The sequence below is a fragment of the Puma concolor genome, chromosome E2, assembly GCF_028749965.1.
Source record: "Puma concolor isolate L17-30 chromosome E2, mPumCon1.1.hap2, whole genome shotgun sequence".
NCBI lineage: Eukaryota > Metazoa > Chordata > Mammalia > Carnivora > Felidae > Puma > Puma concolor.
Window position 1 is genome coordinate 30379533 of NC_141681.1, and position 71782 is coordinate 30451314.

Consider the following 71782-nt stretch of genomic DNA (forward strand, 5'->3'; position numbering starts at 1 on the left):
TAGCAACCCCTCTCTCTCCCCAGTATGACAATGACAAATGCCTCTAGACCCTGCCAATAAATATCCCCTGGGAAGCAAAATCACCCTTCGTTGAGAATGACCCGACTAGCTGAAGGACGAAAGGCTTGAGGTTAAGGAGGCTTTTCCTTCGGCATTGCTTTCTTCATCACATGGCTTTTGGAGTTATTTTGGTCCTAGGAAGCAGTTGTTTTATCTGGCAACACCCTAGCAGGCAAGACTGTTGGCCATCTTGAGATGCTTTCGGTCTGAAGGCAAATTTTCCCGGACAGAAAGAAATGTTTTTGTCTTAGTGGCTAGCAGGAGTGTTTTCTTTGGGGCAGTTAAGGCAGCCATTTTCAAAATGGTCTCCCCGACTTTCAATGGGGCCAGTGCCCTCTGCTGGAAAGTTTGTCAGCGTTGCCTCAGAGTAGGTTGGGACGAATGGTTTCCAAATTCAGAAAACAGCAGAAGCACAAAAGAAAGGCCGATGCAACAATCCAATTGGTAGGCAACGTTTGCGGTGGCTTCCGTTAGAATTGTCTCCACGAGCTTTCTGATTTCTCAGCAGAGTTGTTTGTTTGTTTGTTTTGATGGATTAACCAAAACGTTCTGTCCCATCCTTCCATCTATACACTCTCGGCCACCGTTATAATAACCACGTCAACGAAACGTTACCTAATGTTTATTGAACGCCTACCACGTGTTGGGTCGCCGTGCCCCACACACCCCACCTACTTTTGCCTTCTCAATCGCTCTGGGACTCAGGAGCCACTATTACTGCTGAGAGACAACCAAGCCTTGAGGAGGCCCAGTGAGCAGACCGAGATCACCCAGCTCAAAGTGGTGGAGAGAGGCCTCCAATCGACAGAGCCTGGTTTTCACCCTATGCTATAGTGCTGATGCTCATTTATTCATCTTCTTTTTTTCACTCGATCCCAAAGTTCCCTTTCTAAATGTGACTCATTATTGATCCAATAAAGCGGTGTATGGATGTCTGGTGTCATTTTGAATTTGCTCCCATTTCGTTAAAGCATATTTTTTTCACCTAATTATCCCTTTTAGCTTCTGAAACCCCAGGAAGATAAGTTGTTTCTCTCCAAATGGGGACCCTAGACGCAGAATTCTAATAGAGAACTAGACTCTTATGCATTCAAGGGCTCATAGATCTCTCTAAAAATATTATATACGAATAGCATTCATGTGCACCAGAATATATCAGAATATACCCCAGACATTGTAATTTATGGCCTTGCTTATTACTTTAAAAGCCTGGGATTCTTGTAGAATATGGTTTAGTGGGTCAAACATTCCCTTTCCTCTCATTTATCAGGCTTTTGATCTCACGTCAGTTCGGCACATTGGCATGGCTGGCCCGGAGCCGTGGGCTAGGGGATCACACACATAACAGACCCCCTTGCATTCTGAAAACTTTTGGGGGGGCGGGAATGCCGGTGCCGCAGCGGTGCCTGGGTAAGCAGAGGAGGGATAGAGTCCTCCCTCTCCCCCACCCCCATCCTCACTGCCCCTTTGTCCATTATTATTTTATAGTTTTGTTCTGCATTCTTTCCATTCAACCTCCAGTCCATAGAAGCCTGTTTCTTCATTAGTTACATATGTCTGCACCCTTTTACCCCAGCAGGGAAAGACAAAATATTCGGGAGGGCCGGGAGGCCTGGGATGGATCCTCACCTTGAACTAATCGACGGGCTGATGTGCTATTGTACGGGGCCCTGTTCTGTGCAGCTGAGCGGCGGGGTTTCAATTTGTAGGAGCATAAACAGATACTAAAGTTGGAAGAACGGCTCGGTCATTTGTTAGCGGAGTTCAGATCAAATTATCACAGCGGTCCCCTGCTGACAGCCTGAACAATTACCTCCTTTTTTTTTCTTTCTTGATCTTTAAATGTTTTCTGTTTCACTCAAGCCTCAGTAAATAGTTGACTTCTCGTGGGCTTCATTTATTGACACAGAGAGGCTTGATTTATTTAATTTTGTTTCTCTGCTGCCTTCCCAGAAAGCAGGGGTAATGTTTTGTTGAAATCTCACCCCCCCTCCCCGCTCCCCCCACCCCACCCCCCCCCCCCCCGGCCTCCACCCCGAATGATAAGTTTATCGCGGTGGCTAAGGAAGCGGTTTAATGATGTGACTATAAATTATCTGGCTCTTTAATGAGAAGGGTAGGAGCCCGAATTCGACAGCCGAGTTTTAAAAGCCTGAAACCAGAAGCCGGCAGGTTGGAATGCAACGGTCAGAACCCGGTATAAGGGAAGCCGGCCGAGGCTCTGGGATCGGAATCCATAATTGGATTATTCAAAACCCAGGAATCTGATTATTCTTTGAAAGAAAACGGAGGACATTGTGTCCGTTGTGTTGGTCTCCTCTCTCGGCGCACATTCATTGATGTTCTGCGCGAGCCCCCCGGAATTAGTTCCAACATTTGTTTTCACTCTTCCCCCCCTTCCCCCCGTTTCAACCCTTGACTTTCGCTCTCCCATAGTTACATTTGTCTGCTTCTTACAGTCCTACTGGGACGGATTTATCATCATTTGCTAACATATCTGTCTCAAAATCTCAGCTTTGATCAGCTTGTATTTTATAACTTACATCTGTTCTACATTTAACCTTTTGTAATGCTGTTTTTCAAAAATATTACCTGATCTAACAAAAGAATTGTACCAGAGCAGGAGCTCCAGAGTGTCGATTTAAACACACACACACCAAACATACCTGCCTACATGACCATACTTTTATTACTCTTCTACAGTTTCCTTCCCATTAAATATGTAAGTCCATCATTTCCCTTCGACTCACGAGGGGACCTCTGTGGATCCAGGGGCTTCCTGCTCCCCATCTTGACCCTGCCTGTGCCTGGAATTCATGCCAGGGCACGTGGCCACGAGCAGCGTGCTTTTGTACCTCGAGGTGAGCCGGCCCTCCTGACCCATTGGTGTCCCAGGGGTCCCACGGGTCCCAGGTGACCACTGCAGCTCCAGCGGGTTCCTCTCCAGAAGGTTCTGCCTTCCAAGAGGCTGACTTTCATTTCATTTGCTTGTTTCATTTCAACACGTTTCTTTTTACCAATGAATTATGAAATATTGAAGACTCCCCCCAAAATATTTTGAAAAGTCACATGACAGACGCTCATATACCCGCACCCAGCTTAAGAAATGGATTTTTACAATACAGTAGGTAGACCTCCTCCATGTCTCTCTCTTGCATTATATCCATCCATCCCTTCCTCAGAGAGAAGGCCTGCTCTGAGTTGACGTCACTTGTTTCCAAGTCGAGGTGACTGATGGGAACGTAAAGGCAACACACAACGGTTTTAAGTTGCAGCGGCGTGCTAACTAACGAAGTTGGGATGAAATCGTACAGCTTCCTTTGGAAGAGTGTGCAACTCTTGATCCGGGTCGTGAGTTCGAGCGCCGCGTCGGGTGTAGAGACCGTAAATAAATAAACTTGAAAAAAAGCAATATTGCTTATCACCGTGCGTAGCACCTATTAACTCTTCTGTTAAGGGTTAGGTATTAGTATGATGATTAATCTTGTGATGATCCCCATTTTATAGATGAGGGATCAGGATCCGGAAACATACTAGCTCTGACAAGATAGGTCCAGAGAAACGTAAGCAGTGGAGGTGACCGTCGTGGGCAATAGCCTGTGACTATTGTCAGGGGGCCTGACTTGTTGGAATCACCACCACCTGGAAAGACTATGGCAGCTAGGTTGGAGCTCCCATCTTGAACAACGCTTGCTTTTCCTCATTGCTTTTGCACCTGCTCTGGGTCTAGACTCCCCACAGGAATGTGAAGGTCATCGACTGGGCTCTCTTTTTCGGTTCATGGATTGGGGAGAGGACCGCTGGCCATCGGTTCATCCCTGTGACGGAGGAAGTCCCACCCAGGCGGCAGGGGTCTCCACTGAACCAACTAGGGGCAGACCTTACAAAGCACCCCCTCCCACCATCAAGCTAGAAGAAGGTACATTTTGGTAGACCCATATAAGTCATCCTGATGATTGATGATGAAGAGGAGGAGGAGGAGGAGGAGGAGGAGGAGGAGGAGAAAGGCAAAAGAAGCCACATTTTCTGTTTGTTTTTGCTACTTGCGTTTTACTCCTACATGCTAAGCACCATGTGGACATCTTACATAGACTCTGCATCTTTAGAGCTCATGCTAACAGTATGATCTCCATTATATAGTCCCAGTAAGACTCAGGGACAGCCTGGTCTAGAGGGAAGAGAGTCAAGATAATCCGTTTTTACCTAAACCCTCTGCTTTTTTTCCAACTACTAGATGAGTTTTCTTCTAAAGAGTTAGCCCTGCACTCTGTAAACTAATCCCGTTTGGTTTCAAAGCCCCCAGGGCCCCCAGGACAAAAACAAGTTCACCATAAACTTGAAGCTTCATTTCTGGGTTCCCTGTCTTCTTCAAAGGCCTGTCTCCGGGGGTGGGGGGAGTCAGGTGCAGGCGTCAGCTCCCTATCTTAGCGCTTTGGGTTGAAGAAAGGAAACCGCGACCACGCTGAGGCTGAGATAGGACCATCCGTCTTTTTCCCTTTTGATTTCCAGAAGGCATGGGAATGGCGAAGGTCACCAAACATACCTCTCTTGACGGGGAAGAAATATCTTTTTTTCTCGGTGGGGTTGGAGGGGGGGGGGGCGGGCGGGGAGGCTGGGTTTGTTGTGCCAAACTCTACCCTTTGAAAAACGCAGAAGCCCATTAAAGATTAAGACTACAAACAAGCTTGAAACCCAGTTTAACAGCATTCAGAAAGGTCCCAGGTGTAGGCGGGTCAACGTGATATCTTGTTCTCCTAAATATTTCAACAGATAGGCCAACTTTTGATTGCGCTATCCGCTCAAAAATGACTTTGAACTTTCCGCCAGCGCCACCCACTTGGGCTTTCTCGAACCCACAGAGGGCCAGCCAGCGGCAGATAAGGGGCCTGAGTGGTCCTGGACGGCCGGGGCCTTTCATCTCGCCCGGGCTGTGTACACGAGCCGTTTGCTTAGCTTGGCTCTGCTATCCTGAGGACCTTTTCAAAATCCTCCCATTTATTAGGCTCTAACACCCGGTCTGTAAACAAGCCAGGAGAAAATGGAGATTTCGACGGCAGTGGGAGTGCGGGTTACTCTCAGGCAGGCTGGTCTCTCCCTCAAAACCCAAAGAGATGGGCCGTATTTTTGACGGAGGCTTCTTAAGTTCGGGCAGCAAGACATGGTAAAGCGTGGTGAGAACCTGGGCTCAAAACCAAATTGCCTGGGCTTGACTTCTGGTGGGGGGCGGGTCCCAGCTGTGTGACCTCAGGCCGTTCACATAACCTCTCTGTGCCTCAGTTTGCTCGTCAGTAACGTGGGGGCCGTAACGGCACCACCCCGTGGAGCTGACGTGGCCATTAAATGAGTTTGAATGGCACATGGCCTGTGGCACCCGTAAAGCCTTGGCCGGGACTATGATTATTATTATCGTTATCATTATTATTGACGTGCAGGGAGTTTTGAGGTTGTTTTCAGAGAGCTAGCAGTGCCTCTGAACGTGGTTCTCCACCCTGTGGTCTTGGACAAATACCCCGGTGACAGGTACGCGGGTCCCTTCACGGGCAGGATTTCCCACAGGTCGTGCCCGCGCCCTCGTCCCCTCAAGGATGGATGGAGGGAAAATTCAGTGCGTGCTATTGCTCTGCACTCCCAAAGGCCGGCTGTGCTGCCTCACCAAGCGTCTCCTGGACCAGAGGGGCAGGGCCGGCGGGAAATAGAGCCTGGAGGTCCTCCTCCCTCTTTTTTGTACACCCTGGGCCTCCAGATTCTCCACCAGCCCCAGGGCAGTTTGGATGGAGGCTGAGGGACTCTGCCTCCCATATCTCATCTATGGTGCTATTAGAGGAAAGTTCTGTGCGTACTTCTCAGACATCCGGTGCCCGGAGGGGTAGCTGGCCCCAGATGCCACGGCACCCAATGGAGAGCGTCTTCTCAGGACTCTTTGGAGCTCGTTCTGCTAGGGCAGGAGCAGCCCTGGAGAACAGACTGAGTCTGAAAAAAGCAGCGCGCATCCATCACTCCTCGCCTACAAGCAGAAACTGTGAATATCGTTTTTTTCCCCTACATGCTCAAGCCTAGCTGGCTTTTTGAAAGGACCTATAGTGAAATGAGACGCGTTTGGAATGTAATTCACAGCTCAGGTGATCAGAATCATAAGGATTTCTTTCTTTTTTTCTTTTTCTTTTTTTAGTGTTTATTTTTGAAAGAGAGAGACAGACAGAGTGTGAGCAGGGAGGGGCAGAGCGAGGGGGAGACCCAGAATCCCAAGCAGGCACCAGGCTCCGAGCTGTCAGCGCAGAGCCAGTAGCGGGGCCCGAACCCACGAACCCTGAGACCATGACCTGAGCTGAAGTTGCACGCTCATCCGACTGAGCCACCCAGGCGTCCCAGCATCATAAGGATTTCTTAAATGAGAGCTGCATCGCTGCACGACACTCACCTGCAGTCTCCAAATGGGCTTCATGAACCCCAGGCGAACGTGGGACCAGAAGGGTGGCAGAGGGCATCTGTCACTGAGGAAAGAGCATCGTTGTCCCTGCAGACTCCCTGGCTCTGGCTAAGGTTTGCGGCGAGATCTGCACCCTGTCCACACGAAGTCCATGCTCTCCCTTGATCCCTCGGCCCAACTAGACTGTATTACCCAGACTCCCTTGCAGTGGACTGTTGGCTACCCGCTTCCTTTTTGCCAATCAAACATCAGCCAAGCGATGTGTGCCACTTTCGAGTTCCGGGCTTTAACACATCAGGCGTGCCACTTTGGGCTGGCTGGAACCTGGTCTAGGTGGAGACTCAGCAGGCAAAGGCAATGCCCTGGGGCTGGGTCGGCAAACTCCACCCCAAATCCAGCCCCCGGAGGACCTGGCCACGCCCACCATTTGATTACTGCTCTTGCTTGGGAGTTGCGGAGTTGTAACAGAGCCCAGGTAAGTGGCAGAACCAAAGACACTTACTGTCTGCCTTTTACAAAATAAGTTTGCTGACCTCTTCCCTATGGGGTTGACAAGGCAACTGGAGAGGCAGCCGAGCTCCGATCCAGCACATGGAGCGGAGCTGGGGGCCACTCCTCAGGACTCTTGTCAGATGTTTGTATCTGTATGTGCTCTGTGCGCTGGGCGTCTGCATTGGCGAGTCTCCGTGACAGCAGCGGAGCCCCAGTGCCAGCTGCTATGAATTGCCTCGGAGGGGACCCTAAGGCCTGGCTCCTGTCCGCTCTTCCCCGAGGCCCCACAGTCCATTGGTCACTATGGCTGGAAACCATACTGGGACTTCGTAAGGAGAAGCCTGGCACAGAGCAGGCACTCTGTAAATATTGGGTGAGTGAGTGAGTGGATGAGCAGGACCGTAAAAGACAGAAGTCGAGAGAGTGGAGAAAGACAACCCACCAGGGTGTTCTCCCCAAAGTAAAATGGCGGAGGTAGCATGAATTGTGAATGCGGCCGAACCTAGTTCTGGCGCACGCTAGCCGTGTGGCCTTTGGCGAGTTACTTCACCTCTCGGAACCTCAGTTTCTTCATCGGTAAGCAGGGGATGGAAACATTTAACCATGCGGTGTTGCTATCGCGATGTGAAAGACATGGCCGTGATTGTCGGCCATGGTGGTTGGTTGTCACCAATGTGGTGGTTTTTCCGCCATCAGTCGTGAAGGAAGCCAAAGAAGCGGGTATCGCTGAGACCTTTGGCACCCAAGGCTCACTAGGTGAATACCACGTATGGGAAATTATCTTCCTCTGAGTCACCATACTGCCCTCTAAGTTAACCTGCGCCCCCAGGCCTCAGATGGTAAGCAAGACAATGCAACCGAGAGCGAGAGCACGGCCATGTTGACTGGGGGAGGGGAGGGGGCGTGGTGACCCTTATGGTTCCTACATAAGAATAGGCTTGCTCTGAGCAACTGCTGAATCTGAAATCCCATGATTCTGACAACTTGGTGGGTTCCTGCTTTGCCTCTCAAATGGAAGGAAATCACTAGTATCGGGATAGCAAGTTCCAAGTGAGGAGGTAACAAAAAGTCCGTGTGAGTGCTAAGGGGAGGGAGTATCCGTAGCGGGGTATCTGGAGACCGTGTTGAAATGGAGGCAGGGTGAGTGGTTGGCTCAGGGTGATGAGCCAATGAACAGCTGCCCTGAGTTGGACGCTGACGTGTGCCAGCGCTGGGCTGGGCACTGCGTTTTTCACCAGCTTATAAGGTAGGTACTGATTGTGGCCCGCTTTTGACCGATGAGGAAATTGAGGTAGTAACAGCGAAGCTGTTCGATTTGCAGCTCACCGCTGCTGAGGGTAGGGCCAGGATTCAAACCCCGGCCCCGCAGGACCCAAAGCCTCGTCTGAAACACGGTGTCTGCTGAGGCCGTCACTTTACTGTAGACCAAAGCCACAAATGGTAGGCGATGGTGGATGCCCTCACGTATTTTTTTTGTCTTCATTTCATGAGTTGCCTATATTCAAAAACTAGAAGACGTTATGTTAAATTCTAGACTTGAAGCTTATCGTGGCCGGTCAGAAGACCCGTCAACGTAGTGTATGAACAGTCCCTCGACAATGATTCCTTAGAGGCAAGTAAAGGCTATTTGCTTCGGGAAAGACAGACCAGCTCCAACTGGCCACAGTCCCCACCATTCCCTACTGTTCAGCCTCTGCCAGCTTCGCCTACGTCCTTTCCATCCCAGGGTCCGCAGACGTTTGAATTCAAGATCCCCGCCCTGGCCTCTTAGAGACCCTCACCTTCAGGAGTACCTGGAGGAGGCAGTAAAAATACGACCTGGCCCTTTGGATCACGGTGAGACCAGGATTAGTGCCGGTGGTGAGTGGGGGAAGCAGCGGACTGTGGGGTAAACTGCTTACGTTGTTCCAAGAGGCAGATGTCTTCCTTCGAGCGACTGCCATCTTCCCCATCCCCCCCAGAGCTCAAGAACCTCTGAAAGCAGGTTGCTATCCTCTTTGGTCTGCCTGCTCCAGGCCCTCAGCGCTTTCTACTGGACCCATTTTATTTGTTCTCCTCGATCTCCAAAGAGTCTGGCCTCATTATAGACGGTGGTAAAGGCTTCCCTCCCCACAGCTCTATGGGGAGGGAGATCAGCTGACTTGATCAATAGACCCAAACTTTAATTTTTCTTACCTAGCCGGGGCTAGACGGTGAGGGCGGAGGGGAAAAAGAAGGCGGCGGTGGGCGGGGTGGGGGGGGTGGTGCGTCTTAAAACAGTATAGTTTTGATTCCCCTTTGCCTTGAGGAGTAAACGGCGTTGCCTCAATTTTGGCTTGAGTTAAACTTGATGCAGACATCGCTGGAAATGGGTCAGGCAGTCAAGAAAGCCAACAGCTGGCCACGTTTGTGCTAACTCCACAGTCTTTTTGTTTTTGCCAGAGGAGAAAAAAAATTCTAATTTCTATCAGTCTAAATTGAGTTGGGGAGCATTATCAGCTGGAAGGACCCTTCTGATTTGACAGGCCCCACTGTATGATGATTAATTACTTCTCAGCTTCATTGGACTTTTCTAATTTCCTTTTGCCACTGGCTGGAGGCACCGCGCGATAAGTACTGCTTTTATTATTTTGTGCAAAGGAAAATGTCTATTACGCTCTGTCGTACAAGCGAGCAGAATAAAAAGACAGCTGATCAGGAAACTTGCAAGTGCCTCTATCTTTATTTGGTCTCCCCTGGCCTCCCTTCCTCGCTTGTTCTAAGACAGAGGTGGCCACACGCGGTTTCCTGTCAAAATAAGAAGATAAAATCATAATCTCCATCAGAGCACTTGACATTTTGAAATTTGTATAATGATTTCATGGGATTTAATCCTTCAGCTCGCCACAAATCCTCCTCCAAATGCAAATACAACTAAAATATTATACCGAACAAGGCAAGGCTGTTCTCCTTTGTCGGCTGTTTTATTTGGTCATAAATTCAACCTGGGGGATTGCCTTATGATATATAATACCGAAGTGAGAACAATAAAAATAATTATCGTTATAATAATGATCATTATCAAAGAGCCGTAATTGAATGCGGAAAGGGAACATTTTGTCGAAGCGGACCCCACACCTAACTTACCACGTATGGGGAGGTTTCCAGGAGCATCTTGCATTATTAGCACACGACAGCCTCCGTGGCTGATGGGCTGGCTGCCTTCTTAGGATGATCACAGACCCGGCCGGAGAGGACAATTGAGACTCAGCAGAGGCTGTTTGTTTTCCTGGAGAGGAGAGATATGAAAACGTATAAAGGATCCCACTTCTGCGGCCCCTTCTGCCTGCTAATCCCCGGGCCCAGGCTGATATTGAGTTCAGGTGCTCTCGGGGACGTGTTTACCGAGGCTCACGTGGGAAAGGCCCCGATGAGCAAAGTCACGGCTGTGTTGGTGTCTCGGGCTGCTGAAGAGGCTGCTGATTTTGCAAGGAGTCTTACTTCAAAGCAGGGGCGGAGGAGGAGGGCTGTGCCGGAGGCCCGAAGCCGTGGGTTCCTGTCCCAGCACCGCGCTGGCTTCGGAGTTTGGTGCATCTGGGGTTGCTGCCTGGGTTATCCTTGGGGAGTTGAGCAAGGCTTGGGATTGCTGAAGGGGGAATAGCATTTAGCTTCTCTTTTTAATGGTGAGGGATACTTGCATAACTGAGAAAGACAGAACTTCCGGAAACTAAGGCTGGGAAAGTATCAAAGGCCAGGCCATGAGACAATCTAAGGAGTTTGATGCTAGTGAAATCTCTGACGGGGGCCCTGGGTGGCTCATTCGGTGAAGTGTCCGACTTCCACTCAGGTCATGATCTCATGGTTCATGAGTTCAAGCCCCGCGTCGGGCTCTGTGCTGATAGCTCAGAGCCTGGAGCCTGCTTTGGATTTTGTGTCACCCTCTCTCTCTGCCCCTCCCCAGCTCTCTCTCTCTCTCTCTCTCTCAAAAATAAATAAACATTTAAACATTTTTTTAAGTGAATAAATCTCTGAAATGGACTATTTGTGACCTCAGGCAAGGCCTTTCCCATCTCTGAACCTCAGTTTCCCTATCAGTGCAATGGAGTCCTTCAGACCAGAGACTGAAAACCAGTGCCCCATGGGCTAGATCTGGCCACAAATGCATTTCCTTTGGTCTACATGTTCCTTTCATTAACTGAGGGCCACCCTCCAAGAGTTCGTATCAAAATCCAGACTTGTAGCTTCTTTTGAAAATGAAGCCATGAGGGGCGCCTGGGTGGCGCAGTCAGTTAAGCGTCCGACTTCAGCCAGGTCACGATCTCGCGGTCCGCGAGTTCGAGCCCCGCGTCAGGCTCTGGGCTGATGGCTCGGAGCCTGGAGCCTGTTTCCGATTCTGTGTCTCCCTCTCTCTCTGCCCCTCCCCCATTCATGCTCTGTCTCTCTCTGTCCCAAAAATAAATAAACGTTGAAAAAAAATAAAAATTAAAAAAAAAAAAGAAAATGAAGCCATGAGAGATGGCTCCCCCAGCCCCCCCCCAGCCCCCAGCCAGAGGTGGCTCCCACGAAGCAGATGAATCGTCCACACGAACCGAGTGCTTGTCCACGTGTCACAGTCTCCGCCACCCTCTATCGGTGCCCAACACCAACACCGACTAATAACGGCCATTTGTCCTCGTGTCTGTATTTCTTCTTTCCTAGGGTGGAGGAAATACACCACGACAACCACGATACTAACGAAAGTGGAAAGCAACATTCAGACCCCAGAGGGACCACGTTTTAAGGAAAATAGTACAGGGCGTATTTCCACGTTGACTTAAAAGACTATTTCTCTGTATTTTACGTATGAACAAAAGTGTGCCTGCGCTCAGGGAATTCGGTTTCATTTATTCAGTGTTTCTGATGCCGTCTGAGTTTGTACCCTAGGCTTCGTGTGTCTGTAGAGCTTCACTCGGGCTCCTGAGCGGGCCTGTTGAAGGCCAGCCTCCAGGCACTGGCTGATCTTTCCGGAAGGGGGAGTGCATCATTCAGTGGTACGAGGCAACCCGCCCCACGGCAGCCCAGGGAGAAAGTCGGGGCTCGGGCCTCGGTGTGGCACGGATGAGACATCCCGTGCAGCCGACGGTCGGATGAAAGGACTTCTGGTCAATTGGCAGCCTCGGTTTGGCAATCAGGCCACGCCTCCTCCGCGAGCCTTCGGCCTCCCTGGATCTATGCCCTTCGTTCCGTTATTTCCGTGGGAGCCCCTTGACCCTGAGCTTGGTTGTGTGGCTTGCTTTGGTCGAGAAGGTGTCCGCAAACACAAAGCGAGCAGGGGCGTGAGACGTGCTTGTGCGTTTCCTCATCCTCTGCCTTCTCCACGCCAACCCCCCCAGGCCCGCGTGTTGGAAGCTATGGCTCGCCGAGCGGAGCCACATTGCCCGGTTGTGCAAGCCAAGGCCATCCTGGAGCTATGGCAGCCAGCGAGCCCTGAAACGAGGGAGAGAGCCGGCCAATGTTGGCAGAGTCCCCTACCCAGCCCACGGCTGCCCGCATCCTCGTGAGTTAGTCCAGGGGAGACCAGAAGAGTCCCGCAGTCAACCTGCAGACTCGAGAGCCGATTGCTTAGGCCACGCCGAGTCTGGGAGTGGTTTGGGACACGGGTGAACCGTGATCCCCAGCCTCGCAATGATGTCTCTTCTGCCGCGGCAACAATCCCCTGGCCTGCTGCCCCGTCTCCTGTCCCCAGGCTTCCTCCTAGGAGATGAAGTTCAGAGCCAGAGCCCCAAGTGTCGCGTGGCCTTCAGACACGGGTCTGGGACTCCACTCTGCCAATTCCCAGCTCCCTCGCCTTTCAAGAGCACTTCATTTTGGGAACCCTCAGTTGCCTCATCTGTTATTAGGGGGAGAATAATTACCCAAGTGGTGCCCACTTCACAGGGCTCCTGTAGTGGCTAAATGCGAAGTCACTTGATGGCAGAATCTGTAACCCGGCGCCTGCCACGCGGGAAGTGTGCGATAAACAACTAGTGTCACTCGCACCCCTTCCCTTTCTCTCTCCCGATTACTTTCTCGAACCCTTGGTGGAGCTTCCCCACAGAAGCGGGCACCCGGACAACCCTTGCCACCTGCGTGAGGCTTGATGATGCGGAAGCACACTCTTGGCAGAACTTCCCCTCTGGCCAGAACTGGCTGCAAACAAAGCTCAGGGTCGCCCACTGCCTGCCTCGTTTTCGGTAGGTCCCTGGAAATGGCCATGAGCAAACTCAGACATCACTTTGCACTCAGGAAGCACAGTCAGTGAGGCATCCGGAAGACAAGTTTCGTCCCCCAGAGAGGCAGGTGGTGCCGGAAAGGAGATTTTGTGCGCGTGCTGTGCAAAAACCAGCGTTTCCCAAAATGTGTACTTAAAGACTGTTTCTACGTGGTACCCCTAAATAAATAAATAATTGATTGATTGATTGATTGATATAGATAAACGGATAGATAGATAAATAGAACGGACAGTCGAAGGAGAAATAAATTTGATAATTTCTGAGCCAAACAGGCTTCTTCGTTTGCAGGACTTCTCAGAGACTTTCTAGGATTGCAACGTATTTTTTTCTTTCCAGCTAGGAGGTAGAGAATGGTGTGGGTTTTTGGAAACTGACTCGACCACAGAGCCCTCATTTTTGGAGCGATGCTTTTTGGGACTGATAGGCCCAGGAGTACCCTTTCCGGAACTGTTGGTCGGGATGCTAAGTTAGGAGTATGGCAGACATTACACATGACATATTCACACAGGCGGGAACTTGTCTCCCTGGCAGAGGGAGGCCTGGAGTGACATCACTGTTGTCTTTCTCATAGTTCTTGGTTCTTTTGTTTGGGTCTGTCCTTACTCCCCTGTTTGTCTTGCCACCAACGAGAGCCAAAAGTTTGACTTGCCTTAGTTATGGCTTTTTTTTTTTTTCTATTCTATTTTCTATGGCTTTTTTTTTTTTTTTTTTTTTTTTGAATTGTGCAATCAGATGCGGGCATTTCGCTATTCCTGCCTTATAGTGTGAACGCACAAGGAGACAGAAATACCTTCTTTGTGCCGGAATAAAGCAAGGATGCTAGAAGGATTATTACTTCTTCATCATCTCCCCAATCAGCTGAGGTTTAAATGGAATTCTGTCGGGGTCACCGACATGATTTTTTTTTTTTTTAAACAGGCACACAAGATACCATTACATTTCATCTCGGGACGATTGTTCTCTGAGCAAAGTGTGTTATTTTCCTGGAGGTAATCCCTTACCAGATTGTGGATTCTCCATGTTCAACATCAGCCACTACAACCAAAAAGCAACGAACTGTGTTATTGACAATGTTTTAATTACAAGACGTAAAAGATACAAGACAGCAAAAACAAGAAAATTATCTGCCTAGGAGTGGCATTGGTGTATTTAAGAAAACTCACAGGGGCGGCGGCTCCAGTAGGAAACATACTACGTTTTTTTCCCCCCCTTAATGCTAAAAATTCTAATAGCAAACGTGAGATTGCTTTGAAAGAAATAAGAGCATTAACAGAAACGATTGTCCCTGGCAGCGCAATAAATGAAATTAGAAGCTCTTAACACTCTGCACTTGCAACAATGTTAGTGTGAAATATAATCATTGAATTGCTTTGTTCCTTTTTCCAATAAAAGGTGGAAACCATTGAGTGTTGTTATTAGGCTGGCTAAGCTGGGCTTCTGTACAGCATAGTTTTGTGTGTCTGAACCAGAAGCTTTTGAAGTCCCACGATTCCTTCTGCTTGCTAATTCTTCCATTTGTTTGATTTTTGGTACAAAGAAAATGAAAGAATATGATGAGATTATGGCATTTTAAGTCAATATTTATTAAAAAATCAATCTAGATGAAAATCTGCCCATCCCTCTAATTAGATGAGGCAACTTGAGGTTGATTTTTAATTGCAAAAGTAATTACACGGAGCAGATAGCCAGTGACATTTGATTATCTAGGTGATTGATTAAAAAGCCGGGCTCACCGAGCAGATTGCCAGCCAGGGAATCCAGACAAAAGAGCAAATTAAAAAAGTTGTCCTGTTAGTAATCACAAAATTCAAGGATGAAATTACAGAGCCAAACACCTCCACTGGCCCTTATCTTCATCACTCAGTCTACTGCATCCACTCCACCGTCTGATAAAGAAATGGATTAGTGTGAAATTAATTGAAGAGGAGGGAAAAAAAAAAGTGGGAACCGAATTCGTGGCTGAGAATAGGGCTTTTAACCAAGTTGAAACAAATTTCTTTAGGTTTATAATAAACTTTTTTTTTTTTTTTGGCAAGAGACTTGTTTTCATAAAGGATCTTTTCGGCATGTTTGATGATATTAATTTATCTATTAAGAGAGAAGGAGGGGTGGGGCGGGGGGGGGGAATCTCACTTTCTCACTGAATAGGATATTAAGATGTCTTGCTTCTTCATTTCATTATAACATGAAAGCCTGGGGAGCAGGCTGTACATTTGGCAAGAGACTCCTTGGATCTGTAAACAGCCCTGGCTGACATATTGAGCGGAATAATGAAGGGGCTTCTCGGTCATTCAGGGGGACCCTGATGGGGTCCACTTGATATTGTGGATGAAGGTGGAATGGGTGTGTACCAGAGCAGTCCCCAAGAGGACATTGGGGTCTGGCTCACGACCATCATTCTAGGTCCTCGGGAGTCCCGGCAAAGCAAAAGGGAAACCGAGGCAGGGCCACCCAGTGCAGAGGAGATAAAGCCCACGTCACTGGTAACACCTATCCTTCTGCTTTGTCAGCAGACGCCGTCCAGGCGGAGAGTTGGAAGAGTGCGATGGGCTCCTTACAACCCTCCGGAGCATCTGATTCCAGCCATTTCCAGGGTCCTGAGCCCGCACGTGCCACAGGGAGATGCAGACTTCAGCAGACAGATGCTTGGATTCTAGTTAAGGCGATCCCTTCCTTGGATTCGTTATGTCGTTTTTTTCCCCAAAACCATTGATTCCTTCAACGCATGCGTTTGGTAAGGCAGCTTGACACCATGGTTAGGAGTTCCAGCTCTTAGAAAACAATTCAGTGTCGTGCAAGACAACTAGAGTTACCCCTGCCCTCTGACCTAGCAACTCTTCCACGAGGCACGTGTCCTAGAAAAACGTGCCGTGTGCCCGAGGAGACGCGAGCAAGAACGTCTGTAGCTCCGTGGTGCTTACAGTGGCCTCGAACTGGGGACACACCAAATTCCCATCACCTGAGAAACGGGGACAGAAATTAAGGTGTATCGTTCAATACCAGACGATGCAGGCAACAATGCTTTACCGTCACAGGTTAAGCCCAAGCAGCAAGACACAAGAGAATAGTTACTGAACAATGCCATTTAGGCAAAGCTCAAAAAGCAGGAAAAACTAAATTATACTAAGAATCTACAGGTGGTGCAAGGGAAGGATTTCAATCAGGAAGGAAGTGCAGTGAGCCTCTGAGGCACTCGCGGTACTGATTTTTGTCGTTAGTGGTGGTTATCCATTCCTGGTCCACCTGCACATGCCTGCTTTATGGGTTCTTTTCCGAATGTCAGTTACAGTTCACGCACATGCAGTTGGTAAATAGAGGTATGTGGATTTAAAAACAATGTTTTTTTAATGTTTAGTTATTTATTTTTTTGGAGCGAGAGCGAGCTCGTGAGTGGGGGAGGGTCAGAGAGAGAGAGAGAGAGAGAGAGAGAGAGAGAGAGAGAATCCCAAGAAGGCTCTGTGCTGTCAGTGCAGAGCCCGACAGGGAACTCGAACTCACAGACCGTGAGATCACGACCCGAGCCGACACCGCGAGTCAGGCACTTCACTGACTGAACCATCCAGGCGGCCCGAGATGTATCTGAATTTAAAAAGAAATCCTTAAGACGCTCAACAGATTCGTGCCAGTGGAGAAGGAAGGAACGTAGGTGGCAGGTGTGGTGGCTCAACTTCACCTGTAATATCCTCTCTCTTTAATAAAAGAAAAAAAAAATAATACCTCCATTTTATTTGCTTTGTTGGAGTTCTTTTATTTAAGAAGATATAGTGACTATGGCAGAATGTTAACAAACATAAATTCTAGTTCATGGGAACATGAATACTTCAAAACCTTTACTTATGTAATTTTGGGTTTTTTTGATTCTGGAAAAGAAAGGAAGGAAGGAAGGAAGGAAGGAAGGAAGGAAGGAAGGAAGGAAGGAAGGAAGGAGAAAGAAAGAAAGAAAGAAAGAAAGAAAGAAATAAAGAAAAAGAAAAGAAAGAAAGAAAGAAAGAAAGAAAGAAAGAAAGAAAGAAAAGGAAGGAAGGAAGGAAGGAAGGAAGGAAGGAAGGAAGGAAGAAGGAAGAAGGAAGGAAGGAAGGAAGGAAGGACGGAAGGAAGGAAGGAAGGAAGGAAGGAAGGAAGGAAGGAAGAAAGAAGAAAGAAAGAAAGAAAATACTGCCTATGCAAAACACTCTAATGAGGACACATGCTACCCTGCCCGTGAGAGTCTGATCAGCCCGAGGTGAGCGTGGAAAGTTCCCAAAGGAGGCAGCATTCGAGAACCTTGGCAAGTAGGTAGGAGCTCGCCAGGTGGACAAAGAGGATGAGGCACGCAGGTGGAAAAGCATGTCGCGTTTCAAGCACACCGCAGACCCTTGGTGTCACTGGGAGCCCTCTCGGGGGCTCAGTGTCCCCGTCTGTAAAATGAGCCATTTTTCCGTCTCTCACGTAGCAGCCTCCAGAAAATGGGGAGACTCTACAGCAAAAGCAGTTAAAATCTGGCCTTTGGACACAGCCTGCCCGAGTTCAAGGGCAGCTCTATCACTTATTAGCTGTGAGAGTTTGGGCGCGACAATCAATCTCCCCTGTACTCCCTCTTGCCTTGTCTGTAAGACGAGTGATAAAAGCATTTCAGTATTTACCTCCTAGGACTTCTGTGAGAGCGCAGTGAGTTCACACACTTTAAAAAACGTAGGTCGGTGCTTGGCAGACATCAAGAGCTCAGATTATTATTATTATTATGGAAGGATTGATTTCCATTTGTTGCTCTTTCAAAGGTTCTGGCTGGTTCGTCTCCTCCATCCACGATGTCACAGGATTAAGGATTCTGCCAGGTTTGCTGGGGGAACGCTCCCCGCCCCCCCCCCAGGCGCTCGGTTCCTCCAGGTCACCTGATGGATGTGTTTCCAGATTTGCCAAGTACGCCCCCTCCGCAGGCACCCCTCCTTTAATAGCTATTTTTTTTTTTTTGCTGGGATTTCATTAATTCTTGCTTGTCTGAGTTTCCCCTTCTTATCGTTCCTGTCAGCCAAATTCTCCAAAGGCCACAAACAAAGCTCCCCCAAATCCATACTCATTAAATTGCCCTCCCAAGGGGAAGGGGACTAGTCCGGGAGATAACAAGAAAGATACCATTGTTGCTTTTTCCTTTACGCGGGGCTTTTGAGCAGAGATTCTCCCTGTTAGGCACTTGTAGGTAAACATTCCCTGGCAGGTGCACTCTGTCTGTAAAGCAGGAGGCAGTTATTGGTGGGGCTGAAGTCCCCCAAGAGGGGTGCCCCTGGGGCAGGTGAAGGAACATCTTCTCCGCACTCCCACTTTGGAGCTGGGCAGGCAGAGAGGTGGGCAGGATCCCAGTTTGGGATTGGAGGCTCGGCTGTCAGACCTGGGTCGGCGGGCGGGGGCATCCTTGCAAGACCCGATCCACAGTTGAGGAAACTGAGGCCCAGAGAAGGCGGAGCTGGAAGGATAGTCAAGCCCCCCGGTTTCCAACCCATCACTCTGCCACGTTGATTATAGGCTCAGCTACCCACCGCTGTCCCTAGGTGCAGGAAGGTGATGGCAAAAATACCCCCATTTTTCACACCTCCCCGGAAACACGTTGCTTGCGACGTTACCGTAATTTCTCACCTCCAGAGGTAGAAGATTCTACCAGAATCTGTGCTAGTCTGTTCAGGCTGCCATAGCAGAGGACCACAGCCCGCGTGGCTTCAACCACAGAAATTTACGGTCTCACGGTTCTGGAGGCCAGAAGTCCAAGATCAAGGTCTCAGCAGGGTTGGCTTCCTCTGAAGCTTCTCTTCTTGGCTCGCAGATGGTTTTCTTTTCCGTGTTGGACATGTCTGTGTCCTAATCTCCTATTCTTCTTCTTTTTTTCGTTTGTTTGTTTTAAGTTTATTTATTTGAAGAGAGAGAGAGCAAGTGGGGTAGGGGCAGAGAGAGAGAGAGAGGGAGAGAGAGGATCCCAAGCAGGCTCCGAGCTGTTAGCACAGAGCCTGACTCGGGGCTTGATCCCACGCACCGTGAGATCGTGACCTGAGCTGAACTCAAGGATCAGACGCTTAACCACATAAGCCACCCAGGTGCTCCCACTCCTGGATCTCTTCTTCTTATGAGGACATAAGCCACATGACCTCATGTTACCTAAATCACCTGCTTAATAAAGACACTTTCTCCAAATATGGTCCCATTCTGAGTACGAGGAGTTAGGATCTCAGCGTGTGGAATCTGGGCTCAAGCTGTGACACATTTTGGCCCAGAGAACGTGGCAGAAGTGGCCAGCTCCAAGGCTAGGCCTCCCAAGACTGCTCCAGAACCCCGCCGGTGCCATAGCGGCAGGAAACAAGCCTGGGCTAGCCTATTGGCTACATGGAGCGGAGGGGAAGCCATCCTAGATTGACCCAGAGCCCGCCAACTCCCAAAATGGGAGCCAAGAGCTGCAAAATCAGCCTGCAGGTGACTCGTCACCTGAGCAAGACGCCTGAGGGAGCCCAGCCCAGCGGAACCACCCATCCGACCACCAGGTCCATGAGCGAACTAAAAGCTTTCCGTATTTGAGTCGCCGGGTTCTGTGTTTGTTACGTGGCATATTAGGGGCGGTAACTGATACACCCGCCCCCATCAACGTGCAGCTGCTCAGAGTCTCTTCCCCTTCCTACTATTAATGACCTCCTTCATTCATGGAGCCGTTTCTCCCGACCAGAGGCGATTCCAAGCACTTTGCTCGCGCTAGCTCATTTAACTACTTTATTCCCATTTCTCAGATCTAGAACTGGAGGCCGAGAGAGTGGGACTTGCCCACGGTTGCAGCGTCTGGTTGCTACAGGAGTTAAGATCTGGACTGAGGCAGTCTGACTCTGGAGCCCGTGTCCTTTGATCGTCACCCTTTGGTGCTTATGGAGAATTTCACCTCCTCTACTCAAGCTAGATCTGTAGGAGAACTATGCCCAGGAAGACATCCCAGATCCCAAAGTGACCTCTTCCCAGGGAAGCTTGGAAAGGGTTGGGCTGAAGGAGAGGCATCTTTCCAACTGCTCCTCGTGTGTGACGTGAGGTCACCAAATTAGATCCCCCCCGCCCCCGCCCTGCCTCTAAAATATCAGTGATGCTCAGAGGCTGTTGTCGTAAGCCCAACGGTGGTGAGAGAGGAAAAAGTGACCCCCAGCGGTCATCTCCAGACCAGGCTGCTCTTGCCGTGAGACATGTCCCCAGACCTGGCCCTCCCTCCTCCTCCCATCAATCTTGCAACCTCTGTCCCCTTCCGTTAAACCATCCGTGTTTCACTTTGTACTCTTCCAATTTTGTACTCTCTCCCATCGTGTCTGGTTTCTCCTGGTATAAAGACATTCCTAGCTGTATGACAAATCGGTCAGCTTCTGGAAGCCTCGCTTTGCCTCCCGTTTCGGTCGATGGGGTGTTATAATTCCTTCCTAGGAATAGCAGCTGTCCTTTATAAGTAAGTTCCAAGTGTTCTTCTGTTAACTCAGATAGCCCTTTACCGAGGATTCCATGCGGCAGATACTGTGACGACCCTCCAGCCTGGTCATTCGCTCTGTCTGCTTGGAAGATTCGATCTCCCACCCCACACTTCTCCCCCTGTTCTGTTGTGTCTCGCAGGGCACCGACCTCTATAAACTGCTTCCCAGGCTTCCTTGCCTTGTCCAAGGTTGTGGCTTCTACACGACGTCCCTGAGCCCTGGAGGCAGCAAGTTCTTATTGCTGAGCTGTGTGTGTTCTCACTGACCCTGCCTGGGGTCTTAGCTCTTGCGTGGGTGGTTACATACATTAACTATATGTAAATATATGGAGTGTGTGTGTCTTTTTCCTTCTTCCCTTCTTTCCTCCTTTCTTTCTTTCTTTCTTTCTTTCTTTCTTTCTTTCTTTCTTCATTACTTTTCTTCTTTCTTTCCTTCCTTTCTCTTTCTTTCTGTCTTTCTTTTTCTTTCTTCCTTTTTTTTTCTTTCTTTCTTTCCTTTCTCTTTCTTTCATTACTTTTCTTTTTTCCTGTATCTCTCTCTTTTTTCTTTTTGTCTCTTTCTTTCTTCCTCCCTCTCTCCTTCCCCCCGCCATCCTTCTCTTTCTTTCTTTCTTTCTTTCTTTCTTTCTTTCTTTCTTTCTTTCTTTCTTTCTTCTTTCTTTCTTTCTTTCAATAAGGATTTAACGTGCCCCTTAGTAAGGCCAGGAATTAGGAGGGGGAAGCTCCGTCCCTGGGTGCGGTAGCTTGGCATAGGACTATGGCTGGGACCAAGCATAGGTTCTAACGTCACCATCCACCCATGAGCCAGGTGAGGCTCGGTCTTTACAACATCATAGCTTATTATCTCAATCATTGTCTATTTCCTGTGTCACTTCATTGGCTCCACTCTACCTGGTACCTAAAAGGATTTAAGCTAGCTTAAAATGATTTGAAAAATAATGATTTTCCATTTACCTGTGATGTGTATAACACCTCCCCCCCACCCCACCTTAAAACACCAATGGCCATTCCATTATCGCTTCCAAAGATTAATGGGACTCAGCCAAGTGGTCCCCACTCAGGCTATTCATATGGTTGCAGAAGGACAGCTGAGACTGGAGTCATCTGAAGGCTAGCTCAACCCATAGCGGGTGCCGAGCTAAAGAGACAGAACACATGGGAGCTAGAACGGGTAGGACACCTCAAGCATCTCTCCCTATCCCCTGGGGTGGCTTCATGGGGGCTCATGACTTCAGAGATGGCCAGGCGGAAGCTGGCTTTTATTTCCCTTGCCTTCGGAGACACGCCAAGCATGAATCTGCTGCCGCTGAGGCCAAAGAGGTCGTTGCCTGTTTTCTCCTCTAGGGTTTTGAGGGCTTCCCGTCTTACCTTTAGGTCATTCATCCATTGGGAGTTTCTCTTTGTGTCTGGGGTAAGACAGTGGTCCAGGTTCATTCTTCTGCATGTCGCTGTCCAGTTTTCCCAGCACCATTTGCTAAAGAGACCGTCTTTTTTCCATTGGATGCTCTTTCCTGCCTTGTCAAAGATTAGTTGGCCATACACCTGTGGGTCCAATTCTGGGTTCTGTCCAATTCTGGGTTCTCTATTCTATTCACCAGTCTGTTTTTGTGCCAGTACCATACTGCCATGATGATTACAGCTTTGCAGTAGAGGCGAAAGTCCGAGATCGTGATGCCTCCTGCTTTGGTTTTCTTTTTCAACGTCGCTTTGGCTATCTGGGCCAAACTGTCTTAATTACAGTAACTTTACAGCAAGATTTCCAATCAAATAATTCGATTCCTTAGACAGTATTCTTTTATTTCCACATTGTTTTTTTTTTTGTTTTTTTATTTCCACATTGTTTTAGCGATTCTAGCTCCTCGGCTTTGCATGCAAATTTTAAAATCAGCTTGTCTATATCAACAATGATGAAAATCCTGTCATGACTTCTAAAGAGCAATTTAGAGAAAAGTTGCATCCTTACTCTGTTAAGTCTTCCAGTCCCTGACTATCACATGTCTATTTATTGAGGTCCTTTTACATTTCCTTCAGCAGCATTGTACTTTTTGGCACATAGAACCTGTGTATGATGTGTTGGGTTGATACTTAGATACTTCATTTGGGGTGGAGGGAGGCACGTATTGTAAGTTTGTTTATTTCAGTTTCCAGTCGTCCACTGCTAGTCTACCAGAATAGAATTGATTTTTGGGTTCAGCTGGTATCCTATGACTTTGCTAAGCAGACTTATTAGTTCTAGAAGAATCTAGAAGAATTCTAGAAGAATTAGTTCTAGAAGATTAGTTCTAGAAGAATCTAGAAGTTCCTTGGGGCTTCCTATATAGAAAATAATGTAGTCTGAGAACAGGGACAGTTTTGTTTTTTTCTTCCCAATACAGATGCCTTCTAGTTCTTTTTCCTCCTTTTTTGTATCAGCTAGGACTTCCAGTGTGATGTTGAATGGGAATGGTTAGATCGGGCGTCCTACTTTGTTCCTAATGTTGGAGGGGAAAATATCAGCTCTTCACCATTAAATGTTATCTAAGATGCAGATTTTCTGTAGGTTCCTGTAGTTTCATTGAGAAAATGTCTATTTCTAGTTTGTTGCAAGTTTTTATGTTGAATGTACTCTGAATTTTGTCAACGTATTTGTCTGCACCGATTTATATAAACATGTGATTTTTTTTCTGTAGACTCTATTTATGATGAAACCCACCGACTCATTTTTGAATATCAAATCAGCCTTGCATTCTCCAAATAAACCTCACGTGCTTATGACATACTGTTCTTTTGATATATTCTTGGATTCAATTTGCTGATATTTATTTGAGGACTTTTGTGTCTCATCATGAGGAATATTGGTCTGAATTTCTTTTCTTATACTTTTTGTTTAGTTTTAGAAACAAGGTAATGCTGGTCTCAGCATTAAGTTAGGAATTATTGTCTCCTCTATTATTTGGAACAGGTTGTAGATAATAGTGCTACGTCGTCTTTAAGTGTTTCATAAAATTTGCCAGTGACACTCTATGGGACTGGGAATTTCTTCTCTGGTAGGTTTTAAACTATGAATTTAATTTATTTGCCAGTTTAAGACTGATTAAGTTATAGGACTATTGTGCGTGAGTTTTGGTAGTTTATGGTTTATGAGGAATGAGTCCATTTTTACTTAAGTAATTTCATTTAAGTGCTTAGATTTTTTTCACAGTATTCCCTTATTATCAATTTAATGTCTATGATTTTTCACCTCTAATATTTTTTTTTTGCCGACCTTGATATAGTTTTAACAGTTTATCTTTTCAAAGAAACAGCTTCTGGTTTTATTGATTTTCTCTATCATTTTCTGTTTTCTATTTCACTGAGCTCTGCTTTTACCATTCTTATCTCCTTTTAATACTTGCTTTGGTTTTATTTTGCTCTTTTTCTAGTTTCTTAAGATAGAAGCGTAGGCTTTGATTTGAGACCTTTCTCCTTTTCTTAATGTAAGCATTTTAATGCTATGAATTTTCCTCTAGGCACTGCTTTATCTGCATCCCACATATTTTGTTATACGGTGTTTTCTATTCAGTTCGACATATTTTCTAATTTTCTTTGACACTCCTTCTTTGAACTATGGATTCTCGAGGACTGTGTTGTCTCATTTCCAAGGGTTTAGAGATTTTTCTGTTGTTTTTGCTATTCATTTTTTAGTTGAATACTATTGTGACCTGAAAACATATTTTGTATGATTTTAATTCTTTTTTATCTGTTAAAATTTGCTTGATGACCCACTATATGGTTTATTTGGGTGGATGTTCCATGTGCCCTTGAGAAGAACATACTATTGGTGAAAGAGTAAACTGTGTCATTTAGATCCAGTTGGTTGAATTTTTTTAGGTGTTTATACCTTTGCAGGTTTTGTGTCTACTATGTATTAGTGAGGGAGGAGTGTTAAAGTTTCCAACTATAGTTGTGCATTTTTCTTTTTCTCCTTTCAGTGCTAAAACAGGCATTCCAGAGATATCATGATAAAGTAAATATTACAATAGAGCAAGCCAAATGAATTCTTTGTTTCCCCAGAGCTTATAAAAGTTATGTTTACGCTGTACTGTAGTCTATTAAACATACAATAGCATTATGTCTAAAAAAACAATGTTTGTACCTTTATTAAAAAATACTGCATTGTGGAGCACCTGGGGTGGCTCAGATGGTTAGGTGTTCGACTTTGGCTCAGGTCATGATCTTGTGGTTCATGAGTTCGAGCCCCACGTCAGGCTCTGTGATGACAGCTCAGAGCCTGGAACCTGCTTCGGATTCTGTGTCTCCCTCTCTCTCTGCCCCTCCCTACTTGTGCTCTGTCTCTCTCTGTCTCTCAAGAATACATAATTGTTAAAAATTTTTTAATAAAAAAAATACCGTATTGCTAAAAAATACTAACCATCATCTGAGCTTTTGGCAAGTCGTGATCACAGATCACTATACCAGATATAAGAACAATGAGAAAGTTTGGAATATCCTGAGAATTACTAAAATCTGACACACAGACACAAAGTGAGCAAACGCTGTTGGAAAAGTGGTGCCAACAAGCTTGCTTGATGCAAGGTTGCCACACACGTTCAACTTGTAAAAACCAAACGCATTTTCCAGATGCATTTTCCATCTGAAAAGTGCAATCAAGCAAAGCACAATAAAAGGAGATATGCCTGCAATTTATTCTTCATGTCTTTTTGAAGCTGCGTTGTTTGGTGCAAACTCACTTAGGATCATATCTCTACTTGGTGAATTGACCCTTCTACCGTTAATTAACATCCATCTTTATCTCTAGTCAATTTTTTTTGTCTGAAATATACTTTGCTGATATTAATATAGCTGTTTTTTTAATTTGTGTTTGCATGACATCCTCCCCTATCTTTATACTTTTAACCTTCCTGTTTGATTATCTTTGAATTTTTTTTAAATGTTTTTTCATTTTTTGAGAGCGAGAGGGAGACAGAGCGCAAGATGGGGAGGGGCAGAGAGAGAGGGAGACAGAGAGTCCGAAGCAGGCTCCAGGCTCTGAGCTGTCAGCACAGAGCCCAACGCAGGGCTTGAACCCATGAACTGTGAGATCATGACCTGAGCCAAAGTAGGACGCTTAACTGAGCCACCCAGGTGTTCTTCCCTTTTTGTCAATTAAGACAAAATTTATAATTATATTTGAAATAAATTTCTTGTAGACTGCATATAGGTAGGCCAAGTCTTTTTTATCCGTTCTGACATCCTCTGTCTTTTAGCTGATGATGTTAGACCATTTGCATAATGTAATTATTGATGTTTGAATTTAAGTCTATCATTTATTCTTTGTTGTTAACTCTGTTTTTGTTCTTTTGTTTCCATTTTCTTGCCCTCTTTTGGGCTGTTTGGACATTTTCAGTCTGTGATGTTAATTCTTCTATTGTGTTTTTTTTAACCATAGTTCTTTGCTTAGGCTTTTATTTGTTGCTGTAGAGATTACAATATGCATACTTAACTTTTCTAGTCTACTTAGAATCAATAGCTCAGCACTTCAAGTGGAAAGGAGAAACCTTACCACCATATAGGTCCTTTTACTCACCTTCCTTTATGATATAATTGTTGTATATGTTATATCTATATGCACTAAAAACCCCATCGGACAATGTTACCATTTTTGCTCTGAAGCATCAAACACATGTTAGGGAGTTTAAGAGGATAAGAGTAGTATACATTTCTCCAGGATTTCCTTCCTCTGAAAATCTGTTTATTTCCGTTGCATTTCCGAGGGATATTTTTGCTGGTTATGGCATTCCGGGTTGGTATTTTTCTTTTAGCACTTTAAAAATGCCCATCCTACGGGCGCTTGGGTGGCTGAGTCAGTTAAGCCTCCAGCTCTTGGTTTCAGCTCAGGTCATGATCTCACAGTTCATGGGATCGAGCCCCATGTCTGGCCCTGCACTGATCAAGCTCAGAGCCTGCTTGGGATTCTCTCTCTCTCTCTCTCTCTCTCTCTCTCTCTTCTCTTTCTGCCCCTCCACATGTTGGATGGCTCTCTCTCTCTCTCAAAATAAATAAATAAACATTTTTTAAAAATTAAAAAAATAAAAATGCTATTCCGCTTCTTTTTGGCCTCCTTGGTTTCTGCTGGAACATTCACAATTATTGTAATCGTTGTCCTCTGCAGGTGACAGGGGACACCTGAATCTGAATCTGAATCTGATTCATTTGAAGATTTTTTTTCTTCGATCTAGTGTTTCACCTTTCGCTTATGATTCCTTTAGGTTTACCTGTTTGAGGATCACTGAGCGTCTTGGACCTGTAGGTTTTTGTCTCATCCTTGCTTATTTCTCTGTCGTCTATCATCTCTCTCTGCCATGGAGCCCATCTGAGTGTCCACCAGTTACTATATTCTTCAATTCTAAAATCTTCATTTTACTCTGTGTACCTTTTTGCGGGGTGGGACGGGGCTGAGCTTTTTATTATTTCATTTACCTCAAGCGTGTGTTCACGATGGCTTATTGGAGTTTTTGTATAATGGCTTCTCTGTCAGGTAATTCCAACAGCTTTGTTATCTCAGTGTTGGCGTCTGTTGATTGTCTTTTCCTCATAAAAGTTGAGACTTTTCTAGTTCTTAACATTGCATGTGACTGTGGACACTCTCATGGACATTTTGACTGTTCTATTATGAAACTCTAGGGTTTACATAAACCCTATGGAGAAGGCTGCCATTTTGTTTTAGCACACAACTGACATGTCTAGTTAGGGCCGCAAGTGCCAACCTGTCTTCCCGGGGGGTGGGGGGTAGGTTTTTAAAGTTCAGTTTTGAAAGTCTTCGTAGCACTCTTCGACTCTGGCTCTGCGTGCACACCACCCAGGGGCCAGTCTGGCACTTGGGCCGCGGTCCATGTGTCACTTCCGTTTCAAAGTCTTTGATATGCTAATTGGGCTCAGCTCCACCTGTGCATAGCCCAGAAGGAAACCCAGGAACTCATAAATCACTTTATGGAGTTGCTTTCCTAAACTCTACTCTCTTTCCTATCTCCCTGGTCCTTTTTTTTAAAAAAAAAATTTTTTTTTAATGTTTATGTATTTTTGAGAGAGAGACAGAGTACAAGCAAAGAGGGAGACAGAGAATCCAAAGCAGGCTCCAGGCTCTGAGCTGTCAGCACAGAACCCGATGCAGGGCTCAAATCCATGTACCTCAAGTTCACGGCTTGAGCCAAAGTCGGATGCTTAACTGGCTGAGCCCCCAGGCGCCCCTCCCTGGTACTTTTTAATACACTGAGGAATCTCTTTTCTGTTCTCTATCCTAGCATCTGGGGCTTTCGTTATCCCAATCTGCTATATATTTCCATGACTGCACCTATATCCAGAGCCAAGTGGGAAAGAAAAATGATAACGCTCACTCCCAGTTCAGGGATACTTCAAATCCTGGTCTTCATGAATTTGCCTGCTAGTCTTACCCTCTAGAGCCCTCACATATCTGCTCCAAGTGCGTCTGCATTTTGTGGTGGCATTCATTGACAGAGACAAGGGAAGGTGTGCTTACCCCATCTTGGCTAGAAACAACACCAACCCATTTCATCTTGTATGATTTCGCCTTGCAAGTCATGTGACGTCGCTTCCGCCCCCCCACCCCGGTCAGTCGAGGCACCTACAAAAAGCCCATCCTGGTTCAAGGGGAGGGTGTGGCCAAGCTCTGAAGGCACATGTGAGACCAGAAATATGGCGGTCTTCAATCTGGGAAAATACAATCGGCCACAAAAGGTAATAACAAAGAAAGAAATTAGAATCTGTATCCTGGTGTGACAGGTTGGTTTGCTAAGTTTCCCCGTGTCCATAAAGGAAAAGCAATCGAATCTCTCCAGAGATGATTCGCTTTTCCCTGGTCTTGAAACCCAAGCAAAGCTTCTTCCGTGGACCCTCTTAAAAGGCCACCGTGACCAGATAGATGGTCCATGATGTGAAAAACAAAACAGAATCCCTGCAGGGCGGCTGCATGTCAGGGCCTCTCACGGAGCGGAGGGTCAGTGCGGCCCAGAGAAGACAGGCTGAGTCTGAGTACCAGCTCAGTGCACCCGGAGTTCTGTGACTTGAGCAAATTACTCAGTTTTCTCAACGTCGGTTTTCAGTCCTAGAGACAACGATAGCGTCTACCTCACACGGTCGCTCTGAGGCTTGAATAAGTGAGGACAAGCCTGGAAAACACAGTTTCTGGGACTCAGCAAACCCCCACCCCCAACCCCGGAGTGCCAGTTATTACTAACGTCACACAGGCCAGCCTGTGGCCAGAATGCAACCTGGGGCCAGCTTCTCCCTGAGAGGTTCCTTAACCTGTCCGTGCCTCAGTTTTCCCATCTCTACAGTGGAAATCAAAAGGAGATCTATCGCTTAAGGTCACTTAAAGAATTCAGCGAGGTGAGGGGGAAGCGGGGAGATGTCAGTCAAAGGATACAAATTTTGTTTATAAGACAAGTGAGTTCTGGGGATCTGATGCGCAGCATGTCGACTATAGCTGACGATACTATGTCATGTTCTTGAAACTTGTTAATAGAGTAGATCTTAGGTGTTCTCACCGCACTCACACACGCAAATGTGAGCCATGTGAGGTGATGCATGTGTTACTTAACTCGATTGTGAGGATCATTTCACAATATATATGTGCATTCAAGCATCACGTCGTAAACCTTTAAAAACTTCCCAGCATATGGGGGCACTTGGATGGCTCAGTCGGTTGAGCACCCAACTCTTGATTTTGGCTCAGGTCACGATCCCAGGGCGGTGGGATCGAGCCCTGCCTCAGGCTCCGCGACGAGCACAGAGCCCGCTTGGGATTCTCTCTCCCTCTGCCCGCTCTCCCCCACTCATTCTCTCTCTCTCTCTCTCAACAACGAAAAAAAAAAAAATCACACCATACGACCTAAATATATACAATTATTACCTATCCATCATAACTCATAAAGCTAGGAAAATTTTTTTAAAAATTTAAAATAGCTTAGGAAAAGGATTAAATGGGCTGATCAGGTCAGGTGCTTAAAGCAGGACTTTGACCAAGTGAGTCTGCAGTGAGCCTGAGCAAATGCGGTTGCACGCTGTGAACTCTGGGGCCGGGGTATGTGTATTTCAAGGTGTATTTCATCGTGCAAAAGGATACAAGAGGTCACAGGTTAAGCGTGGTTTATTTTCCTGGAGTGCCAGTTGGATGATTTAAGAAGAAAAACCTAATGAATACCAGAGGCCTGCGCTATTTTCTTTTTAAGTTTATTTATTTATTTTGAGAGCGAGAGGGAAAGGGGGAGAGAGAGAGAAACCAAGAGGGGAAGGGGAAGAGAAAGAGGAAGAGAGAATCGCAAGCAGGCTCCAGTTGTCCCCAACTGTGAGGTCATGACCTGAGCGGAAATCAAGAGTCAGACGCTTAAGGGACTGAGCCCCCCGGGCCCCCCCCCCCCGCCCCCCCCCGCCCGGGACCTGCACTATTTTCTAATGGTCCGGGGTTGATACTTAAGGATCTCGGGGACTCCATCCCGTCTCCCAAAAGTGATGCCCGGATTCCTGGGAGGAGGCAGCGGGCGCGCCCGCCTGACACGGAGGCGCCTGGCCACCAAGAGAGTGTGCGGGCCCTGTTGTCACAGCCCTGCCTGGCATCTTCCTCCATCCCGGCTGCTTCAAGCACGGCCGTTTTCCACATTCCCCTTCATTAAACAAGAAACTCAGATGTTGGTAATTAGACTGCCGTCCCCAGCTGCCAAGTCACATTCGGTTCCAGAAAGCCCTGTATACTGCTACTTGTGTGTTTGTTAACAATGTCCCCACAACAGGTCTGCAATTAGAGCCCATCTGTTGGGTTTCTCAGAGAGCGTTGCCAATCAGGCTGGTGAACTTGGAGTCCTCATTGTTGTGAATTCCTGACCAGAAACCTTGCGGCAGAAGGCCACGCATCCCCGAGTAAGAGGGACTGGGGGGCCCCAGACACAAGTCATGACGGGAGCCTGTAATAGATGTGAACGAAGGTGGTGGCAAGGGGTGTTTATATGTGCATCGTGGTGTGGGGGGGCCCGTCCTGGTCTCCTCAAAAGCAAACCACCTCCTTCCTCCAGCTGTCCCATCCACCAGTCTGGCCACACCACCACTGGTCCCCAGGGGTCATTTCTCTGCAGGGACTGTCTGGCTGAAATCAGGCATCATTGCTTTCCTTTGGGGGGCGTCCCCAGTTCCACCCCAGTAGGTGAGGCCCTGTAGGCAATATCAGCTCCCTCCCTCCACAAGCCCAGTCTTGCAGAAGGGTCAGTGATAAATAGTCCTTCCCTCTGGGAGCTGACTGACAGATATGGAAAGGGGGGGGGGGCATAAAGTACATTAAAATTAAAAACTGTATTTTCCAAGAAGGAAGCTGTGCATACATGCATCCAAAAAGACGTACTAACCAGTGACTCAGTGTGGGGGTCCCTGCCAGGCGCTACGGACGGCTCAGAGCCTGGAGCCTGCTTCGGATTCTGTGTCTCCCTCTCTCTCTGCCCCTCCCCTGCTCATGCTCTGTCTCTCTCTGTCTCTCAAAAATAAATAAGCATTGAAAAAAAAATTAAAAAAAAAAAAAAGGAAAGAAATCTAACCAAGCAGGTGGACAGATGACTTGTATGCTGAAAGCTACACAAAAATTAAAAAGTCAAAAGAATTTAATGATGATCTAAATAAATAGAAAGATATCCCTTGTCCATGGATAGGAAGATGTAACGTTTGTTACGATATCAGTACTTCCCAGAATGATCTACAGATTCCGCAGAGTCCGATCAAAATTCCAACAGCCTTTTTTTTTTTTTTTTTTTTTTTTTGTATAGATGGAAAAGCTCGTCTTCAAATACATGCAGGATTGCAAGGGGCCCCGGATGGTCCAGACCATCTTGAAAAAGAAGAATAAAGTTGGAGGCCTCACACTGCCCGACTTTGAAACTTGCTACAAAGCTCTAATATCAGGACAGGCATGCAGACCAATGGAATATAATAGAAATAAACACTCACGTTTATGGTGCTATGGACTGAAAGTTTGGTCAGTCCCCAGTGTGATGGTACCTGGGTGGTGATCAGTTCATGAAGGTGGGGTCCACATGGTGTCATTACTTTTATAAGAAGGGACATGAGAGAGACAATGTCTTTCTTTGCCATGTGAGGACATAGCAAGAAAGTATCCTTCTGCCCACCAGGGAGAGAGCCCTCATCCAGAACTCAACCACCCTGGCACCTTGATCTTGGACTTCCAACCTCCTGAACTGTGAAAAATATTCGTTTGTGGTCAAGCCACCCAATCTATGGCATTTGGGTACAGCAACCCAAACGAAGACATATGGTCAGTTGATTTTTGACGAGGGGGCCAAGACCATTCAATGAGGAAAGGGCAGTCTTTCCAACAAACGGTGCTGGGAAAACTGGATATTCACCTGCGAAACAATCAGGTTGGACCCTTCCCCTGAACCATATACAAAAATAAACTCAAAATAAAAGAAAGATTTAAGTTGGATTGCTGAAACTATGAAACTCGGAGGAGGAGAACATCAGGGAAAATCACCATGACATTGGGTTTGGCAATGATTTCATGGATACCACACCAAAAGCACAAACCACAAAATACAAAATAGGTAAGTTGGACCCAAATTAAGAACTTTTGTGCACCAAATGAGACTGTCCAGAAAGGAAAAAAGATAACTGCATGGGAAAATTGGTAAGTCACGTACCCAATAAGGGATGAATATCCAGAATATGTGAAGAACTCCTACAACTCAACAGCAGCAAGATCGCAAGCCACTCAGTCAAAAAACAGGCAAAGGACTTGAATAGACACTTCTCTGCGGAAGACACCATGATCGCACGGTTCGTGAGTTCAAGCCCCGCGTCGGGCTCTGTGCTGATGGCTCAGAGCTTGGACCCTGCTTCGCCTTCTGTGTCTCCCTCTCTCTCTGCCCCTCCCCTGCTCATGCTCTGTGTCCCTCTGTCTCTCAAAAATAAATAAATGTTTTAAAAAAATTAAAAAAAAAAAAAGAGCACCATCTCTCTTCAAGTGCCAAGTTCACCTACGCGGATTGTCTCCGTTTTCCTGCTCTTGAATTTCTTCAACGGCTTGACCAATGTCACAAAGCCAGAAGTGACAGGGGCCAGAATTTGCGCACAGGACTCTATGACCCCAGAGCTGACCCCTCAATGACTGAACCATAGGGGAGGACACCAGCGTGTTGGAGGCTTGGATGGGGAGATCGGAAGATGTGGCCTTAAGGGGACAGCACTGGAGGATTGTAGGGGCTGTTCTGCAGGGAGTGAGAGGTAGGCAGGGCAAAACTTCCAGCCCCAAAGAAAAGCGTGGCCAAGGCGGGGAAGGAGGAACCGTATGGACCTACTTAAAGAAGTGGCCCCCAGGGGAAGCTGGATTTGAACGAGAGCAGAGTGAACACTGAGGTACCACAGGGACTCCAGGGGCGTGAAATGCCAGACAGAAAGGCACAGCTTTCACTAGTGGGTCATTGCAGAGCCACCAGAGGGGTCTGAGCAAAGGGGACACACACACAACTGTCTTGGGGAGAACAAATTAGGCAGAAACATGTAGAATGGAAGGGACGGCATGATGCATCTATTTGGGAGATATTCAGTGCACACCTGCTGTCCCAGGACCTGGGGATCCGACCCAAGCCAGGCAGGCCACTGGTCAGCTGGTTGGGCAGCGTGGAAATGGGAATGGAGACTGGTAATCAAAGGAATGACCAGTAAAGGGAACCAGTGTTGTTGTTGTTGTTGTTTTTAATGTTTATTTATTCATTCATTCATTCATTTAGAGAGATCAAGCAGGAGAGGGGCAGGGAGAGAGAGAGAGAGAGAGAATGAGAGAGAGGATCTCAAGCAAGCTCCGTCCTCTCAGTGCAGAGCCCGATGCGGGGCTCAAACTCACGAACCATGAGATCATGACCTCAGCTGAAATCAAGAGTCCAGTGCTTAACCGACCGAGCCACCCAGGCGCCCCAGACACCAGGGTTTTAGTGTGAGGTTGAGAGGAGCTGAGGGTGCCCCTCAAGGGGCTCTTTCACCCGGAAGAGCTGCTTTGGGGGCATGATCAGGGGCAGGTTTGGTCACGTTGCCCCTGAACTGCTAAATCCTCTCCGCTGTTGAGAAGTAACAGTTAACTCCTGTGATGCCACTTACCATCTATGGGCCTCGGCCGTGACCCTTAGCCTCCGTCAGTGATCATCAGTTTCCTTCTCTGTGCACGGAGGGATAACGATCGAGCATTCCTCATAGGCTGGTTGAGAACCCTATGGCTCTGCACATTTAGTGCCCCAGCACCGGGCCGACCCCTGTCAGTCTTTAGCAGTGGGAAGGGCAGGAGCAGTGGGAACAGAGCCTTATTCCAAAGAAGCTGGCGAAGAGCAGGTAACTACAGCGTAGAAACTTAGAGAAGTTTCCAAATAGACTTCGTGTCGGCGAACATCACTGGTCATTCGGTAGAGTATCCTATGAAACGGTTGCTTTGTGTGTAGAGTCCAAGTTATATCCAAAAAAAAAAGAAAAATGTTCCTGGGGCGCTTTGGGGTGGGGCTCAGTCAGTTAAGCGGCTGACTCTTGATTTCAGCTCAGGTCACGATCTCACGGTTCGCGGGTTCGAGCCCCACATCGGGCTTTGTGCTCACAGCACGGAGCCTGCTTGGGATTATCTCTCTCTCCTTCTCTCTCTGCCCCTCCCCCCAAAAAATAAATAAATAAACTAAAAAAAAAAAAAAATACACGTTCCTATTCTTGAAGACGTGGAAGAGAAAGATCTACAGTGTGAAAGACAGATTCCTCCGTCCTATCTCCTGCCCGCTCTTGGGCACCCGTTCTTTGGGAGCACAGAGTCTCTACTACCATCGAAGGGGTCGCCGCATCTCTCCACGTGGAGACCACCAGCCGTGACTGCCGGTTAGCCATGGCCAACGGCAGAACCCAGAATGGACAGCTGCTGCTAAGGCTCGACCAGAGGCGTTCCCTGGATGCCCTTGATAACCCCCCGTCCTCCCTTCTGGGGTCCCTGACGCCTGGGACTTAAATCAACATTGGCAAGAAGAGGAGGGAGGGGGGCGTGCCTGCATTTGCCGGGATGTATTTATCCCAAAGGGAGTAAGGGGGGAATCTGGCCGGGGCTTATGCCTGTTTGCTAGATCAGGGTTTCTGCTCTTGGGTAGAGTCCAGGCTGGAGAGCAAAGTTCAGTGCCGTCAGCAGGGAATGAAGGTCTATTCTCATACACCTGCTTTTGAGGCTGTGGAGGATGTTCCTTTTACGGCGGCGGCTTGCTATGGAGAGGCCCCCAGCGACAGTCTGCTGTCTGTCCTGGTCCACGGACGTGTGCGAAACACTCCCCATGAACCTGGCACTGTAGCAACAAAAGACAGGGAGGTGCTGGCTTGAACCCGAACAGCTCCCACTGTCAGGTTGTGGGGAGTTTACCTTCCACCATCGGGTACAGCGGAAACACAGAGTCCCTGAGAGACAAGCCTTGCCCTGGGGGAGCCCCAGACCATTGCCCGGAAGAAGCACCCTCGGAGTTGGGATTTGAAAGAGAGGCTGCGGTGAAAACTTGAACACACTGTTGGGTCTTAGCTTTCCCCTGAAACACGGATAACTCCATGGTTCAGGGTCTTCACGGTCAGAAGACAAGACTTAGCATTTCCACGCCCAGCTCAGTTATGGGGGGGGGGCGGGCATTCAATCGGGACCACAGCCTACCCTGAATATCAGTGCAGAGTGGTGTTTGAGATCCCAGCCTCCACCATCAGAAAGACCTGGTCCAGGTTTCAGCTCTGCTGTGTGGCTTTGGGCAAGTCGCTTAGCCTCTCGGGGTCCTTTCAATTTATCTCTGAAAAGGACACAATAACTACCTTGTAAAACTCCCCTGAGGATGAACGGGAATCCTCTACAGAGAGAGCACACAGAGCAATGTCTGGTAGGCACAGGGACATCCTGAGGGCTCAGAGATTAGTGCTCAAGAGAGCCAAGGTACGCGCCCTGGGTTGGATCGCTTGTAAATGCTTTTGCTGCCTATCATTCTGTAGCCCTTTTCCCCCCTCCCAGAGCCCCGCTCCTCCGGAGATGATGAAATGTTACCACTTCCCAGGTTACTCTCTGGAGGCCCCCTGCTGTCAGCCTGCAATGATCTTCGGGCGCAGATTTAGCCAAGTCCATTGAAGGTGGCTTCGGGGCTCTGGGAGGGGAGAGAGCTGCTTTTCCTCTGAGGGCAGGCAAGAATCTGTCCACATTTCAGCATTAATCAGGGCTGATGATGGGGAAGCCCAGGGACCTTCCGGGTCTCTTGTCTAACTGGGGGAAGACGCAAGGCACGGGAGAGGGAACGGCATGTGCGAAGACTCTGAGGCGGGAAGAGCAGAAAGCAAGCCAGTGTGGCTGAAGAATAGAAAACCAGCGAATGGGTGGCAGTGACGGTCGTGACAGCAGACGTGCCGTGAGCCAGCCTGCCTTCTAAGCCTGTATTGACGGGGGGGTCACAACGAGTCCCCGTGGTCAGTGCTCGCCACAGGCTTCTGTGACCCGTCCAGCATCACACAGCCGATCGGTGGCAAAGCCGGGCTTTAAAGCCAGCCCACCTGGCACCCGGGTGGGGAGAAGCAGGCAGTCTTAGGGATGTTAGGTGTTCCCACCTTTGCACTTACCCCAATTTTATTTGTGGCATAAACGAATTAGCTCTTGACTGCCTCAGCACTTAGCGGGGAGGCGGGAGGTCTCGACTCACCAGAGAGCCCCTCCAGGGACCTTGCTGTCACTTTCCACTGGCTCTCCTGTCAGGGTGAGGGGCTCACCTCCTCGCTCCGGCTGGGGGTTATAGGAACAGGCAGATCCCAGGAGACCAGCACTCAGATGGCTTGCCCAAGAACTGTGCAAACAGGAAGACGGCCCTCCCGGGGCGGGGGGGGGGGGGGGTGGGGGGGCAGGATGCCCAGCTCTGAACCCAATCCTCACCTCCACGTAGTGTAGGCCCGCGGCACACACACAGCCTGGGTTCTCTGCAGCTGGCCAAGGTCCAGCTCCCCAGGACAGCTGTCCCGCCCCTTCAGAAAAGCCCAGAAAGCATCCCACGTGGGCCCTGGCCTCAAAGCTCCACACCCGGGGGGGGGGGGGGGGGGCTGAACTCCCCCCAGCAGGCAAGCGGGCAGAAACCACACTGCCACCGCGTTCCCCAAATCTAGGAACAGGGTGACGCGAGTCCAGCACGGGGACGAGGGAGGGGACATTCTGAACCGCCTCCAGCACCTTGAGATCTCTGCTTTTTGCATTCTGCCTCTCCTCGTTCCCTGCAGCCACTGAGAGTTAATCTCCACAGCCCAGATTAGTTTATTCGATTAACTCTGCTCCCTATAGACTATCCCGGGAGCTCTCTGCCTGCCTCCCGAACAAACCTTACCAACCTTTTACCAGTCAGAAGAAGATTCAATAGAATAATCTTTCTGTCTCTTCCTTTCATATGATTGGAAAATAAATTGAAAATGAATTTCAGTCGTTGCTTGTGTTTTAAATACGAGATAAAGGACGGCCCCTGCTCCAGCTCGTTCAATAGATGGCGGGCGGGAGGGAGGAGGGTTTCCATCAAGAGCAACACAAACATACCGTGTTGGGGAAAACAGGAGGCTCTCGAGCAGAGGCGTCTGGGTACCAACAATATTTGCGTAATTAGGCCATTGCGTGTCCATAGCTGTAACCGCTTGTTATTATTTTGTTTGTTTCTGGAGAACTACAAGGTCGCCATCAAAACCCGAGGTTCTGAAATAAGACGATTGCCCTCAGCAGCCTGTTTCAAAATGTTTCCCAAACCACGTGCTCTCCAACGTGGCGGCTGCGTGTGGAGCCGCTGGGAGAGACTGTCAAAACTCCGGTGCTTGGATCCTGCCTCCAGGAATTCTGACGTAATGGGTCAGGGGTGGCAGCTTGGCATGAAGGTACATTTCAAAGTTGAATTAGGATGATCTCAATTAAAAATTGTTTTAATTTATAAAGGTTCTTTTCACTTTTTTAAATGGGTCGTTTTTTTTTTTTTAAAGTTCATTTATTTATTTTGAGAGAGAGAGAGAGAGAGAGAGAATATGAGCGGAAGGGGGGAAAGGCAGAGGAAGAGAGAGAGTATCCCAAGTCAGCATGGAGCCTGATGCGGGGCTTGAACCCACGAACCGGGCGTGAGATCGTGACCTGAGCCAAAATCAAGAGTCAGACGTTTAACAGACTAAGCCGCCCAGGCGCCCCGTCTAATGATTCTTTTTAGGGATAATTCCAGGAGGTGGCCAAGTTTGAGAACTTCGGTCACCAGCTATTCTGTGCCAACAGCAGTATCGGGAAAATTCGAAGGTGTTACCACCTCATTAACTACCCTGTTAGGCAAGGCTCTCTCCCTCTCTTACACCAGACTGTTGGAAACTTAGAGTCAACATGCTGATCCCTCTTACCTTTTCTCTTCCAGTGGGGTAGGCTCCAGCCCGGCTGCAGGTGTCTTGGTGGGAGTGCCCTGGGCAGACAATGACCCTGAGGGTTTGTAATGCAACATTCATGGATGTACTTCCACAGGCCCCTTGTTCAGCGTTTGTCATCACTGTCACCGAAAATGATTTCCTGGGTCATAAAAATGACTATAAAGCTTGACCCCGAAGATTCGACTGGCCTATTTGCTTATTCAGGTTCAAGATGCGATGTCAAGCAGTGCTCTATCAGCGGTCGCTTTGCACATTGACTTTGCGCCGGTTGATAACAATGATGATGTGGGAAGCGACCGCATCTTGATGTTGGCCCAGATGGAAGGGGTGGGAGATGCTGAGGGCCTGGTGTTGACAAGGGAGGCGGGGCGGGCAGAAGGGGCACCAAGGTGGAGGTTGCCTTTCGCGGCAGCGCCTTTCAGGAACTGGCAATTTACCGCTGAGATATAATAACAGCCGAATGCCCACCTATCTTCAGCCGCCCAAGTAAGAGATATCTGGTTGTCACACACAGCCCTCCACAAGTACATTTTCAAACGCACCGAGATCTAATTAAAGTGGGGGCGGGGGCGAAACGCGTCTCTTAATTATTCATGACACCTCCAGTTCGCGGGGACTCTTTCTAAAGTTATAATAACTGTCCAATAATGATGCCCCGCCCCCCTCCCACTTCCTCATAAAACCAGGCAGATGCTAGCTTACCTCCTAATGATATTAGCCCCACATTACCATAGGCTGCAGGAAGCGTGGGGGTCAAACTCAGATAGTCTCAAAGAAGGATCCTATTTTAAAATTAGATTATTAAAACACTTGGACAAGAAGACACGCCTGGATAAACGTCAGATCAATAGCTGGGCACTGGTGCAGTTTTTGAAAGATGGCGTGCACTCGCTTTCATTAAATTCTATGACTGTGTACAAAAGGCTGTTGGTCAGCCATGAACCTTTAGCTAAGTTGCATCATAGCCAAAATTACGATGGCGGATTCCTTTTAAAAAAAAAACAACCAACAGCAGGGGTGCCTGGGGGGCTCAATCGGTCGAGCGTCCCACTTCGGCTCAGGTCATGATCTTACTGTTCCTGAGTTCGAGCCCCGCGTTGGGCTCTGTGCTGACAGCTCAGAGCCCGGCGACTGCTTCGGATCCTGTGCCTCCCTCTCCCTCTCTGCCCTTACCCGGGGCTTGCACGCTGTCTCTCGGAAATAAAACAAGACATTAAAAAAAATAAATAAACGGAAAACAACAACAGAAATTTAAAGTAAAAGTAAAGTGATTACCGTCCCACCCAAAGACACAAAAATTATTCCTTAATAGGATGTTCTCATTTCATTTATTAACCAAAATCACGGCGAATAGATTTCCAATTGAGGCTTTTCTTCTAGAGGTCCTTAGAGATATTTACCTCCAGGTGCTTTTTAAATATATGTATCTGCAGGTTTTGCCTGGTCGAGACCTAAGAAGGTGCTTTGTCTTTGATTTACACTTCGGCCCTTCGGAATTCTGAGCACTCCGGCCTTCTCCCTTGGAATAATTTTAGGGGAAGCCAAAAGTCCTTCACTGTGACTCTAGGAGAGCTGACCTTTGGAATGCAGGATTCCTTTTGTTGGGATAGTTTTAAATAATCCTCTCTCTTTAACACATTTCTGCTATTTTAAGGAGGAACCCGCTCCAAAATCCATAACAATGCGAGACCAAGGACTCGCAACAGTTTGAAAGCATCCCGGGCCTTTACCAGCGGAGTCCTCCGATTAAATCTTGAAATTAACACGAAACTGGATGATTTCAACGGAATTCTCGGGAACCAACTTTCCCAGCCATTCTCACTCAGGGCAGGGCTTGATGCGGGGACTTACACCTGGATGATCTGAATTTCGCATTTGGGATCTTTCCCAACGTGTGATGGATGCTCCGTTTCGTAGATGAGCCTGCACTCAGTGATTGTTCCCGCGCTTTATAGTTTGGCCATTCGTTTGGGCCTTATGGGTGGGCTAACAGTCCTTCAGCAAAACAGCACGGGGTCCCCCAGATCCTGCCTTCAGCAGGGGCTCCCCGTAACCCCGCCTGCGAGTTTGGTGAGCCCCCAGCCCTGCAATTAGCTGCGGCCACTGACTTCCACCCTCCCCCAGGGCATCGCTGCCGGCCCCGCCCCCACCTCCTTTCTTCTGACCAAGTACAGAATATCAATAGCATTTTAGGCTTAGAAAGTTCAGGGGTCAATCTTCAAGGTGCTTAAGGCAGGAGAAACTCCCCCAGAGACCTGCAGCCAAGCCCGGGCTTCAATAGCCAGGCTGGTGTCCCTGGGCTGCGTTGACTGTGGCGGCATCCCCGAGTAAGTAAAGGCGTCCCTGTGTGAAAGCGCCAGTGTTCCTCATGCTAATTAAACAAACCAATTATGGTAATTAACTGGCACAAATGTTTAAATGGCTGTGAATCCGAGTGAAGGGGGTTGCCACTCAGCTTCCATACAATTCTCCTGGTCAAAAGGGATTTCCAAACAAGATGACATCAACATTTTTTGATCACTTTGCAAAATGACAGTAACAATCTTGAAAGTTCTTAGCAGCGGACCCGCCATTCTGCTTCCTCCTTAGACTCTCGAAGGCAAGAAGTATTAGAGAGGCACAAAGAAACCAAGAGAGAAAAAGAAAACACAAGCCAAACGTTTAAAATCCCGCTGCACTGACAGGATGTTGTGGGATGCTGCCTTTCACATCACTTAGCCAGAGGAATTAGAGAAATGCGGTTTCAGTGAAGGTCACCTTGACTTTAGGAAGGAAACAAGGCCTGAATGATATGCTAATTAGGACACATCTCTTTGAAAACTGTCGAAATGGCGGAATGCGTATTTTTAAAGCAGGCCTGCGGTTAAAATAGTTTACAGCAAGTTCCCGATTTTTGTTTTCTTCCTAAAGACAGTTGGTGGGTCCAGTGGATCCCTTGTTGTTGAAATTCAATCCAAGGGCATTAAAGTGTAAACCAGTTGGAAAAACAAAGAGCTTTAGGGAAATTAGTTGCTTCAACAACAACAAACAAGCATTCGGTAATCTTCTTAGAGAAATTAATGAAGGAAAAACTCCCCTCAACTGGGGAGGAGAATGATCCCGGGCTCTCAAAACTCAGGCCTGGGAGGTTTGGGGAGAAGGTGTAAATGAAGAAAGCGGGATTAAATCGGACTTCAATGAGAGGACAAAGAAATTTGGGGGATCTGAGAGCAAGGCGCACCCATTTCGAGGACCAATGGGTCCTAATCCTTTATGCAAATCTCCTTAGATTGAAGTTTGCTTAACTGTTTTATTTCTTTGCATACAATTAACATGCGAAGCTCTGAAATGCTACACTACTTCAAAGAAGCTCCCTCCTCTAGAAGCTTCTAAATGCATGCTTCATTTAATAACCTTCCAAAGTTTTCTGATACTTTAAGATGAAATCTCATTTTTCAGAGTCTGAAGAGCCTTGCAAACACTCCTAAAAATCCCACAAAACCACAAAACCCGCCCCACCGCCAACCGAGCAACAAAAAGCACCCACCTTGCTCATTACGGGCTAGAACGTTATCTTCTTTTGTTGGTATAAGGTTGATAAGCGAATTTCCTGTCTCTTCGGCCAGTGTGGTCAGGGACCCTACACTCCTGTTTTTAAAAATTAACATGCAAGTCACAATCCTCAGCACCAAGTTTTGTGTTTCTTTTAGCTTTTTGTTTGGAAATAAGGTCACATTCACAGGAATTCTCCAGAACTAAAAAACAGTATAAAGAACACTCTTTCCTTTTGCCTACGGCCACCCACTGTTAACGTTCAATCCCACTGCTTTATTGTTTGTGTACATCTCATGCACAGAAACACCCCAAATGTGCTTCTTTCGGCCTCCGTAGCTCAAGTTACATGCCCACAGATACTTTGGTGGCGACTTCCTACCAGCAGGGATGCTCTGGTTACGTAGCCACAATATAGTTTTCAACATCAGTAAAGTGAACCTTGATATGGTAACTTTTATCTCGTTCGTCATCTGTGTTTCCATTTTGCCAGTGGATCCAGTAATGTTCTTTAAAAGCAATTCCCCACCATCCCCCTGCCGCCCCGAAAGGCAAGACCCAGGATAGGATTGGGTATCGCACTGGGTTTTCTACCCTTGTCAGTTTGACCAATGCTTTTATTATTTTTTTTTAAGTTTATTTATTTATTTTGAGAGAGAGAGAGAGTGTGTGTGTGTCCCAGGCTTTGTACCGTCAGCGCAGAGCCCGATGCGGGACTTGAACTCACAAACCGTGAGCCAAAACCAAAAGTCAGATGCCTAAGGGACTGATCCATCCAGGCGCCCCTGAACAATGTTTTCAAAAATTTTTTAACGTTTATTTATTACTGAGAGACAGAGCATGAGCAGGTAAGGGGCAGAGAGGGAGAGACACAGATTCTGAAGCAGGCTCCAGGCTCTGGGCTGTCAGCGCACAGCCCGACGCGGGGCTCAAACTCACGAACTGCGAGATCGTGACCTGAGTCGAGGTCGGATGCTCAACCGACTGAGCCACCCAGGTGCCCTTGAACAATGTTTTGAAAGTTATATCCATTTTAAGCACTGTTGTTAGTAGCAAAAAAAAAAAAAAAAAAAAAGGTTATATTTAGTAAATGACCGTATTGTTTAATTTAGATACCTAAAGTTTAAGTTTTTACCAAAGTTTGTAACTGATGTATGTGGGATCTAAGAATCAGGGAATGAAAATAACCACAGTACTACAGTAAACCTTTATTGGTCACTTACTAGGTGCCAGGCGCTCTGCGAGGTGATCTCAGGGGGCTATTTTTGACCCTGCCTCTTCTCTCAAGGCCTCCTTTCCTCTCCCAGCACAGAATGAAGGGGCTTCTAGAAAGAAAGGCTCAGGAGCCCGTTTTCTCATTCTTTCCAAGAATCTCCGTGTTTGAACCCAGTCCCGTGATTCAGGCGTGGGGTTGTAAAAGGCACAAAGCATCTGGGCACCCCAGGTCTCCGTCTCCAGCTACCAGAAAAAAAACAGAGTTCGGGTGTGAAGTGTTAGGAAGAAAAACAAAGCAGGCTAAGGGGTGGGGACAGAAAGTGACATGGATGTGGGAGGGGCATGGCTATTGCTTTTAGGGAGGCCAGGGAAGTCCTCTGTGCTGAGGTGGCATTGGACAAGAGCCCCGGAGGCAGGAAATGGTAGCCTGAAGCATGTAGATATCTGGGGGAAAAACAGCCTTTGCAGAGGGACCAGTAAGGGCGGTGTATGTGAGCCACTTTGAGGAGCCCACTGTGGCTGTGGCACAGTGATCTGGGAGGGCGGTGACGGGAGAGGAAAGAACAGCGGTGGCCAGGGGGGTCTTGTAAGTCCTGGTGAGGACTCTGGCATTTATTCTGAGTGACAAGAGAAGTCATGGCAGGGTTCCGAGCAGAGGGATCTCTTCCAGGGTCGTGATGTAGCAGCGGGTAGAAACCAGGAGGCCATTGGGAGGCTATTACAACAATCCAGACCACGAGGGGGGTTTGGACCGGTGGGGACGGCCAGCCATGCTTTGAAGGCAGAACTGCCATGGTCACTGATGGAGGGGTCCAGGAAGTCAGCCCTGAGCCACCGGAAAGACAGGCTTGTCGCTTACAGAGATGAGGAAGGTGCCGCAGCAGGTTTCGGTGAGAAGTTGAGATCAGAGCGGACATCAGAAGTTCATCTGTGAGCACTCTGAGACCCTTAGTAGACATCCAAGTGGCGAAAAGAGGTGGCTCTTGCTCCCAGACTCTGACATTTGCAGATATTGACTTATTTATTTTTAACGTTTATTTATTTTGCGAGCGAGCGAGCGGGTTGGGGAGAGAGGGAGAGAATCCCAAGCAGGCTCCGTACTGTCAGCAGGGTTCGATCCCAGGAACCGGGCCAACAATACATAATTAGCGACTTCTCACGGTCGAAGTTTACACGTGACGTGACGGGTAAGGAGAGATCTGGTCGTATGGAATTTTCTCTACACGAGACATTGATAGGCTCAGGTTTATTTCATGTACTAAGTTTAGCAGGAGCAGTGAAAGGGATAAGTCTGCCCTGAGATGATCCCTGTCATTGAGGATGTAAATGACAAGTCTTCCTGCCCAGGAGGGCAGGTGAGTGTGCGATCCACTGGTGCTGGTTTCAGAAGGGCTCTATTGGGGAGTGTGTGTGTGGGTGCACGCGCGTGTGCGCGAGCGCCCTGGGGCTCTGGTGTGGGCCGTGCAGAAATCAGACAGGGCTGTGCGGGATGTCACCCTCCACTCACTCACTGTCTCTGCAGGGGCTCACCTTGCTTCGGCCACTTGTGTCCCCAACCTCTCCTCCTCTCCCACGTGTCCCAATTCCAGGAACCATCACCACAGCCTTTTGTGTTCCCAGGCTCCTGTGCTGACAGAGCTTCTGAACAGGGGCGGCTTCTCAGTTCTCACCCTGTCCTTCTTCCCCCTCAGTGGTGAAGAAGGACAAGCTCTGCACTCAGAAGGCACAGTTGGAGTCCTAGCTCTCTCAGCTCCTTAGCTATGTGCCTTAGGCAAATCGCTGAACTTCTCTGAGCCTCAGTTTCCTTCATCAGTAAAATGGGACTGGTGATCAGACCTGTCCATACAGTCGTAGCCAAGTTGGGCAGTATACGGGGCCGCTGTATGCCCATACGGTGCATTGGTGGAAAATGGGTAAGATGCCCCTTCCTCCTGGGGACGCTCCCCCGCAGGGGGGCAATGGCTTGGTGAAGAGAATGTGGAGATTTATTTCAGCCCTACTTGGTCCCTCCTGGGCAGCTTCGACAAGGTGCTGTCTGCCCAAGCTGTTCGCACAGGACCTGGAAATAAAGCTGCAACTTTTAGAACAGGGTACGTGTTTGGGCGCCTGGGTGGCTCAGCCGGTTGAGCGTCCGACTTCCGCTCCGGTCAGGACCTCGAGGTCGGTGAGTTCGAGCCCCGCGTCGGGCTCTGTGCTGACAGCTCAGAGCCTGGAGCCTGTTTCGGATTCTGTGTCTCCCTCTCTCTCTGCCCCTCCCCTGCTCTCACTCTGTCTCTCTGTCTCGAAAATAAATAAACATTAAAAAAAAAAAAAAAAAAAGGACATGGTACATGTTTAGCAAGTATTTGCCAGTATTGCTAAGTGTTATTACCCAGGCGGTCCTGGCTTCAGGGACCCGCGATCATGGCAACCACACTGGCAGGGGTTCTCACGGCCCGGAAAGTTTTTTTTTTTCTGAATTCAAGCAAGGGAACCCAAAAGGCGTGGCCCTGCCCATCACAGAGCCCACCCACCCTGCCCACCTTCCACTGAGTACCAGGTAGGGGTGGGGAGGACGGGTGTTGCCACATAAACTTCCAAGTACCTGCTGGCGGCTGCTGGCGTTTCTGAACTCACAAAGAAGGGAAACGAATTTCCCCAGTTCCAGAAAATGGCTTGAGGCCTCCTAAATGCCCCCTTCAGACGGGCAGCTGGAGCAGGCTGGGGAGCAAGCCGCGCTGCGTGGGTTTCCCGAGGACCATATGGGCAACACGGCTCGTTCTGTGGCTACACCCGCCCTGGTTGTCAGCCCCAATCATACTTGCTGTAATCCGTGTTTTAATTTACTCTGCTGGTGCAACACCCGCGCCTGCCAGGGCGGTCCTTGGGGCCCCCTCATTCCTGCTGCTGATGACAAGGCGTATGCAAAAGGCACAATTATTCACCCACCAAGGTGACAGGGAAGGCCTCTGCCTGGGAATAGGTTTCCGGCTTCCAGCATTTTCTTGTCACTCGCTGAAGCACTTTGCAGTTTGCAAACAATCCTATGGAGACTTTTTTTTTTTTTTTTCCTCCCTCAAAAAAGCATTTTGATCAGAGCAAGTGATGAGGCTCCACGGGCTGGCCGCTGGCTCGCCATTGATTCCGAAGGCCCATCTCAAGAAGGGGTGCCACGCGCTCACTCCTATTCAGCTGGATTATTGGATTTTTTTTTTAATCAAATAAGATTCTCCTCTCCCTTCTCCGTCTCCTTCTCCTCCCACACCCCAACCCCCCGCCTGTTTGGCCTCAAACAAAGGGAAATATGTCAAGCCCGGCCTATTAATTCATACAGATTTGGCATTGTTTATGTTCTCATGTGGACCACATTCCAAAGCACCAAAATAAAACAGCTCGAGTGTAGCTTTCTGCTCCCGAGCCCGTGATGTATTTCATTTGCTACGGTCCAAGCCATGGCAACAATGCCTTTCATTTTCTTATGGCCTAAAATGATTTTCTTTCTGTGAGGGCCATTTTGAGAAGGGAGGGAGACAGAGACAGACAGAGAGAGAAAGAGAGGGAGGAAGGGAGGGAGGGAGAGAGAGAGAGAGAGAGGGAAAGAGAGAAGAAAAGAAAACCACATCTCTTTTCCTTTTCAGGGGATCATTTGCAAGTTAAAGCTAACCTGGGGAGCACGGTAACAATGGCGGTGGCCATAAAATGGTCCCGGCCGGGGGGCCCCGCATGCGAATGAGGGTGATGTCGAGCTATTTACCTCTTTGTCCTTCCATAATATCTACTTAATGCAGTTCAATAGCAGCGGATTGTCAGCCGCATTAAGGATTCTAGTAAGTTCTTCCCAAAGCCCTGCTAGTCTCCTCCAGCTGTTGAGAGCCTGAAGCTTTCAGCTGAGCCTGGAGCAGAATCTTCCAGAAAGCACCTCTGGAAAATGGGTCTCCTCCAACCCAAGATTCAACCCACCTTGATTTCAGGCCTGTTGACCGTAGCGCCCAGCTCAGAAACATCGACCCGGCTGCCAGGCACAGCTGTTTGCAAATTTCAGCAGGCCCCAAAGCTTTGAATTTGGGAACCCTCCCCACCCCCCCCCATTCTATCCAATATATAAGATGCACCACATCCATCTCACATTAGATGTAATCTTCCTCACTCCAAAAATCTTTTCTGAGAGCCTTTTTAGAATATTGTCATCATTTCAGTATGCATGAGAAAATCATAAATAAAGCATAATAAAGCTTCCGATTTAGTCTTCATTGGTTACTCCCATCAGACAAGGGTTAGACTTCAGAGGCATCGACACAATCCTCCCTCTTTAGATATTTCATTAAACCCTTGGTAAGTTCAGCCCTGAAGTTTTTCTTCTGTATAACTTGAAGCCAGGGCTCTACGTTTGTCTTCCCCAGAGGAAACAAGTCTGTGGCTCTCAAGCCGCTGATTAAAGTGGCTTCTGGGCGCCTGGGTGGCTCAGTCGGTTGAGCGTCCGACTTCCGCTCCGGTCAGGATCTCGAGGTCCGTGAGTTCGAGCCCCGCGTCGGGCTCTGTGCTGACAGCTCGGAGCCTGGAGCCTGTTTCAGATTCTGTGTCTCCTTCTCTCTGACCCTCCCCCATTCATGCTCTGTCTCGCTCTGTCTCTCTCTGTCCCAAAAATAAATTAAAAAAAAAAAAAACAAAACTTAAAAAAATAAAAATAAAAAATAAAATGGCTTCTACTCGCACAAAAAGGTTGCCCGATACCAATTCAATGTGATGTTCAGGCCGAGTTGAGTCAGCTGGTAAACCCCAGAGGCAGCCTTTAAAACCTTTACTCGGCGCTCCGAGCTTCCCTCTCGGGATCTGGCTAGACCAAACAGAGTCAGGTGACTGGGTTCACCCCTTCAGGGCCAGGCACGGTACCAGGCACCAAGGGGGTGTCCCCATCCGTTTCCCACACAATGATTTTTACTTAGTAATGAGTTCCCGAGACAGCATCCAGAGGCCCAGGCTCGTACTGCTTCCTTGAAGGCTATCTCCTCCCTGGGGCCACCCTGCCCCAGCAGACACACCACAGGGGGACGTCCTTCGTGCCCTGTCGCGGCAGGAAACATCTCAGGCTGAGCAACTCTGGACTCGCCATGGCATCCGGGAACTGGCTGTTCCTTCCAGAATGGTGGAGAAAGAAGGAGGTGGGGGGGGGGGGCTGCTGGAGGGCCAGCCGGGGGTGGGGGTGGGGGGGGGAAAGGGGCCACACCAGGATTTCACACAGTTGGCTTGAAGAGGCAAGCACTAAGCTGCCTTTTCAACCACGGTAAACCCCGTCCATCTGGCCACCCTAAAACGCTGTTAGCTTGTTCGCCTGGCCCAGGGCTGACTGGGCCTCTTGAAGCAGAAGTAACGACCTGAATGGTGTAAACCCCAGCCACTTGAGGGTATTACATTTCATTTCATGCTTGACTTAATCAAAACTGGGGAAATGAAATGTACACCTTTTTGATGTTCTTTTCCCTGCTGTTTAAAGAGAAGAATCTTAACCCATTTGATCTTCACATGCACCCAGTAAATGACCAAATATGCCAAGCTGTCAAAAGCAGAAGGCGGCCAGTTGCCAGGCGGTGTTGGGTCACCGGGAAAGCACTTAATGCAGGCGAACTTAAGTTTGGAGCCCAGGGACTTTGTTGCAAATGCAGCGTTTCCCTCTGGCCTGGCCACAGTTAACCAACTTTTTAAAGGAAAAGGTGGACTGGGAAAACGACCCGGTCCCTGGATTCAGAGGGACGGAGCGTGGGATGACACTCGCTCCTTCAAAATTTCTCTCAGGTATCACCTCCTCCTTGAAGCTTGGCCCACCGTCCCCCCCCCGCCCCGCCCCCAGAACTGGTGGAGGGGGTGCGCTCTGGGGTCGCTCTGTGAGGCCTGTATGCAAGTTACCTAACCTGTCGAGGGACCTCAGTGAACGCATCAGTGAAATGGGCATGGATTATAGTCCTGGTTGTTGTATGGATTAAATGATAAAATGTCTATAAAGTATTTAGCACGGCGCCTGGTACATAAGAGGTTCTCAGTAAAACGCGGGCTATTATTATTGTTACCATATTTGTTACTAACGGCTATGAGCTCCACGGTGCCCTCCCCAAATTCTCATGTCGGAGCTCCACCCCCAATGCGATTGCATTTGGAGCTAAGGTTTTCAGGAGATAATGAAGGTTACAGGAGGTCATAAGGGTGAGACACAAGTGCCGTAAAATTGGGGCCTTCGTGTGGACCACTTGCCCACATGGAGAAGAAGCCACGTGAGGACACAGCATGATGGCGGCCATCTACAAACCCGGAAGAGGGTCTTCACCAGAAATTCGATTGGCTGGCGCCTTGATCTTGAACTTCTCAGCGTCCGGAAGTGCAAGAAAATACATCTGTGTTGTCTATGGTGTTTGTTATGGCACACCAAGCTGACTAATGCACCGACCGGTTAAAGTTCTCTATTCTTACTGTTTATATGTCCATCCTCTCAATGAGGCTCTGAAGGTCTTTGGCGATAGATCCCGTGACTCATCTAGTTTGGTATACCGGGGGCTTCGCGCATTGCCTGGAGTAACAGTGGATGCTCGTTAAATACCTGTTAAAGACATGGCTTTGCGTGTCAAGAGAGCCCTGGGCCCTTCCTTGTCCTAGTTTGACCCCTTCTATGCTCTGTAACCTTGGACAAGTCACTTACTCCCTCTGGACCTCGGACAAGTCAGACTCCCCTTCCGCAGCACATCGGGTTGGACTGGATGATTTCCAGGGAGACTGTGAGTTGGCCTTTAATCAAAGATTGAGGTGGCGAGAGCAAGGCCAGGGGACAAGTAGCTACCAGGATGAGACGGCTGTCTGTCCCAACCCCGGGCAGCAGGAAAAGGCTCAGAATGCTGTTGAGCCGTCAGAAAGCTGCCCAGATGGGCTCACCAGATAGCTTGAGTTGGGGGTCAGGGGAGTGCAGGACTCACGGCGGGGGGGGGGGGGGGACATGGGTGGTGTTGGAGCTCTGGTTCCTGTCTGCCCATTGGGGTTGGAGAAGAGCCGTGGGACCGCCTTCCAGAGCTCAGGGAGGTGGGTAAGAAGGAGAACCTGATGGGTTTGGAATCCCAAGCCCAGAGTTGGCTGAAACAGATATGACTGTCCGTCGAGTTGGGTGATCGTGAACAGCCTTACCTCTGGCACCACCAGGAGTGGGCGTTCGCTGCTCAAGTCCCAGCCCTAAGTTCGGCCTGCGTAGCGGGCTCAGTGAGGGGGCGCTCCAACACCATTTCTGCCAGGCCTCCCTGGAGAGCCAGGAATGCCTCTTGGGTATTCTCCTACCCAGCCAGCCTCGCTAACTCCCTCACGACCTTGAACCTGTCGCGCCAACTCTGAGCCTCAGTGTCCACCTCGGGAAGAAACATAATCAACACCTGCCTCTGCCAGCACAAGTGTTTGATTTGTTTGTTTGGGCCGCTTCTCCACAGGCGCTGAGCTGACAGGGTAACTAAACCCTCCCAGACGACAGGCAGCAAGTTCGCCAGATGGAACAGAACGTTGGAGACAACCTAAGTACACTCCGGTACGTCCGTGCGACGGACCGTTTTGCCGTCATCAGATGCTCTTGTCTGTTTCCAGACAATATACAGAGGCTGATGGCGGTTTTGCAAGATGTGTGCGTGCGCGCACGCACAACAGAGCAAGTTCACGTCTTTAACGCATCTGTGAGGTCATAGGCTTTAGGAAGCGCACGGAGCTCTTATCTGTACTCTCAGCAAGTCCGAGATGGGGCAAATCACCTAACCTCACTCTTGGCCTCAGTTTCCTTTTCTGTAAAATGGGGGTGATAATGGACGCCTAACAGCCTCATCTAGTTGTTATAAAAACTAACTTTGTCGGGGCGCCTGGGTGGCTCAGTCGGTTAAGCATCCGACCTTGGCTCTGGTCATGATCCCGTGGTTTGTGAGTTCCAGCCCCGCGTCGGGCTCTGTGCTGACAGCTCACAGCCTGGAGCCTGCTTCGGATTCTGTGTCTTCCTCTCTCTCTGCCCCTCCCCTGCTCGTGCTCTGTCTCTCTCTGCCTCAAAAATAAATAAAACATTAAAAAAAATTTAATAAAATAAAAATAAAAACTAACTGAGTTAATACAGAGTAAGGTTCTTAACACAGGCTCTTAAAAGACATCCAGAAAAATGTGAGCTGTCATGAGTTCCATAGAAGCTTAAAAAAAAAAACGGGGGGGGGGGCAGGATTTGTCACAAAATGATAACCACGGTCACCAATGGTTTGTATTACATAAGTGCGAGCCAAACAAAAAAGGTGACTTGTTTTTATGTCGTTTTGTTTTGTTTTGTTTTGTTTTGTTTTGTTTTGTTTTAAGGAAGGAAAAGAGCACACGGATGGGGCAGGGCTTATATATTTTCTGCATGGAAGGATGTCCAAAATCTCTTGGGAAAGTGAAAAAGTGAGCTCACCAACAGTCCGCAGGGTGGGAGGTCAAGTTGCCAAATGAAACGCTGGTTCGCTCGCGAAATGAAAAATCTCCGCCAAAGAATAGGTCCCACTTCTCACAGTGGGGATCTCAGGAGCAGGACCGGGACAGGACAGGGAGGCCGGTGACGCTCCCAGAGCACAAAACCTGCACTTGCCCCACCCTGGGAGCTAGGGGTCCTTCAACGTGTCCCCTGTCTGCCGCATTCCCCGCCCCCATTCCCCTGCAGGCTCAGGGTCCCGCAGGACCTGCTGCAAACTTTCACTCACTCTGGGGCGCCTGGGTGGCTCCTTCTCTCTGTTTTCTACATTGTTTACTCTTCTAGTTATTTTCACCCTTATTCTTTACTTCTGCGTGGGGTTACTCTTCGTCATAATACTAAAGAGCTGTCTATTGAAACAACAGAATTGTTCCGGCGATGATTTTTGCATTTCTGTTTAGTTTTCTTTCACGTTTTCTCTCATGTTTATTTCATCCATCAGGTACCAAGAAAGATGTACGACACTAAAAACGGACACAGTTACCCATTTGGATCCCCGGTGTGGAGTCACCTGCCCCCCCAACCTGCCTAGGCCCCGTGGTGCAGTATTTGCTCTGTGAAATAACCCTGCCCTTTTGAGCACTCCCTGTGTGCTGGGCCCTGTGCTGTCACAGCGATTAGCTCAGCTAACCTTTCTACAGCCGTTCCATCTAGGGTGGGTGAATATCCCCATTTTAAGATGGGCAACATGACGGGGCGCCTGGGTGGCTCAGTCGGTTGAGCGTCCGACTTCAGCTCAGGTCATGATCTCCCAGTCCGTGGGATCAAGCCCCGCGTCGGGCTCTGTGCTGGCAGCTCAGAGCCTGGAGCCTCCTTCGGATTCTGTGTCTCCCTCTCTCTCTGCCCCTCCCCTGCTGGCTCTGTGTCTCTTTCTCAAATAATAAACATTAAAAAAATAAAATAAAAAAAATATGGGCAACATGAAGTTCGGAGTTCAGAGACCTCAAGAGGCTTGCTCAGGGTTGCACAGCTAGTAAGAAATGGAGGAGGGACTTGAGCCCTTGGAGTCAGTCCCTGGAGCTTATACCTTCAAAAGATACCCCGCGCGGCTCTGCTGAGCCCGCATTTGCCCATATAACTGCATCTTCAGCCGTCCTACCCCAGGATGCCCCTGGCACCTTTTTTTTTCTTTTTTTTCCTTTTGGTGGCTCCATATGCAACAGGTCTAATGCGAATGTGATGTGGCAAAGAACCCAAATATTCTACCAAGCAAACACCACTCTCTGCCCCATCCCTGGGTCGCACCAAAGGTTTTTCTTTTCTTTTCTTTTTTTTTCTTTTCCTCTCTTTTGTGGCCAGGCCTCATTTCTGACTTGATGGGAACATTTGTAATAGATAATCAAATGCTGATACGTTGCAAGGGACAATGCCTTATTTGTTAAATATAAATGAACATGAACACGGGTCCTCTGTGCCAGGAAGGCAAAGGGTTCGGACGCCTTTTCAGAGGGACAGGCTGAGCCCCAGGAAAGAAAGCCGGGAGCCCCGAAAGGGTCTGGTCTAGGACGGTGATCGTCCGACAGCTCTTGTGTGACAAGATACATAGTTTCTTTTCAGCAACAGGCAGATTATTGGTTACTATAGTTTCCCTAATGCTCAAATACAGCTCAGGCCTAAGCTGAACAGAATAGGTTAAAAGGTGCCGAAGTTTGGCCCGGGAAGCCACATGTTGAGAATCAGACACCAAACAAAGCAAAAAGCACATCTCCCTGGTCTTTGATGTCTTTTCTGAGGGATGTAGAGTAAGAAAAATACAACCGGTGCTCAGGCCAGGGGCTTGATGGGCCCCTGTGACAATGGCCGGCAGAGTGGGGGCTGAACACAATGCCGAGACAATGTCCCCAATCCCAGGCGTCCCTGGGCGCGCCATTCGTTCACAAACACTCCGCTGGAAAGAGCATTTTAGCCCCCCGTTTCTTAGAAAGTTCCTGCTGGCCTCCCCGGCCCAGCTGAACCGCCTGCCTTCCCGACCAGACCTTTTTACAAGGACCCTTCTGAGAGCTGCGACTTTCTCCCTAAAATGCCCCTGCCCCCCAGCCGCGTACACAAGGCCACACTTAGCACCATTTCGCCCCACTTGTTTTAAATTCTCCTGGATCTGCATAAACCTCTTTTCTCAACTTCTGACAAAGAGAGAGGCTTTCTCCCCTCAAATAATTCCTCCTGGCTCTAACATATTGCCTCGCGCAGCCCTTGGAGGCGACGGTGTGATGTTTTTCATAAACGGGATTAAATTAACCACTATTTATGCCGGCGATGTGGGTTTCTCCTCTTCTGCCGGGATCGGTTTATTTCATTTCGCTTTTTATTTAAAGTTAGGGAGCAGATAAGTGTGCTTTCACATCGAGAGATCTCCATCCACCTCCAGCCTGCTGCATCTGGGAAAGTAAGTGTGTGGGAGATTATGAGAGAGAGAGAGAGAGAGAGAGAGAGAGAGACAAGCTTACCCATGGAGTTCTGAATGTTTTTTGGTGGTTGTTGCGGCATCGTGTTCCGAGTTGTCATTAGTTCTTTATGATGTTTCATGAAAAATATCTAATTGTAACAACTGTATTCCTCGAGCGAACATATTCCTTGATTTGAAGCACTCACAATGGCCGTAGGATAACTGTCCTTGAATTTGAGCCCTTTGTGGGCCGTCAATAGGCTTACAATGTGCTGAATTAGCAGGCATATTAATGGGCCCATGCAATAGCCGCCCATTCTTCAGCCTCAAATCTTCTTATGCAAATACCCCATGAATTCAGTTCAAAGAGCTGCCTTCAAAATGAGCCGAGCACCCCCCTCAGGAGGGACCCCCGGGCGAAAGTGACATGAGAAAAGTTTGGACACTTGTTTTTATAACTGGACATGATCTTGTTATCATAATCTGATACTGGTCACTTGCATGGCCGGCTTGTAGGATTTTAAACCCTTAACAGAGAGAGATAATCTCGGCCTTTGTAGGAGTGTGGACAGAACCCCGGCGCGCGGGGAAAGCCGGCACTGAGATGCACAGTTCCCGCTTTCTCAAACAAAACTTTTCATGATAAAAGCTTTTATCCCGGGATAATCACCCGGCTGGATTGCGGTGGGGTTGGTCAGGTCGGCCGAAGGGCGGTAAAGGAACATTTTTAAAAAATGAAAATAACCGATTCTCGAGATGCCCCACAATCAGGAGGAATCAGCTGTCAGGGTCCCCACAATGGGAGCTGTGGAATTTTCAAAGATCCCAGAGAGAGCGGATTTCTTTGTTGTTGGTGGTGGTTTTTTTTTTGTTTTTTGTTTTTTTTTTTTTTTTTGGTAACCTCTCCTTAGCCCCAAACAAGATAACATAAGGCTTAGCTAGCATTTCTGGGGGTACCCACATGCACCAGGCATTTTTATTCTGTTCTTAGCCCTTCGCATGTATCAACTTGTTGAATTTTTACAAATACCCTATAAAGTAGCTACAATTCTGATCCCCATTTGACAGATGAGAAAAAATGAGGAAAGGAGGTAAGTAAGTGCTGTGGGCGCATTAACTAACTCTGGCGGGAAACTTTCTCCAGGATGACTTTTCTTGCCGGAAGAATGTGCTTTCTGTCCCCTGTCCCCCTGTGGGCTGGGTGGCCGGACCAGCAGTAGGATTTTGGGCCACCAGGCCCCTAATAAACTGTTCTTTCCTCCTTGGCACAGTTACATGATAAACTTGTATTTATACTAATATTTTAAAGAAGAATACAGATTTTAAAGTTTATTAATTTATTTTGGGAGAGAGAGAGAGAGAGAGAGAGGCAGAGAGAGAGGGAGAGAGAGGATCCCAAGCAGGCTCTGAGCTATCAATGCAGAGCCCGATACAGGGCTCGATCCCACAAATTGCGAGATCATGACCTGAGTCGAAACCAAGAGTCAGACGCTCAACCGACTGAGCCATGCAGGTACCCCTGGAAGAATATGGATTTAATAGTAATGCTCCTTGGGGTGCCTGCGTGGCTCAGTCGGTTGAGCGTCCGACTTCGGCTCAGGTCACGATCTCGCGGTCCGTGAGTTCGAGCCCCGCGTCGGGCTCTGTGCTGACAGCTCAGAGCCTGGAGCCTGCTTCGGATTCTGTGTCTCCCTCTCGCTCTCTGCCCCTTCCCCACTCGTGCTCTGTCTCTCTCACTCTCAAAAATGAATAAATGTTAAAAAAAAATTAAAAAAAATAATAGTGATGCTCCCTGATATTGTGATACTATACTTGCATATAGAGCTGAATCCCATGGCCACCCGGAAGACAAATACACTGAGAGGGTACCTTACGAGCTGAAAGTCAGCTATTGCTTCACAAGAAGTAACAGATCGCGTGGCTCCTCAACAGGAACAGCTGGTGTTTTCGGACCGTTTGCCCATTATTTACTCCGTCTTTACTGAGCATCAATTCATGAGTACCTCATACTCACACTGTAAAGAAGGTAGGCTCTAATTTTCACTTTATGGCTGAGGAAACTGAGGCCCGGATTGGTTCAGCAATCTCTCCAAGGTCAAGGAGTTGAGATTTGAACCCGAGAACTCTGGGTCACCCTGCCATCACTCTGCTACACGCCCGTCAGAATGTTCCAGCCCCCCCTGGGGGGATCGTGGCTGCGCTTTGCCTTGATCTGCCCTGCCGGGCACTGCCACTCCCACCAGCGCATTCGAGGTCACCTTCCTTCCCCCAAAGTCACTTTGATCCCAATTTCTTTCCTTGCCCCTTCGCTCCCCACCTGTCTGTGGGAGTCTTTGGTTAGTTCCACGTTCTTCGGTTAGTTAAATCTCGCGTGTCCTCGCTGGGTGTGTGCTCAGGTGCGCGTGCGTGTTTGTATTTGTGTATTTGGATGCTGGGGGCCGTGTGCACACACGTACGGTGGGAAGGATAGTTGTGGGGAGGGGGAGGCAGAGAAGGAACGGGATGATTTATCGTCAGGGAGACGGAAGAACTCAGAGACAGAGAACTTGCCCAGGGTTCTGGATCTGGGTCAACCCCTCCAAGAGACTCTCGGGCAAGAGACGTCTTCTCACACGATCGCACACCCCTCCCTGAGCTGGAAGGCTTGCGAGGTTTGTTACCGAAGGGATCAAATCACACAAGCGTGAGATGTGTCTGTGCTCCCCAGAATAACGTAAAGCAATGATACATGATAATAACAGTAATAGTAAACACTAATTGTAGATGCTTTATCATGTCCCAGGCACCGTGCTACGGGTTTTACGTGTGTAATCCACTGGCAATAGATGGGACAACGCAAAAGAGAAAAAAATGTTGCAAATGTGGACTAAAACAAGCCATTGCTGGGAACATAGGACGGAGGTAGGAGAAGGTTAATGAGCAATGGTGTAGTGGTCAGCTTAGGCGCCATGACGAAATGCCACAGACTAGGTTGCTTGAACAATGGATTTATTTCCGCGTAGTTCTGGGGGCTAGAAATCCAAGATCAAGGTGCCATCGAGTTGCCTGGTTTCTGGTGAAGCGTCTCTTCCTGGCTTGCAGACGGCCATCATCTCACCGTGTCCCCCTCCCACCCCCGCCCGTGACCTTTTCTTTATGTGCATGTGCACGTGAGTGGGAGCACAGAGAGGGGAGAGAGAGACAGATACACACACACACAGCGCTCTGATGTCTCGTCTTTTTTTTTGAGGATACCAGTCAGATGACAGCCCCACCCGTATGACCTCCCAAACGCCCGTATCTCCAAATACGGCCACACTGGGGCTTAGGGCTTCAGTATATAATTCCGGATGGGACACAAGTCAGCCCACAACAAATGGGGCCTCTGGGAACACCTGCTGGAGATAGGAGCATTGGAGGCTGAACGAATGATTTGAACAAGCAAGCTTCAGGCAGGCAGACTGCTTTTGTTTGCTCTGCAACCGTGTTTTTATTTTTATTTATTTATTAATGTTTTATTTATTTTTGAGGGAGAGCGCGCGCAAGCAGGGGAGGTGCAGAGAGGGAGGGGACCGAAGATCCAAAGCGGGCTCTGTGCTGAGGGCAGCGAGCCCACCACTGCAGGGTTCGAACTCACGAACTGCGGGATCGTGCTCCACTGACGGGTCAGCCGGGCACCCCTGCACAGTGTTTTTAAAATGGGGAGAGAGGGGCGCCTGGGTGGCGCAGTCGGTTAAGCGTCCGACTTCAGCCAGGTCACGATCTCGCGGTCCGTGAGTTCGAGCCCCGCGTCAGGCTCTGGGCTGATGGCTCGGAGCCTGGAGCCTGCTTCCAATTCTGTGTCTCCCTCTCTCTCTGCTCCTCCCCTGTTCATGCTGTGCCTCTCTCTGTCCCAAAAATAAATAAAAAACGTTGAAAAAAAAATTAAAAAAAAAAAATAAATAAATAAAATGGGGAGAGAAAGCACCTTAATATTCCGCTTGTTTTGAAAAATGGAAAGCTTTGGCGATACTGAGCTGGCCCTTCCCAAACCGTGCCAGCTGGCTGGTGGGTGCTTTGTCTAGAAGCCCCCAGCTTCACTTTTCCAGAGTCCTTACCGCGTCCTATGGGGCAGGCCCACGAGTCCACGTCCAAAACTTTAGCAGGAAGATGCATATCCAAATTCACACCTTTCGAGATTTCGGAGAGACGATATGGTGCCTACCTTCTATGACCTTACAACCCCAACGCCGTCCGGGGCAGCACCCCCCGTAATGAGTCAACTCTTACTTCTGGAGTAAAGCGTGTGAACATTCACGCCGAGTGGGATAAATGAAGGCTTTAGGTGGCCTCTCATCTGGTCCGGTCAGAGTTTGCTGGCAAATAAGAGTTGGTCAGAACAGATTCTGCCACAGAGGATTTGCAGAAAACGTGCCGCGTCCAAAGGCTTTCGCGTTTGGGAGTCTCAGATAAGGAGTTGGGTCCAATCTTATACCCACCCAGCCTGCTTCACTCACGTGAGTCCTGGCCTCGCCCCGACAGACGTCTCCTTTTTTAAATTCTTTTATTGTATTGTATTGTATTGTATTTATTTATTTATTTAGTTTTGTTTTATTTCTTACTTCTGCTTTAACAGATGAAGTACAGGGGACAGTATGTGGGAGAAAGAAGGGTTTCTAGGCCCAAAGGCTTGGAGGCAGCAAGGGAGATATTTGCCAGCAAATGTTTAATGTAACTTTTCTTTAAAATAATTTTGTGAGGGGCGCCTGGGTGGCTCAGTCGGTTGGGCGTCCGACTTCGGCTCGGGTCACGATCTCGCGGTCCGTGAGTTCGAGCCCCGCGACGGGCCCTGTGCGGACGGCTCAGAGCCCGCAGCCTGCTTCCGATCCTGTGCCTCCCTCTCTCTCTCTGCCTCTCCCCTGCTCATGCTCTGTCTCTCTCTGTCTCAAAGATAAGTAAAAACATTAAAAAAATAAAATTAAAAAGTAATAACAATTTTGTGAAAGGGACATATGCTTCAGAAAATTCGTCAGGGTAAAAATTATAGCGTGTCCCTCCTACGGTCCTGCTTCCGTCCACCGAAGCTGGTTTCAGGCTGTGGGCTAGGAGGAGAGCGACTCTAGATGATTCTGTAGAAGACCGTACGTAACACTAGATCGTGCACCCAGCCTCAGCAAGGATACGGGCCACACTGTTGCTGACGCCATCATCCAAATGCTGCAACCTAGGGCTCTGTTCGCGCTGCATGTGAGTTTGGACAGACACGAATGCCAAAGGGTGCTCAGAAATTAGTGTGGCCGCAGGAGTCGCATGGACCCGCAAACATAATGAAAACCTCTGTTTACCATTTCACCTAGGGCCACAATGAGAGAGGAAATACAATGGACCTGATTATACCTTTACTGTTTTTCTAGAAACCAAAAATCACATTTATTTACCATCCACACAGACCGTTTGAACGTTTAAGTCAGGTCCTGTCCCTCCCCTTACTTGACTTCTCAGCGATGAATGAATAAGACAAAGATGTCTGCCATCGGGGAACTTTAGATTTCCCTTGGGGAGGCTGGTCACCTGACTCCTCCCACAGTGCCTGTTACCAGTTCAGGGGGGAGACCCGGAAGGCAACAGGTTTACCCTTCAGTGCCATTGGAAGAGAGGAAACTGAGTCACGTCTGGTGGAAGGATTTACCCTGGTCCTTTCTCCTGATTTGGCCGCATTCGATTACAATCACAAATCAAACGGTTCTAACTTATATCCTCGATTTGCATCATATTGGATCGTTCCCTTGAAGAAAGATAACTCATTTCATGTGTTTGGTTCAGTTAGGTCTTTTTCCCTTGACCGTCCACGTAGAAGGGATCTCAGGAGATGACTGTGGTTTAGATCACCATCTCTCTTACGAGCACATTCTGTACTTCAGGGAGGTCTCGACTTTCCCCAGAGTTTTTCCTGGAGGGTAATTGGAAACTGTGCTTAACGTACCATGGCTTTTCAAATTGAGTTGAAAAGTTCATCAAAATGTCATTAATCTGCTTTACATAGCCTTTCTTGATTAAGTCAAACTTGTATCTGACCAATTATTTATGAAACAGCGCTCTTGATGGAGCGTTTTTGGCATCTGTGGCCCGACGTTAGGTTGGCGAAGGGAATGAGCACTTCACACCTGGGGGGCCCCGAGACCTACTCAAATGCCATCACGGCCCATCCCTTGGCCCGAGGAGACGCTGCGGTCCCCCCTGGTAACTTGTAACCGATCACCACCGTCTCGTTGCCAAGTGCAGTTGCTCCACGCGAAGGGTGATGGCGGGGTGGGCACAAAAAAGCCATCCCCTCTCATCTTGGGGTGACTGTTGGGAAGAACCTCTTGCATATTTCAAGCCGCTGTAACCCACGTTTGATTTCGCTCAGGCTGCCCTCTGGAAGGGGCACCAAGGGAAGAGGCCGGGCCGGCCCTTCTGACCTCCGCCCTGCAGTGGGGTTGGCAAAGAAGTGAATCCAGAACTTGGGCTAGAACCTTAACAGTGGCAATAATCACCCTGGTGGCAGCGAGCGTGTGGTTCTATGCGCTGGACACAGGGTTCTTACAATATCTCAGTGAAAGGATTATTGGCCTCTTTTCTCTGATAAAGAGGCAGAGGCTCTAAGAGGTTAGTCTGTTTACACAAGATCTCGGGATCGAGGCTGGAACCTGAGTCTTTTTTTTTTTCTTTTTTCTTTTTCAATTTTTTAAATGTTTATTTATTTTTAAGAGAGAGAAACAGTGTGAGTGGGGGAGGGGCAGAGAGCAAGGGAGACACAGAATCTGAAGCAGGCTCCAGGCTCCACGATTGTCAACACAGAGCCCGACGCGGGGCTTGAACCCGCGAACCGTGAGATCATGACCTGAGCGGAAGTCGGACACTCAACTGACTGAGACACCCGGGCGCCCCTCGTTTTTTTCTTCTTTTAAATGAGGAATTTTGATATTGGAAACATGTAAGTTTTTAAAGTTTTTATTTATTTATTTTGAGAGAGAGCACATGCAGGGTAGGGGTAGGGAGAGAGAAAGAATCCCAGGCAGGCTCTGTTCTGTCAGTGGAGAGCCTGACTCGGGGCTTGATCCCATGAACCACGAGATCATGAGTTGAGCTGGAATCAAGAGTTGGACACTTAACTGACTGAGCCACCCAGGTGCCCCAGAACCCAAGTCTTTCTGTGTGAAAGAAAGGTATTCTGGCACTTAGTTGCTATGACTGAGTTATTTTTATCGCCCCCAATCGGTTTCCTTGGGACAGAGGGGACATTTCTCAGCCTAATTGTCAGAAGGCCACAGACCCCTAGTGGGTGAAACCATGTTTAATGACTTAGGCAGGAATCACAAAACCGTGGCATCTTTTTTTTTTTTTAATGTTTGTTTTTTGAGAGAGAACGAGACAGAGTGCAAGTGGGGGAGGGGCAGAGAGAGAGGGAGACACAGAATCCAAAGCGGGCTCCGGGCTCGGAGCCGTCAGCACAGAGCCCGACGCGGGCCTCGAACCCGTGAACCACGAGATCATGACCTGAGCCGAAATCGGATGCCTCACCGACTGAGCCGCCCAGGAGCGTCCACCCCCTGCCCCCCAAACCCGTGGCATCTTAAAGAGGACACACTCTGCCAGGAGATACAGGGCAGTGTAGAATCAGAGAATCAGTGAAGACCAGATGGAAAATTCCAGGAAACAGCCAGTGTGTGTCCGAGAACAGGCCGGAAGGGTGGTCTCCCCGGGGCCGCCCTGACCCAGGTGCGAAGCTGAGCCTGCACACACTCCTCCAGGGCTTCTGAGAAGGAGGAAGCTGCCTGCTCTGGCACGGTGGCCGCACCAGGCCTGGACTGAAGTGACTGTGGCTTCCCTATTTGTCACGGTGGCAAAAATACGGCAGGTGCGGCGCCTGGAACTTCTGCCAGCAAGCTCAACGCATGCCATTAGACCGAGTTATGTGGGTCAAGGTTCCTCTGCGAGAGCGAGAGGGAATGAGACAGAACCGGTATTTCTGGAGTTTCAGAAGCTTCAGGGTTTCCTGACCGTGCTCTGGGCAAGCAGCCACCAACACCTCGAGACTCAGCCAGATCCTGTTTTATGAGTTTCTAGGTCCCCCAAAGACATCTTTATTAATGGCTGACTCCAGAGTGTGGCTTTTTAGGGTCAAGTCTCCCATATATCTCCGGTATCTCCTGCATGGAGGGGAGGGGGACATGGGCACACGGACTGCTGGGTTTCTTTGCGTTCGTTCCTTACGCTTTGAACTTGCTTCTCTCTCCCTTTTTCCCTTCTCCTTCTTCTTCGAGGTTTTAAGTCTGTGGAGAGGTTTCACAGTAAGTTGAATGTGAAACACATCACCCCAGTGCATCAGCACCTCCCTCCCTGCCTGGGGCGGGGGGGGGGGGGGGCTGTTCTGTAAGAAGGATCACCTTCCATGAAATCATTGTGGCTGCACTGGCTTTAGCTATGAAGGAGAAAGGCCCCCTCGGAACTACCTTAAGCAAAAATGGGAAATCTACTTATTGCCTCGTGCAGCCAAGAAGTGCCCGGGGGCGGGGTGGGGGGTGGGGTGGCCTAGATCCGGGCTGAACCTCTCATCAGATGATGTTAACAAGATCTGGTCTCTCTTCTCTTCTGTCTCTTTGTTGGCTCTCCCTTCAGGCCCGCGGACTCCTTAATTGGTGCAATGGCTTCCGGCTCCCAACTGTTCTCCCAACGGTCGGGGAGTGTCTCTAATTGGTTCAGGATGGGTCATATGCCTATCTCTGAACCAAATGGTCAGAAGATGGGGTGTGCTGATTGGCTCATACCTGGGTCTCATGGCACGCCGGCGCTTAGAACAGAAGGGCTCCTCCCAAACCACACGGAGTGAGAAATGGGGCCACGTAGGGGCGGGGTGGGGGCAAAGGCTGGGGAAGACCCAGAAGACATACAGATTTTTGTTTTCTTTCTTTTTTTAATGTTTATTTTTTGAGAGAGAGAGAGAGAGAGAGAGAGAAAGCAGGGGAGGGGCAGAGAGAGAGAGGGAGACACAGAATCCGAAGCAGGCTCCAGGCTCCGAGCCATCAGCACAGACCCCAGTGCGGGGTTCGAACTTACGGACCCCGAGATCATGACCTGAGCTGAAACTGGACGCCACCCAGCTGCCCCCAGATTTTTGTTTTCAAAAGACAGAGAGCCGTTGCCCAAGGTTAGCGTGTTGCTACCAAAGATCCGATGTCTTGCGGCAACTCCTTGAATGAATAACTTGCAAACAGTGCGCCTGGTCTTAGTATCCCGGGTACTGGAGAAGTGGGACATTGCTGAAGGACATAGATTTGCCAGACTCTTATTGTGGAAGCACAGGAGGAGGCAAGGCTGACCTTGCTTCGATGTCATTTTTTAATCAATGTGCAACACGTCCTAGAACAGCCCTATTGGCCACCTTGGCCACTAACTCTTGTTCCTCTGCAAAATCCTGTTGGATGTATTGCTGGGTTTTTCTTCTGATCCCCGGGAACTTTGCTGTGTTTTCTGCACTTAGCAAGGAAATGCTACTCTGCGTGTAAAACGTATCTAAAAAAAAGAAAAGAAACCTGGAGTCTTAACAACTGAGAAAAATCTAAAATGAAATCCCGTACGCTGACAATACTATTTTCCACTCTCATGGAAATTTTAACCTTTCAAGTACAGTCACACCCATCATTACTTTTGATCAGCGAGGACTCCTGTTTTTGACCCTCACGATATCGCTGCGCGGAAAGTAGGGCTGGAGACATTTCTTATGTGTGTCCTTATCGGACGTTGCGCAGAGAGGCTGTATTAACTAGGAAGGTTTCTGGCTGCAGAAACAGAAATCCAAACGCCCGGGCTATGACTGAACCGACATTTCTTTTTCTCCAATAACCAGAAATCAGTGAAGTCACCCGAAACCTCGGCTCTATTTCTCTTTTCTGTGATCCCTCCTGGGCCGGCTTTTATCTTTCTGCTTGTCATCACGTAGCTGTGAGCAGGTTGCTGCAGGTGCCCAAATCGTGCCCAGTCAAAGCAGGAAGAATGGAGAGAAAGCTTGGAGACGGGCACCCCTGTACCTTCTATCAGGCAACCAAAAGCCCCCCCCCCCCCGCCCCCCCCCTCCCCTGGACCATCCAGTCCTCATTAGGCCTCTGCTTACCTTTTATTGGTCAGAGCCGTGTCACGTGGCCGCTCCCGGCTTGCAAAGGACACTGGGGAAGGAAGGAAGAATCAGATTTCCAGCTGCATCACGGGAGGGGGCAAAGGAAGGGAGGGAACCAGCACTGAATTAGGCAACCCGCCGCACCCACCACAGCGGATGAGGCCTTGCTCAGGATCACACACTAGCCAGTCAGTCTAGGACCCAGGTGTCCTGACATGTAGCTCTGAGCTTACTTTACGAGGATGAGGCTACGTCGGTCTTTCTGTAATGACCCCGTTTCCAGAAAGACGGAGCTCCTTGACGAACCCAGAAAAAGAACTTGCTCTTTAGAAATTCCACCCATTCCATTTAGTTGACTGGAAATTGTGTTTGTATCCCCGCTGCCTTTTTTAACCAGACATCACGGGGCTATTTATAACTGCAATAATACTCAAAGTAATAATAACAATGACTCAGTCCCAACAGTCCTGCAATATGCTGCTCTGTATCTTGGATCTCAGATATAAGAAGCTCAAGATAATCGGAGTGTAAAACCCCAAACACATCGCCTACCCGGAAACCCGCTGGGTAGAGATGAAATATCACGGCAAACGGGTACACTCATAGATCAGTATTTTTCAGCTGCAGCCCCTTCGTGGGTGGCGAATTCAATTTCGTGGGCCCATGGCTGGCGTTAAAAAAAAATATGGAATAGGGACGCCTGGGTGGCTCAGTCGGTTGGGCGTCCCGACTTCGCCTCAGGTCACGATCTCATGGTTCGTGGGTTCGAGCCCCGCATCGGGCTCTGTGCTGACCGCTCAGAGCCTGGAGCCTGCTTCAGATTCTGTGTCTCCTTCTCTCTCTGACCCTCCCTCGTTCATGCTCTGTCTCTCTCTGTCTCAAAAATAAATAAACATTAAAAAAATTTTAAAAAAATGGAATAGAATATTATAGAAAAGAAAGCAGAGCGCGTCGCGCATAGAAAGGGGAGTCTGACTGCGGAACTTTCTTTTCAGCGTCTTTGGGTATGTGCCCATGCACACGCACCCCGTGGGCCACAGTCAACAAGTTTGAAAAACACTACATACTGTTTGCCCAGAAACGAGAGAGCGAATACAAGTAGAGGCGGAAGCCCGTGTTAATGCAGGAGAAGCCAATGCTACGGGGACTCGGGCCACTAATGTATTGTCCTTCTGCTTCCTAATTATCTTGAAAGCCTGCTTGAAGGGGGCTTTGCACATATTTCAATAACCCTACTGCCACTCTCTGTCTCTTTGGGCTGAGTGGCCCGTCATCCCTGGCACCTCGGCGAGCCAGCGCTGGCTAATTAGAGCGGCCGCTCTCGGAGACAGGCCTCGTTCGGTGTTACAATTCCCCGGAGTCTGTCTCCTGTGGCACCTCGGATTGGTGGCCTGGAGTACTTGGTTCCTTGCCTCCGAGTGGTGATGAGCTCCTTGCAGCGCGAAGTGTCTGCCAGCATCGTCTTGCTTGCTTGCGAGAGATGCCTCTTGTTCTCGACCCAGACGCTATCTTTCTTTCTGTCAACATCCCTGATGCAGGACGGGGAGGGAAGAAAGAGAGCAAGCAGGGATGATGCTTTGGGGGAAAAGCCCAGCCATTCTCCTCCCCCGTGGCCCTGGGTACCCCCATAACAGGACCCAAACCCTCCGGACTTTAACTCAGCGGTTTTAAGACCAGTGACGCCCATCTCTTATGGTTCCTGCACCCATAGAAACGTAGCAAGAGTCATCAACTTTGCCAGTTCTCTCCGCCCAGGATACCGTAGATCTCTGTGAAATCACCATCGTTACTCCAGGTCAAGGGAAAACTAGAAAATATGCACCTTGAGCTTTGTTTAAGATCAGCAAACTGCAAAATCCTATGCTATTCTGCGACCTTCAACAGCATAATTAAAGCCTACACGTTAAAACTCAGATATGGTAAGAGATGTCACTTTATATAGTTTCCATAACTGACCTCATCTCTCTCAAGGGTCCCTTTCTCCTTGATTGCAGTGTCCCCGGGTTTAAGATCATCTCTGCTGAGTAAATATGAAATGTATTCAAAGTTCCTGACAGAGCTGTTTCTTCACATTCCAACAATGTCTCCCTTGTCACTTCCAATATGGCGCCTGGTATGGAAGCTTACATGACTCCATGGCAGTGAACAGAAGGGGGTAACAACCCTTGGGTTATTCTCTGGGGCCCCATTGAGGAGTCTGACGGCCTATTCCGTGGCAACCTAACACCTTATATTGGCATCCGGAGGTGTGGACCCATTCCTTCTGGTCTTTGGAACATCGGGGTTTGAACCCACTGCTGAGGGCTTGGCCTCTGCAGTGGCCTCAAATTATGAAGCATGCCCTCTGTGGCTGCCTCACCTTAACCCTCTCCTGGCTCACTCTTTCTCACGATTTCTCTCTCCCTTCACTATGTCATGTGGTAATTTTGGGGTACCCCACATGCTTTGGGCTGACTAAAGGCTAGCTTGTCTACCTTGACAGTGTCCTTGGACCATGCTGTTCCAGGTTGGGCACGAAGTCACGCCGTGCTGTGTCAGTCCTAAGCAACTGAAAAGACATTCATGCTTCCTGTCGGATGGGAACCTCTTTGACATCATGAACCCCATTCTCTCTAGGCTATGTGTATACAAAGCTTTACGTTCACGTCTCCGGGCCCACTCTTGACATATAAACGGAAGTTCTGAATGTCTCCTTTTTCCCCAACAATGATCATTATTTCTAGACTCAACAGAGTCCACACGGAGGCACAATGTTGATCAGTGATCGCTATCTTTTTCTTCCCCCGAGACGCTAAATGCAGAGATGGGGGGAACGCCACAGAAAAACTGGCAAGTAGACGTCATGCGTGATCGTGTACGGGCACATCAGCATCGCTGATCATCATGGCTGGGGCGCACTGACGTCATCCACTCTCAGGCATGGGCCACATCGGCATCGTCGATTATCAGGTATAGGACATGTGGGTTTAGCTCTAAACACATTTTTCATCTTGAAGCTGAGTGACAGGACGTGGGGGCTCATCTTAAGATCCTCGCTACTCTTCCATAGTCAAGAGTTAAAAATCAGTCATTAAGAATGCACATAGGGGTGCCTGAGAATGCACATAGGGTGGCTCAGTTGGTTAAGCGTCCGACTTCAGCCAGGTCACGATCTCGCGGTCCGTGAGTTCGAGCCCCGCATCGGGCTCTGGGCTGATGGCTCAGAGCCTGGAGCCTGCTTCCCATTCTGTGTCTCCCTCTCTCTCTGCCCCTCCCCTGTTCATGCTGTGTCTCTCTCTGTCTCAAAAATAAATAAACGTTAAAAAAAAAATTAAAAAAGAATACACATGCCCATCGCACCGAGAGACGTAAGCCATGGTCACGGTCAGGTTGAAAGCTCCGAGCACCTCCTCCCACTCAGCGGCTGGCGGGAGTCTGCAGCTGAAGTTTGGGCTGGACGTCGTCACAGCCCTGCTCTAGGCCACCGGAGGCTCCTGCTTCATTAAAGTGGCAGGGGAAGCCCCTAATTTAGCCAGATTTAATTTTCAACTTTTATAATTCATTTAAAATTTGATCAAGGAGTTAATTTATGACAAGGGCAAGAGGTGCCTTGCCAGCTCATCTGGTGGGCAAAGGCATTATAACTTAATTTATGGTTAAGGCAGCTTGCTATAATTGAGTGCAAAAAGGTGGTTTCTCGTCTGGAGTTTGGAGTCCCGTGGTGAGTGGAGACAGAAGTGGGCGTCCCGTGCTCTCCCTCGAGAGGTGGGCACGTGGGTGTCAGTGCGCACGGAAGTAGAACCTTGGAGGAGCGGACGTTTTGATCAAAGGCCATTGATCAAAAGCTTGTCAAGGGGGTAGGGAAGCCGCTCCACACCCAGGACGTTCTGGACTTCTCCTATGGCCCTCGGGGGATGGGAACGGCTTCTGGAACAGGGCAGGAGGATGAGGCCAGTGGGTCTGCGACGCGACGGATGTGACCCAGAGCTGGAGGAAACTCCGAGGTGCTCCCCGCAAGGCGGGGAGGCGCCGAGGGCTTTGAATTCGTTCAGCAGCTCAGGCCATAGCAGGTGTGCGCGGGTGTGGGAGTGTGGGAACGTTTGCATGCCCGACTGTGAATGTGTGCGGTTGTTTGGATGGGGAAGGATGTGAGTCTATCTGTGCATGTGCACGGAAATGTATACACGCCCGTGACGGTGCGTGTGTGAACGTGGGAGACAAGTGTGTGGATCCGGGGGGGGGGGGTGCGCCTCGTCTGTGAACGTGGAGGAATGCGTGTATATCTGTGAACGTGCGGGGGCAGGTGAGGACGCGTGTGTGGTTGTGAATATGTATGTGCCTCTGTCTGCCGATGGGGAGGTGTCGTATTCATGGATAGAGGAGGGTGTCCTCGTGAATTTCTGTAGGTTTCCACGTGCCTGGCCGAGAGACGTGGTACGTTCGTGAATGTATGCACGGGTGTCGCATGAGCCCCGGGGCTGCATAGGGTGACTGCGGTGTAAATCTGGCGTGCAGGATTTTTTTTTAACGTCTTATTTTATTTTATTTCTTTTTTTTGGAGAAACAGAGCGTGAGCAAGGGAGGGGCAGAGAGAGAGGGAGACCCAGAAGCCACAGCAGGCTCTGGGCTCCGAGCTGTCGACACCGAGCCTCATGCGGGGCTCGAACCCACGAACGGGAGATCGTGACCTGAGCCCAAGCCGGGACGCTTGACCGACGGAGCCACCCCGGCGTCCCTGGTATTGGGGATTCTTATGCCCAGTTCATCTTCCTCACCTTTTCCTCATTCACAAAAATACATGGAGCACCTTGTAAGTGCTGGACCCCGGGGGGGGCCCGAGACCGCAGGGGCAACGGTCCGCCATTGCCACACCTGCACTCAGACTGGGAGCAGACAGCCTGTTCCGAGGCCACCTAGGCCATGCATCCGCCTCCCGGGAGACCAAGGTGCTTGGCTGACGGGGGCAGAGTGGGCTTCCGCACACTCAGGAAGCCAGAGACCTCTGCCTCCTGGGCATTGCCAGCTTCCCCCCTGCGCCCCTCCCCAGTAGGCACCCGTACCTTCCTCGGCGCCTTTGGGCCACTTGTCTGGCGAACGCACGGAAAACGTAGCACACGTCGGATCGACCGACGGATGCCGGCTTTGTTCTATCTTCAAAGGTAAGCGATAACTTCCGCGGAGTTTGCGCCTGTACCGTACCTAGAGCCCTGCAAATGTGATCTCATTTAGTCCCCAGGGGTCCCACGGGCCAGGAGCAATTATGCCCCATTGGGCGAGGAAGCAGTTGAAGCCCAGAGAGGTGCAATGGATTTCTCGAAGTCACGCAGCCAGCCAGTGGCCCTGCAGGGATTTGAACCCATGATTGTCAGACCCTGGGGCCCTGCCACTGTGATTTCATGCGAGTCCGTGGCTCCAGGCCCTCCCAAATCGACCCTCAGTTGACTATCCCGGGTCCAAGTTCCACCATCTGGAGTAGAAAGTGCCCCATTAGTTACAGGCCCCGTGAGCCGTGTGTGGCTGGTTTCCAGCCCCGACTCACCCTCTGCAGGTGTCCTTGGGCGGTGACTCCCCCCTGCACGCGGAAGGTAGCAACTCTGGCCTCTGCCCACGCGGTGCCCGGTGCCCAGTGCCCGGCAGACCTTGTACCCGGGTTCCTCCTCCACCCCACACACGGGTCCCCGAAGGCCCGGCTCAGAGGCCGTTTCCACCTCCCATCGGCTTGGCATCACACCGTCCCTCCGAACCCCTGGTCCCTCCCCGCTGTGTAGACGCCTCAGACCAGCGACAGCTTTCTACCTCGTGTAGGAGCCGTTGGCAAGCGAGAGTAGGTCCCACCGTCGTTCCCATTTTACAGATGAGAAAACCAAGGCGCAGAGAGGTTCTGCCATGAATTCAAGATCACACGGCTCCTGGGGGACGTGTGCCTCTGTGTTTTACCACTATTCACACACTCTCGGGAATGTGTTGAGTGAAGGCTTTCCTGAGGATGCTTATACTCTCAAAGAGAACCAAGTAGAGTGAATGAGGCTTGACCGCCGAGGAGGAATCTGATGGGGGAATTGTAGGCACTGTGGCTCGGGCTGGGGGCAGAGAGGCGGGCCAGAGAGGCTCTGTCCGGCCCTCCAAACACAGCTCACAGGAAGCTTCGGTGTGGCGGCCTGGCCAGGGTCACACTCTCCATTGCTGGAGGCCCCTTTTAAATCAGATGTTGTGGCAGAAGTGTTATGACACTCCCTCTGATGTGGGCCGGAGATAGATTTTAGCCAATCAATTGCATCTAATGTCGCTGTGGTTTTCACAGCCTCATGCACTGTCCTAGGCGGCCCCTGGCCTCCGTCTCCCTGGGGGCCGCAGGGTAATGGGTATATTAAATAAATCTATTACGTGAATCAATGAGACATTCTAGGCCATCCTCGTTTCAGCTTTGAAGAGAGTGAAGAGGGACGGAGCTCTGAGCTTTGCGTGGCCACTTGCCATGAACGTCTAAAGGGGCACTGTGTTTTGAGGATGCGGGGGTGGGGAGGGAGGAGACTTGAGGGGGGAATACCCTCGTGGCAGCCCTCCCCACGATCACAACCGCCACGGGGCGGGGGCGGGGGGGTGGTCTGTGTGTCTCCCTTCCCAGGTGAGCTCAGGGTCTGCTGTGTCGAGCTGGGGAAATGACCGTCAGATGAGTCGTATTGACTCGGCTGCTCTGTCCTGTTTGCCTTCTCAGTGCACGTCGGGGTTTCCCAACCTTGGCACTATTGATGTTCGAGGCAGGACCCATTTTGTTGCTGGTGGGCTTGGGAGCAGTTCTGTGCCTTGTAGGATACGTAACAGGACCCTTGACCTCGAGCCACTTGTTGCCGGGAAAAGCCAGCCCTCCTCAGTTATGACAACCACAAACGTCTTCTGACATTGCCAAGCGTCCCCAGGGTGGGGGAGAACTACTGGCCTCCTCAGAAATCTAAAGAACGGGGGGGTTGGCTTCTCCAGCGAGGAAGAAAATGAAAGAAGGTGTCTTGGGCATTCCTTTCCCTGAAAGATCCAGAGCCCTCGCACCTGGGAAATGCGTTCTCGAGAAGAGCCGGCTTTTGGTTGGCTTCTGCGAAGATGATCCTGTGAGTCCCCTCTCTAGTGGGTGGAGGTTGTTCGTCATGATGTTATGACCAAGGCAGCCCCATCAATTCTGGGCCTGCCCACACTTCCCGAGTTCCTCCTGCGTGCTGGGCATCGTGCTAAGTGAACACAGGCTCTCTGTTCATCCTGTGGGTTTGGAACTTGAGAAGGACAGGGGCAGAGTTGTTCTTAAGTGATTCGTCCCCGGAAAATCCGACACAGGACAAACAAGGGAATAATGATTAAAATCACAGTAGCTTCAGACGTCCTCAGCATTTGTTAGGGATGAGGGATTTTGCAAGCTTCCTCCCCTTTAGTGCTCACCATCATGCCAGAAGGTTGGTAGAGTCGAGAAAACCCAGGACTCGACGTGGTGAGAAACTTGACCGAGGTCACGCGGCCTTGAATCCGGCAGGATTGGGCTCCACAACCTATGGAGATTTTTGCTTCCATACGCAGCACTAAAGGAATTACACGCAAACATTTGTTTTTTTTTTTTTCAACGTTTATTTATTTTTGGGACAGAGAGAGACAGAGCATGAACGGGCAAGGGGCAGAGAGAGAGGGAGACACAGAATCGGAAACAGGCTCCAGGCTCTGAGCCATCAGCCCAGAGCCTGATGCGGGGCTCGAACTCACGGACCACGAGATCGTGACCTGGCTGAAGTCGGACGCTTAACCGACTGCGCCACCCAGGTGCCCCAAACATTTGTTTTTACGTGCGCGCATTTCAAAGTAAGTTGCAGCTATCGCTACGCTTTACCCCTGAACGCATCAGCCTGCGTAACATTCGCTAGGGTTTCGTATTTGCCTACGGCTTTTTCTAAGACAAAATTTTCATCCGTAAAACACACATTTTAAGCACGCCAACGCCTAAGTTTTATATGTATCAATAGTTTCTTCCCT